Source organism: Nicotiana tabacum, chromosome 23 (genome assembly GCF_000715075.1).
Source record: "Nicotiana tabacum cultivar K326 chromosome 23, ASM71507v2, whole genome shotgun sequence".
NCBI classification, from domain to species: Eukaryota; Viridiplantae; Streptophyta; class Magnoliopsida; order Solanales; family Solanaceae; genus Nicotiana; species Nicotiana tabacum.
This window is the reverse complement of record NC_134102.1, coordinates 131188245-131260333: the sequence shown is the minus strand read 5'-3', so window position 1 is coordinate 131260333 and position 72089 is coordinate 131188245. Positions and strand designations below refer to the sequence as shown.

The 72089-nt window shown below is 39.1% G+C and overlaps 4 protein-coding genes and 1 long non-coding RNA gene across 10 annotated transcripts; 3 read left to right on the top strand and 2 right to left on the bottom strand.

Annotated features, from left to right (window-relative positions):
- The first annotated feature begins 38204 nt into the window (after window positions 1-38204).
- On the top strand, window positions 38205-45883 carry LOC107824698 (uncharacterized). 6 transcript variants are annotated; one of them, XM_075246698.1, is made up of 7 exons: window positions 38205-39152; window positions 39253-40087; window positions 43791-43955; window positions 44867-44989; window positions 45172-45225; window positions 45355-45463; window positions 45559-45883. In XM_075246698.1, the coding sequence occupies exons 3-6, from the start codon at window positions 43794-43796 to the stop codon at window positions 45439-45441; spliced, it is 426 nt and encodes a 141-aa protein (XP_075102799.1). In that variant the 5' UTR covers window positions 38205-39152; window positions 39253-40087; window positions 43791-43793; the 3' UTR covers window positions 45442-45463; window positions 45559-45883. The 6 variants fall into 6 exon arrangements, 4 of the variants coding, with proteins under 4 accessions (XP_075102799.1, XP_075102801.1, XP_075102798.1 ...); XM_075246700.1 differs by having other exon boundaries at window positions 38206-39152; window positions 44867-44983; window positions 45553-45883; XM_075246697.1 differs by having other exon boundaries at window positions 38206-39152; window positions 45553-45883.
- Window positions 45884-47017: 1134 nt separating this feature from the next.
- Window positions 47018-48584, top strand: LOC107824691 (uncharacterized). Its single transcript, XM_016651491.2, has 3 exons — window positions 47018-47285; window positions 47721-47888; window positions 48074-48584. The coding sequence occupies exons 1-3, from the start codon at window positions 47124-47126 to the stop codon at window positions 48146-48148; spliced, it is 405 nt and encodes a 134-aa protein (XP_016506977.2). The 5' UTR covers window positions 47018-47123; the 3' UTR covers window positions 48149-48584.
- Window positions 48585-51098: 2514 nt separating this feature from the next.
- On the top strand, window positions 51099-52997 carry LOC142177386 (protein neprosin-like). Its single transcript, XM_075245868.1, has 4 exons — window positions 51099-51173; window positions 52172-52225; window positions 52346-52486; window positions 52602-52997. Exons 1-4 carry the CDS (start codon window positions 51099-51101, stop codon window positions 52995-52997), a joined length of 666 nt encoding a protein of 221 aa, XP_075101969.1.
- Window positions 52998-53262: 265 nt separating this feature from the next.
- Window positions 53263-58815, bottom strand: LOC142177630 (uncharacterized). The gene is made up of 2 exons (XR_012706192.1): window positions 57971-58815; window positions 53263-53622 (listed from the first exon to the last, which is right to left on the bottom strand). It is a non-coding gene; the product is annotated as an uncharacterized LOC142177630 (long non-coding RNA).
- Window positions 58816-63023: 4208 nt separating this feature from the next.
- LOC107769761 (uncharacterized) lies at window positions 63024-63503 on the bottom strand. The gene is made up of 2 exons (XM_016589005.2): window positions 63251-63503; window positions 63024-63163 (listed from the first exon to the last, which is right to left on the bottom strand). Exons 1-2 carry the CDS (start codon window positions 63501-63503, stop codon window positions 63024-63026), a joined length of 393 nt encoding a protein of 130 aa, XP_016444491.2.
- Between the last annotated feature and the right edge of the window lie 8586 nt (window positions 63504-72089).

The window sequence follows — 72089 nt, the reverse complement described above, 5'->3', positions numbered from 1 at the left end:
CTTGAAACACTTCTATTATTGGATGATGACTTTGAACTTCATTAGATAAGTTCTCCAAATGCATTGGAAAACATGTTTAGCTTGCTTCCATATCTTGTGCCTCAATTAGACGGCCAATCACGACCCAAAATCCACTATAGGTCGTGATGGCGCCTAACTTCACCGTCAGGCAAGCCAATGATAATTTGCTAATTTAATTACTCATTTCTATTACTTTTGAAATTATAGTTTTCATTAATTAAATACTATGAAATAGAATTTACAGGGTGACACAATGATAATTACGTGAACCATCATACTAACATCCAATAGTGTCACAACTCAATTTCACCTGTAGGTCGTGATGGCGCCCAACACTACAGTTAGGCAAGCCAACTAATAAATTAAGTATACATTGATAAAATTTAAAACCAAGTAAATATAAACCCAAACTCTACCAATGTGTGTGTGCCAAGACCTGGTGTCACAAGTGCATGAACATCTAGTGAATATACAAAACTCCAAATACTGTCTGAAATGAAATAGACAGAATGTAAATATAAGAAGAGACACTAGTAGCTGCAGAACGGCTCAGAAAGGCAGCTCACCACTATGCCTCGGGGTGACGTGGGTATGTGATGATAGGTCCTCAACTAGTACCTGTCTCAGATCCTACACAAAAAGTGCAGCAAGTGTAGTATGAGTACTAAACAACGTGTACCCAGTAAGTATCAAGCCTAATCTCGAAGTGGTAGAGATGAGATGGCCGACTTTGACACTCACTATGGGTCAATAATAATAACTGAAATAAAATAAGGATATCTAAATCAGCATGATTTACAGAATTTACAATAATTTATTTAATCAGCGGAAATAATCAAATTCCTTCAAGTGTAACAATTCTCAATATATTAATTAAATTCCTTCAATTTAAATAGTTTCCAATTTATCAATTAAATCTCATTTACAGGGGTAACAATTAATTCCTTAATAAGCAAGAATAATAATTCATTAAATTTCAAAGATTTTTTAATTTATTAATTAGCTTCACAAGCTTAAATAAATTATTAAAGTATCGTGTAATTATTATTATTAAGCACGATTTCTGCCGAAGACATACAGCCTGATCCAGAGTGTCGTGTACACTGTCGAGGGACGTGCGACGCGATCCATAGATGCATCTATCCTGCCGAGGCGTTCGGCCCGCTCCACAAGAAAGGAAGACATTTTCTTATGTGCCTCCAGAAGGAGAGTATATTTATTATAAGATAAATTCGGGAGGAGAACAAATTCTTTTAACAATTAATTGATTTAAACAGAAAATCAAGGCTATGAGATTTTCATCCTTTAATATCTTTATCTAACAATTCACAATATATTCATATATATCAATTAATATTAATTAATCAAAGAATACTATTTACACAAGTAATGCATGCTTTGAGTCCTAAACTACCCGGACTTTAGCATTAATATTAGCTGCGCACGGACTCTCGTCACCTCGTGCGTACGTAGCCCCCACAATTAACAATAATTATTTAATTTTAATCACCTATGAGGTAATTTCCCCCTCACAAGATTAGACAAGAGACTTACCTCGTCTTGTTCTAATTTAATCCACTATAAGGCATTTTCCACGATTATCCAACCCTATCCGGCTCGAATCTAGCCAAAATAATTCGATACAATCACTAAAAATTTTAGGAATCAATTCTATAAGAAAATACTACATTTTTAATAAAAATTTAAAATTAATTAAATATTCGTCTGTGGGCCCACGTCTCAGAATCTGGCGAAAATTATGAAATCCGACGACCTATTCAATTATGAGTCCAACCATATGAGTTTCACTCAAATCTGACTCCGAATCGATACCGAAATCTCGAAATTTCATTTCTATGAGATTTCTAAAATTTCCCAAATTTCAATCTCAAAACACTAATTAAATGATGAGAACAATGATATATTTATGTTTACAGACCAAGTCCAAGTTAGAATCACTTACCCCAATGTCTTTTCCTTGAAAATCTATCAAAAATCGCCTCTGCTCAAGCTCCAATTTGTTAAAAATGGCGAATGGGACGAATGCCCTCTGTTTTTATAACTTACAGCTCTGTCCAGTTCGATCAAGGAGCTCGATCAGGGGAGCTCGATCTCAGGGAGCTCGATCTTGGGAGCTCGATCTCAGGGAGCTCGATCATGGGAGCTCGATCTTGGGAGCTCGATTTTTGGGTTCGATCTGGGGCTCGATATCTGGGTTCGATCTGGGGCTCGGTATTTGGGTTCGATCTGGGCTCGATCACAGCCCAGAATATTCAGCAGAAGGGAAAATTGCAGCAGCTTTTTAAGTCCAACTTTTGATCCGTTAACCATCCGAAACTCACCCGAGGCCCTCGGGACCTCAACCAAATATACCAACAAGTCCTAAAACATCATACGAACTTAGTCGAACCTCTAAATCACATCAAACAACGCTAAAACCATGAATCATACCCCAATTCAAGCTTAATGAAACTAAGAGTTTTCAACTTCTACATTCGATGTCGGAACCTATCAAATCAACTCCGATTGACCTCAAATTGTACACACAAGTCATAACTGACATAACAAAGCTATGAAAATTTTTGGAACTGGATTCCGACTCCGGTATCAAAAAGTTAACTCATCGGCCAAACTTCCAAATTTAAATTCTTGTTTTTAGCCATTTCAAGCCTAATTTAACTACGGACTTCCAAATAAGGTTTCGAACACGCTCCTAAGTCCAAAATCACCATACGGAGCTGTTGGAATCATAAAAATTCTATTCCGGGGTCGTTTTCTCAAAATGTTGACCGAAGTCAAACTTAGCACTTTAAGGCCAACTTAAGGAACCAAGTGTTCCGGTTTCACCCCAAACACTTCCAAATCCCGAACCAACCATCCCCGCAAGTCATAAATCATTACAAGCACATACGGGAAGTTTTATTTTAGGGAACGGGGTTCTAAAAGTTAAAATGACCGGTTGGGTCATTACAAGTAGGAACCCCCAAAATCCGATGTCACAAGTACATGAGCATCAACTAGGAAATATGATAAAATACAACCTCTGTCTGGAATACAAATTAGACAGGAGAATGTAAATAACTTTGATGGAGACTCTGTATGTTGCGGATTCGTAACATGGAATGCAGCTCACCGTGAGTCCCCGCAATAGTCGCGCCTCTGCGCCAAAAAGACCACTAGACATATATGTACATGCACAAAATATACAACAAGTGTAGCATGAGTACGTAAATCAACGCGTACCCAGTAAGTATCAAGTCTAACCTCGAAGAAGTAGTGACGAGAGGTCGACATCGACACTTACTAAAGGTCCAATAAAGTAATATAATAAAAGCATTAGTAGATATGAAGTGCACAACAATAGTGGGGTAAATCTGCAAGGTTTATAATTTTCCCATTATTTCTTTTAAAGCTTAAATTTCTCGATCTTGTATTCTACATTAATATCTCAGAAAAATGTCAAGTGTCAAAACCAAATAATTAAGAAATACCATAAAATGTCGGGCTTCAGTGGAAGGTTTATCTTGTGAATACTCGAACTACTAGCGGTAACACACGATTTTGCCGAGGTCGTTCGGCCCGATCCGAAATAGCGTGTACACTGCCGAGGGACGTGCGGCACGATCCATAGATACATCTATATTGCTGAGGCGTTCGGCCCGCTCCACAAGAAAGGAGGACATTTTATGAACCTCTGGAATGTGAAGCTATCACAAGGCTAACACATAAGGATGTACAATTTCTATTAACGGTCGAGCAATTTGCACAAAAATTCAAGTATGTGAAATTTCGGTCTTTTACTATTTCCTCTAACAATTTCCAATATGATTCAAGTACTTTAATTAATAAAGGATGCAAACATTACAAGTAATTCATGATTCGGGTCCTAAACTACCCGGACATAGCATAATTAGTAGCTACGCACGGACTCTCGTCACCTCCTACATACGTAGCCCCACAATTAGCAGGAAATATTAATCTAAATTACCTATGGGGTAAATTCCCTCTTACAAGGTTAGACAAGAGACTTACCTTGCTCTGAAGTTCCATAGCCGGCTCCAACGTCACTCTAGTACCTCAAACCGATGCTTGTCGACCGAAAGCTATGCAAACAATGTGCAAATAAATCAATATGTGTTTTAATACCCATAACTAATCAATTTAAACAATTTCCAATTTCGCTCGAAAAGTTAGCAGTGGGGCCTACGTATCGGAACCCGATAAACCTCACAAAATACGACAACCCATCCAATTACGAGTTCAAACATACTAATTTCACTCAAATCCGACTCCGAATCGGAATTCACAACTAGAAAATTCGTTTTATGAAATTATAGAAATTTCCTTCGATTCCTCTTAAAGATTCGATAATCATACACCAAAAATGAAGATTAATTCATGAAATATAATTACAAGGGAGTCAAGAACACTTACCCTAACTTGTGTGGTGAAATTCCTCTAAAACATTGCCTAATCCGAGCTCTCAAAGTCCCAAAATTGAAAATGGGATAAAACCCTCGAAATCCCTCTTTTCTGCCCAGCGATGTCGCGTCTGCGAGGGAGCAACCGCATCTGCGGTCCCGCACCTACGGAAAAAGCCTCGCAGATGCGGACTTCCCTTAAATCCAAAACTTCGCTTCTGTGAGCGATGGGCCGCACCTGCACGCTCGCTCCTGCAGATAAATTTCCGCTTCTGCGATCCTCAAGTCCTTAGGCCTTCCGCTTCTGCGGTCTAACCTCGCACCTGCGCTCACATGCCAAGCTTCTCCAAATCGCTCATGCGCTCTACCGCTCACATGTACGAGTCCGCACCTGCGGCCAACCCCACCGCAGGTGCGATGACACCAGAAGCTTGAAAACTTCAGCAATTCACACAAGTCCAATTTCGATCCGTTAAGCATTCGAAACTCACCTGAGGCCCCCGGGACCCCAACCAAACATACCAACAAGTCCTAAAACATCATACGGACTTAGTCGAGATTTTAAATCATATCAAACAACGCTAAAAGCACGAATCACCCTCCAATTCAAATTTAATGAACTTTGAAACTTCAAACTTCTACAATCGATGCCGAAACCTATCAAATCACGTCCGGTTGACCTCAAATTTTGCACACAAGTCATAATTGACATTGCAGACCTACTCCAACTTCCGGAATTGGAATCCGACCCCGATATCAAAAAGTCCACTCCCGGTCAAACTTCTCAAAAATCATCCAAATTTTCAACTTTCGCCAATTGACGCTGTAATGACCTACGGACCTCCAAATCAACGTCCGGACACACACCTAAGACCAAAATCACCATACAGAATTATTCCAGGCTCGGAATCCCAAACGGGCATCGATAACATCAAAATCTACTTCAACCCAACTTAGGAAATTATTAAACCTTCAAAATGCCAACCTTTCTTAATAAGCGCCGAAATACCCCCGGACTACCCGACACTCGATTCGAACATACGCCCAAGTCCTAAATCATCATACGAACCTATTGAAACCTTCAAATCCTGATTCTGAGGTCATTTATAAAAATTCCAAACCTTAGTAAAATTTTCAACTTAAAGTTTCCGAATTTAGAATCTTTCTTTCCAAATCAACTCCGAATTTTCCGAAATTAGATTCCGACCACACACACAAGTCATAATACCTGGAGTGAATCTACTCAAGGCCTCAAACCACCGAACTACGCGCTAGAGCTCAAGAACGACCGGTCAGGTCGTTACATTCTCTCCCACTTAAACATACGTTCGTCCCCGAACGTGCTAAGAACTGCTCTAGAGTTGTCCAAACTTATTGTTTAACACCTCGTGCACCTGCCCATACTACCACAATCTAGTTGCACACATTAGCTCGAGCCAGACTGAAAATCCTCCATATAACCTTAGCTAACTAGCTTTAGAACCAAATTCCAACTTTTGAATTTCTTTACAAGACCGGATTCTAACGTACGAACATAGTGCAAATCCCCACATGCTGAATCCACACCTAATCATGCACCCAGGCTGACATCACAAAATGCACCGCATAACTCGTTTGCCCAAGGCAACCTCTTCCAAGCACAACAGCTGAAACTTCACTAACCCGGCGCCCGAAGCATAACTCATAACACCTATAAGCCCGGTTCCAATCCTCTAATGCTGCCACGACGGACGGGATGTGTAGAAACTCATAACCACGTGCCGAATCAACAAATCCTGGAGTCTCTCCTCCTAATAGGAACCAGTACTTTATTCTAAACTGAATCACGATATTTGATCGCACTGATCCCAGGTCCAATAACCTCATCTCACCCAGTACAAGCTGCTCAGGCAATAAGCCATCTCAACCACTGACCAAAATCTTATATGACGCCATCAATGTGCTGACAAGCCACAACTCGAATATGATATATAAGGAAAAACGAACTCTAGAAAATAACTACACAACCCACGTAGCCAATACAACAACCGAAAAGATGTTATGAACCTGTCTTAGAAAATGAGAAACAAAATGCACAAGAGTAGATATAGGGAACCATACTCAACATCTTGCTGTTGCGGCGTGCAACCTAATCTACACATAATACCGTTGCGGCGTGCAACCCGATCCAAACAACATACCCGTGGCGGCGTGCCACCGATCCTCACATAACAATTAAGAAGAAAACACACACATCAAGTCGTAACGCTTATATTTACGAAATACCTGAATATCAACCACAAGCACGCCTAGTGCATAATACAAATCCTGGGAAGGTGAATAGTGCCACACACTATGAAACTCAAGCACAACTAAGGTGCAATAAATGACTTGCATCTCGAAAGTTATCCTGCTCATATAACACCACAAGCTACACGGGACCTCAACACATGTGCGAATAATCAAGCCATCTCATAACCTACGTGGCACAATATAGGCTACACGGAATAGCTAACGATGGAAATAACAGCCAATACCCGGTGACTCCTTCATAAGCAATGTTATGACGAATGAACATGTCCGACCTTACGTAGAGCACACATTCACAATAAACCCACCAACGGACCTCAAACCGATTCTGATCCTACCATACTGGGCTAACAACCTTTCAAGGATCCACAATGGCCCTATTCATGATACACACGAGCAGTCGTCCCAATCCGGAACAAACTCCCACATTAACAATAGTACCCAAAAATCACCATACTTGGTTTTAATCTTTAGCAATCAAGTGACTAACATATCACACTTATACAGATTTCCATGTGGGGTACGCTCCCACAACCTTCCGCTCAGGTAACAAAGTCTATACATCCATACCACCAATCATTAAAATTTCGTAAAATAAATTAAGAATCCGCAATTCAATACAAGGCCTCTTACATAGTACGCTGTCCTCAGGTGGCACTAAAGAAAATGCCAGCTTACTCTGAATACCTGCTCATCCGAGCTCGTGATATTCTAATCAACACTGAACCACAACCTTGACCTTCAACTTCCAGTTCCCATGCCGCTCACTGCACCTATCATGCTGCTATACGAGATTACCAGAACTCATCATAACCACTTGAACTACTAGTGGAATAAGTCACTCAATTGGCTAGAAACCATTCACTTAGCTCATTTTCAAAGAACCAATGCAAACGCAACTAAATTCCCAGACCGCGGAGATATACCAACCTCAAATCGCGATCTAAACTGCCATGACTTTTTTCGGAATCCGTTTACACAAAAAGACTGTTTGAATTAAATATCTCCCGAATCAATAAAGTTATGGTGGCTATCAAGCCTACGAGTACAACTGCAAACCATATGTATAACTTCATGCTGAAGGAACTGATCACTACCACAATCATGTTGCTTCAACCATTACTAACTGACCCAACTTCTTCAAATTAACTCTTGACTTGGCTTAGAAATACTAGCAGCTCCATTCAAACATAACGAACTAAATTCACACTCTTACCAAGTGACCCGCATCACGAGACCACATCATCTCAATACCCATAACTCATCTCATACCTTCCTCATGCACACAATGGCATTTTCAACTAGTATACCTATTCCGCAAGACCTCCCGCAAATTCGAAGCTATTTCTTTCTTTCCTCCAATACCGCATTGCATACCCGATGATAACATAAAATACTCTAAGTCTCGTTCACAATCCCTTGCAAAACTCGATCTTTAACCCCACAACGGACCCGAAATCCTTATGTACTGGACTTAAATTCTTGAACTCACTGGACCATTGTTAAGAGTCACCTACTCTGACCCGGTCTCGAATATAACCAAACTTCATTGCTATGCCAGCACATAAATACCCTCTTAAAGAAGAAACCAGCTGAATTCTTTTCCTTGTACATTACACCCACAAGAAGCATAAACTCTGAGACTTCCCAAAACCTGCACCCGAATCAATAAGACGAAGTTTGGCACACATTCATCAAGTTCCGTGCTCGAATTACTCCTGATGTTTTCTTTTCTTGGTCATAAATAGTTCACCAATGCACCGATAGCCAGAACCCACACAAACAGACAACCACGCGATCAAATCGTAGACGGTGGGGCTCCCCCACTTAGCTTTAAGCTACCATCACATAATGTAGAGCCTGCAATGATTCCTCCTTCTCAATTACCGTGATCTCGCACCGTTAACCCGCCAAATTTCTTGAAGTGTTTTGTTAAATCTCTTCATGAGCTAACTGAATCATCAACCACGATCTCATATCCGACCTCTTTCCACGACGTTGTATAAGTCTGTTCCTTCCTTATTAACATCAACTGAGAGTTCAACAATATCATCCAAACTCAAGTCATATCGCATCTGAAATGATAGTCAAATCTTTACACCCCTCTTCATTTCAAGCAACTCCTTTCGACCATATTAAATCTTTCTTTGTACAGTAACCATCATTCCCAATAAGATTCATAGACCAAATCACCTTCCATCGCAATTTCCAAACTGTTCAACACTTTCTCAAGGTACGTGGCTATCCTACCATAGAATCCATATGCTACTCTACCTCTACCTCTTCAGTCAAACCATCTCCTTTAAGCAACTTCCCGACTTTCGCTTCTCATACTTGACCTGCTAGTAAATTAACCACCGCAAGATACCTCCCATATATCCTTCCTCATTCTTCATTACCCAGTGTTGTATCAAATAAAAATCCATCTTTGTAAACCTGAGCTAATGAATTGCTACCAGCTTTAAGCCTCTTGGAAAATCATCTTCCTCGAGCTGTCACATTAGAAATACCAATTCGACCCTAAACCACCGCGCATCGCAGCTTAGGCACCATTTCACAGCACGCCACCCCGAAGGTAAAAATCAAAAAGACCCTAGCACCGGCAAATCGAAAATGCATTCAAATAAGGACGACGATGCTGCATCACAATAAAAATTCCACCACGCTCGAAAATACCAAGTTTTGTTACTCCATCAGCCCAAACCTGAACATTAATAGTCCGACTGCTTTTCCTTTACTGGAATTAAATACTGAACCTTAAAATCATGCACTGAGATATCCTCCTTTCGAGTCATTCACTAGCTTAACACGTAGAAAGGCACCCCTTTTTACACCAACACCGTGCATAGCCTCAAAACCGTAGGAATTACCGATACTGAGCTAAAATGACAGAACCTTCTTTCGCAAGAAGACGATAATAACTTGTTTGAATGCGCAGGGAGAAACATCCCGCTCCACGTTTGTAGTACCACTGAAACTCCTCGATGCCCAATTGAAACGAGTGCTCAACATCGTATAAGAATGAGTAGGAAGGAAATAAAGGCACAAGCCTTAATTGAATCAAACCGCACGATAAAGGAATCAAGAAGGGAAATGCTCCTAACAGCCCTGTAGCCTACAGACGTCTCTGTACCGATTCGAAAGACTCTAATATACTTTCTCAAGACTCGTGAGACCTAAGTGAACCTAGTGCTCTGATACCATGTTGTCACGACACAAATCCACTATAGGTCGTGATGGTGCCTAACGTTGCCGTCAGGCAAGCCAATGATAATTTGCTAATTTAGTTACTCATTTCTATTACTTTTGAAATCATAATTTCCTTTAATTAAATAGTATGAAATAGAATTTACAGGGTGACACAATGATAATTACGTGAACTACCATACTAACATCCAGTAGGAACCCCCAAAATCCGATGTCACAAGTACATGAGCATCAACTAGGAAATATGATAAAATACAACCTCTGTCCGGAATACAAATTAGATAGGAGAATGTAAATAACTTTGACGGAGACTCTGTATGTTGCGGATTCGTAACATGGAATGCAGCTCACTGTGAGTCCCCGCAATAGTCACGCCTCTGCGCCAAAAAGACCACTAGACATATATGTACATGCACAAAATGTACAACAAGTGTAGCATGAGTACGTAAATCAACGCGTACCCAGTAAGTATCAAGTCTAACCTCGAAGAAGTAGTAACGAGAGGTCGACATCGACATTTACTAAAGGTCCAATAAAGAAATATAATAAAAGCGTTAGTAGATATGAAGTGCACAACAATAGTGGGGTAAATCTGCAAGGTTTATAATCTTCCCATTATTTCTTTTAAAGCTTAAATTTCTCGATCTTGTATTCTACATTAATTATCTCCGAAAAATGTCAAGTGTCAAAACCAAATAATTAAGAAATACCATAAAATGTCGGGCTTCATCGGAAGGTTTATCTTGTGAATATTCGAACTACTAGCGGTAACACACGATTCTGCCGAGGTCGTTCGGCCCGATCCAAAATAGCGTGTACACTGCCGAGGGACGTGTGGCACGATCCATAGATGCATCTATACTGTCGAGGCATTCGGCCCGCTCCACAAGAAAGGAGGACATTTTATGAACCTCCGGAATGAGAAGCTATCACAAGGCTAACACATAAGGATGTACAATTTCTATTAACAGTCGAGTAATTTGCACAAAAATTCAAGTATGTGAAATTTTGGTCTTTTACTATTTCCTCTAACAATTTCCAATATGATTCAAGCATAATTAGTAGCTACGCATGGACTCTCGTCACCTCGTGCGTACGTAACTCCCACAATTAGCAACAAATATTAATTTAAATCACATATGGGGTAAATTCTCTCTTACAAGGTTAGACAAGAGACTTACCTCGCTCAGAAGTTTCATAGTCGGCTCCACCACCACTCTTGCACCTCAAACCGATGCTTGTCAACCCAAAGCTATGCAAACAATGTGAAAATAAATCAATATGTGTTTTAATACCCATAACTAATCAATTTAAACAATTTCCAATTCCGCTCGAAAAGTTGGCAGTGGGGCTCATGTCTCGGAACCCGATGAAATTCACAAGATCCGACAACCCATCCAATACTAATTTTACTCAAATCCGACTTTGAATCGGAATTCAAAACTCGAAAATTTGTTTTGTGAAATTATAGAAATTTCCTTTGATTCCTCTTGAAGATTAAATAATCATACACCAAAAATGAAGATTAATTCATGAAATATAGTTACAAGGGATTCAAGAACACTTACCCCAAGTTGTGTGGTGAAATTCCTCTCAAAAGTTGCCCAATCCGAGCTCTCAAAGTCCCAAAATTGAAAATAGGATAAAACCCACGAAATCCCTCTTTTTTGCCCAGCGATATCGCTTCTGCGAGAGAGAAACCGCATCTGCGGTCCCACACCTGTGGAAAAATCCTCATAGGTGCGGCCTTCGCTTTAGTTCAAAACTTCGCTTCTGCGAGCGATAGACCGCACCTGCCTGCTTGTAATGACCCAGTCGGTCGTTTTGAGTGTATTATCCTCGATATCCTATTTACTGCTTTTCTTGTATCCTTTTCTGCTTATGTGCCTTGCTGGGAGGTTTTGTTGTGGTTTCGGAGTGATTTGGACACTTAATCCCTAAAATGGAAGCTTAAGTCTTAGGATTTTGACCGTCATCGGAACTATGTGATGACGACTCCGGAATGGAGTTTTGTCGGTTCCTTTAGCTCCATTGGGTGATTTTGGACTTAGGAGCATGTCCGGAATGTGAATTGGAGGTATGTAGCTGATTTAGGCTTGAAATGGCGAAAGTCAAATTTTTGGGAAGTTTGACTGGAAGTAGACTTTTTTATATAGGGGTCGGATTCTAATTCCGGAAGTTGGAGTAGGTCTGTAATGTCAATAATGACTTGTGTAAAAAATTTTAGGTCAATCGAACGTGGTTTGATAGGTTTCGGCGTCGGTTGTAGAAGTTTGAAGTTTCCAAGTTCATTAAGTTTGAATTGGAGGGAGATTCGTATTTTTAGCATTGTTTGATGTGATTTGAAGGCCCGACTAAGTTCGTATGGTGTTTTAGGACTTGTAGGTATGTTTGGTTGAGGTCCCGAGGGCCTCGGGTTGATTTCGAGCGGTTAACAGATCATTTTGGACTTGTGAAAGATTGTAAATTTTTCTGGTTTTCGAGTTTCTGGTTTCCTTCTTCGTATTCGGGAGGGGAGATCCGCGTTCGTAAAGAGGAACTGGAGGTAGGTGGTATTTGTGCTTCGCGTTCGCGATGGACGTCCCGCGTTCGCGATGCTCTGAGGTAATTGGTCTACGCGTTCGCGATGTAGTCTCGCATTCGTGTTGAGTCTCCTGGCCATTTTGCCTACGCATTTGCGATGCTGGTTCCGCGTTCGCATAGGGTCGAGCTGAGTAACCTTTGCATTCGCGAGTAGACCATCGCGTTCGCAATGAAGGATTTTGGACTGAAGAAATTTTGTGCTTCGCGAACGTAAGGGTGTGGCCGCGTTCGCGAAGAAGGGATGCCTCGGCAGTATTAAAGTTTCTAAAAACGAGGGTTGGCCATTTTTATCAAAACGTGAGATAGAGAGCTCAGATTTGGACGAGATTTTGAGGGATTTACAGAGACATCGATTGGGTAATGATTCTTCACTAGTTTTTGGTTATATCCCACTAATCTATCATTAATTCCATCCTTTAATTTCTGATTTGGGTTGAAATATTTGGGAAAAATGGGAGAAGTTCTTCAACTAAGTTTTTGAGTTTTGATTCGGATTTTGATGTAGGATTTAGATAATTTTGGTACGAGTGAACTCGTGAGTGAATGAGTGTTCATATTTTGTGACTTTTACCCGATTCCGAGATGTGGGTCCGGGTCGACTTTTTAAGATGATTTTCGATTTTTTTGTTAAAGTCTTGATTTCATTAATTAGATTAGTCTATTATAGTTGTATTTATGGTATGTAATTGTTTTTGGCTAGATTTGGGCCATTTGGAGTCGGATAATCGAGGAAAGGGCATTCTTACTGATTGATTGTGCTTGGTTCGAGGTAAGTGGCTTGCCTAACCTTGTGTGGGGGAAATACCCTTAGGATTAGTACTATTGTGATACTTTTGTGATATGTGAGCGCCGTGTACGCGAGGTGACGAGTGCATACATGGGCTAATTGTTGTAAAAACCGGTTTTTACTAAGTAATAGCATGTTACACTTTAATTTAGTTATACTAGCATATGTAGTTATCTTGTTTTGCCTAGTTCGCATGTCTACGTGTCTTAAATACTTATCTGAATTCTGTGTAGCATGTCTAGTTGAATTCTTGCCTTACTTGAGTTGTATCCACCTTAGCTGTAGAATTCTTGTTGTTAATTGTTTTTCTCCACTGATTTGAGCTGTGTGTTTACTTTTGGGCCTATGAGGCGGTACCTCGGGAGATCCCCCTGCATATTTACTTTTGGGACTACGAGGCGGTACCTCGGGAGATCCCCCTGCACATTTACTTTTGAGACTACGAGGTGGTACCTCAGGAGATCTCCTCGCATATTTAATTTGGGGACTACGAGACGGTATCTCGGGAGATCCTTTGTTGAGTATTTACTTTTGGGACTACGAGACAGTATCTCGGGAGCGCCCTTGTAGTTATCTCATTATGCTGTGTTGTTATTGCTCTATGGATTCTTTCTATTAAATTCTCCATTTTACTTTATTTTATTATATCGTCTATCTTATTATTATATCCTATTAGGGCACGGACCTGACCTTGTCACTACTCTACCGAGGTTAGGCTTGGCACTTACTGAGTACCGTGGTGGTGTACTCAGGCTACTCTTCTACACATGTTTTGTGTGCAGATCCAGGTGCTTCTTATCAACCCCGTTATTAGTTGAGAGTGTTTGTTGCTGTACGGAGACTTCAAGTTACATTTGCCGCGTACGTAGTCCTCGGAGTCCCCATCTATTCTCTCCTATGTCATTTACCTTTCATATTTCTTTTATTAGACTCTGGTGTATAGAGATTCTAGTTTCCTTCTGTAGCTTGTGACTTGTGATGTTTCGAATTTTGGGAATACTATGTATCACTAGAGTGTTGGTTTTTGTACATGCCGAGCGGCATTGTTACCAGTTATTTAGTTATCTATTGCAGTTAATTGTTAAGTTTTACTTTCATTTTTGTTATTTACTCATTTTGTTAGGCTTACCTAGTCGTAGAGACTAGGTGCCGTCACGATGTCTTACGGAGGGAAAATTGGGTCGTGACAAGTTGGTATCAGAGCTCTAGGTTCATAGGTGTCGTGAGTTATAAGCAAGTTTAATAGAGTCTCACGGATCGGTACAAAGACGTCTGTACTTATCTTCGGGAGGCTATGGAACTGTTAGGAAAATTTTCACTTCTTTGATTCCTTATTGTGCGCATTTGTTGACTTCGAAACTCAAAATGCTTGTCTTTCTATCCTCTCACAGATGGTGAGGACACCCACAACTAGATCCGATGATCAGATATCCACGCCCCATGTTAGAGCCGTAAGTGGCCGGGGCTGGGGCAGAGGCCGAGCCAGAGGCTGAGGAAGACCACGTGGTACAGCCATAGCACCTGCACGAGCTGCTGCAGCAGAGCCACCAGTAGCTCCGGTTGGGGAGCAGGCACCTGAGATGCCTGTTACTACCCCTGCACTTCAGGAGACTCTTGCCAAGTTTCTGAGCATGTTTGGCACTCTAGCTCAGGCAGGGATGATTCTACTTGCTCCTGCCACATCTCAGGCCGGGGGAGGATCACAGACTCCCGCTGCCCTTACCCTAGAGCCACGGGCCCAAGTTCATCATACCCTAGAGGTTATACCAGTGCAGCCAGTTGTCTTAGTTTGGCCCGAGGTTAGGGTAGTAGTTTTTGAGGCGAAGAAACTCAGACTTGAGAGGTACAAGAAGTACCTCCCTCCTACCTTCAGTGGATTGGCGTCAGAGGATGCCCAGGGTTTTCTGGAGGATTGTCACTGTATTCTTCGTACTATGGGCGTAACGGAGTCGAGTGGTGTTTCTTTTACTACATTCCAGCTTAGAGGAGCAGCCTATCAGTGGTGGCGTGCTTATGCGTTGGGTAGTCTGGCTGAGGTAGCTTCACTTACATGGACTCAGTTCTCGGACATGTTCTTGAGGGAGTATGTTCCCCAGAGTATCAGAGACGCATGGCGCACAGAGTTTGAGCAGTTGTGCTAGGGTGCTATGACTATGTCAGAGTATGCAGTTCACTTCAGTGATTTGGCCCGACATGCACCAGCCTTGGTTGCCACAGTTCGAGAGAGGGTTCGTCGGTTTATTGAGGGACTCCACCCCAGTATTAGGCTTAGCATGGCCCGGGTGTTAGAGATGGATATTTCTTACCAGCAGGTTGTGAGTATTGCTAGGAGATTGGAGGGTACGCTTGCTCGAGAGAGAGGGGAGAGAGAGGCCAAAAGGTCTCGAAAGTTTGGCACTTATAGTGGTACTCGTGCCCCAGCTGCAGTTCCCCATGGTAGGGGTTATGGGAGTCACCCCATTCATTCAACTCTTCCAATCGCCAGTGGTATTCGGGCCCCTTCTAAGCCCCAGGAGCCTTATTATGCACCGTTAGTATCTAGTGTGCCTCCTGCACGGGGTGCTTTTAGCGGTCAGTCTAGCAGACCTGGCCCGATCCAGTCACATTAGTCACGCCCTCCGAAAGCTTGTTTTGAGTATGGAGACACTTGCTATATGGTGAGGGATTTCCCTAGAATTAGGAGGGGTGCACCTCCACAGACTTCTCAGCTACCGCGTGCTCCATCGGGTCCTCGGGCTATGATTACAGCACCAGCTACCGCCCCACCTTCTCAGCCAGCTCAAGGTGGAGGTCGGGAAGGTCGAGGTTGCCCTAGAAGGAGAGGCCAGGCCAGAAATTATGCTCTTCCTGCTCGTGCAGAGGCAGTTGCTTCCAACTCTATCATTACAGGTATTGTTCCGATCTGTCATAGAGATGCGTCAGTCTTATTTGATCCAGGATCTACTTATTCCTATGTGTCCTCTTATTTTGCCCTATATTTAGGCGTATCTCATAATTATTTGAGTTCTCCTATTTATGTGTCTACACCTGTGAGAGATTCTATTATTGTTGGTCGTGTGTATTGGTCGTGTTTTGTGGTTCTTAGTAGTTTTGAGACTGTAACGACCCAACCTGTCATTTTGAGCATTTGCACTTCACTCGGTAATTTACGGGCGTGAGTAGTTCTGTATGATGTATTTTTATTTGTGTGAATCATCGGTTTTGGTTTTCAGGTTATTCAGTACTGATTTGGAAGAATGATTCTCAACTGGGGAGCTTTACATTTGAAAGAGTTGACCAAGTTTGACTTTTTAGCATTTGACCTCGGATTGAAATTTTAATGGTTCTGTTAGCTCCGTTGGGTGATTTTGGACTTAGGAGTGCATCCGGATTGTGATTTGGAGGTCCGTGGTTGAATTTGGCTCGAAATGGCGAAAGTTGAAATTTTGGAAAAGTTTTACCGGGAGTGGACTTTTTGATATCGGGATCGGATTCCGATTATGAAAGTTGGAGCAGGTCCGTAATGTCGAATGTGATTTGTGTGCAAAATTTGAGGTCAATCGGACGTGATTTGAAAGGTTTTGGCATCGATTATGGAAGTTTGAAGTTTTAAAGTTCATTGATTTCGAGTTGAGGTGTGATTCGTCGTTTTGATATTGTTATGTGTGATTTGAGGCCTTGAGTAGGTCCGTGTTATGTTATTAGACTTGTTGATATATTCAGACGGGGTCCCGAGTGGCTCGGATGAGTTTCGGACGAGGTTCGGATCACTTTCATTGCATAGTGCATTGCTGAAGGCTGCTGGTTCTGGTGTGATCGCACTTGCGGCTGGTTTTGCACATGTGCGATGGTCGCAGAAGCGACAAAGGAGTCGCGGGAGCGAAGGTGTTGCTAGGAGCAGGAGTCTGCATAAGCGGAGGATTTATTCGCATCTGCGAAGGCGCAGATGCAGTGCGAGAGGCGCAGGAGCAAACTTAAGCGCAGGAGCACAAATTGGACTTGCACCTGCGTGTGTGCAGCAGCGAAGTTTTTACCGCAGGTGCGAAGGCAGACCTCCAGTTCTTCTCCACAAAAGCGTGTTTTGGTCGCAAATGCGACGCCGCAGAAGCGGCTAATGTGCTGCAAGTGCGAAAGTGTTGTGCAGAATAATAAATACAAAGGTTCGCGATTTTGGCTTCATTTTAACACTTCCAAGCTCGGATTGAGGCGATTCTTGAAGAAATTTTTATCTTGTGGACTGGGGTAAGTGTTCTTTACTCGGTTTTGGTTATATTTCCTTAATCTATCTTCGTTTTTGGTAATTGGATTTGGAATTTTAAAGAGGAAATTGGGGGTTTTGGCCTAAAGTTTCATAATGTGAATATTTGAGTTTTGAACATCGAATTGGAGTCGGATTTGAGTGAAAATAGTATGGTTGGACTCATAATTGAATGGGTTGTTGGATTTTGTAAAATTTGTCGGGTTCCAAGGTACAAGCTCGGGTTGGGCTTTTGGCCGATTTTGGGCTTTTGATTCAAGATTTGATCTTTTTTCGATCGGGATTGGTTCTTTTAGCATTGTTTGATGTACTTGAGTTGTTTTTGGTTAGTTTCGGGCCGTTCGGAGGTCGGAACGCACGAGATGGCATCTTTGGAGCATCGTTTGGCTTGCTCGGCATTGGTATTGGCTTGATCGAGGTAAGTAACTCTTCTAATCTTGGAGTTAAGCATATGAACCCTGAATATACATGTTATGTGTTTGACTTTGAGGTGATGCACATGCTAGGTGACGGGTGTGTGGGCATGCACCGTGTGAACTGTGATTTTCGTTATTTCTGTGGTACTGTGTAGTTACCTGAACTTGTCTGAAATCATGAAATCTCTACGTATTAGAGTTATCGAGTTGTGATTATGTTAGAAACCATGTCTAGGCTGCATGCTTATCCTGTTGGGACCCACTGAGGTCATTTCTATTGGTGAGTAATCTGCTTTCATTGCATTACATACTCAGTCATACACATTCACATGCATATCATATCTTAGTCTCTGTTGTTATTTATTGATGCATCATATCATTGTTTCCCGGCTGGTATCATGACATTGTGAGCTTGAGAGTCCAGAGAGATTGATGACTGAGTGAGGCCGAGAGCCTGATTGTGAGGATGATTATCGGATCAGGCTGCACGCCGCAGCGAGTCAGATTGGCTTTATAGCACGTAAGTTGTCCGTGCAGCACGTGAGTTGTACGTACGATTCTAGATATTGATATTATGGTACGTGAGTTGTCCGTGCGGATTATGGCGCTTGGGCTGTAGGAGCCCCTCCAGAGTCTGCACACCCCCAGTGAGCGCAGGTACCTATTGAGTATGAGTGCCGAGTGTTGAGTGAGTGTGACTGGGATGACGGAGTGAATTGATACTCTGAGAGTATGCATATGATCTTTACCACTGATTTGCATCGCATTTTGCATGCGCACTTGACATACATGCATAGAGATGCATTTTTCCTCATGTTGTATAGTATCATGTTATTTATGACCTCTCATACATTTTGACATATGGGCCTAGAGAGACATCTTACACTTGCTATCTAAAAGAAAAATGAAACATCTTACTTATTGTTGAAAGGATTTTTTCGGAAAAATTACAGTTTTCAAACTTACTCGTATTTGGCTTTCACTAAAAGATTTGGATTTTTACTAAGATACTTGAAAAGAAATGCCTATTTATTTTTGGAACTGTGAACCAACTGAGCATTTTATTTCTGAGATACCTCTTTTGTTACTTGTACTATGCTGTTATGAACTATTGTGGAATATTGGTGTTGGACCCGACCTTTGTGTTAGCTCGTCACTACTTTCAACCTAACGTTAGGTTTGTTACTTATTGAGTACATGGGGTCGGTTGTACTCTTACTACACTTCTGCACCTTGCGTGCAAATACTGACTGCTGATGTTGCTGTGTTCGATAGGAGATGGATTTGAAGATGTACCGGCATCCCTGTTGTAGCTGCCTCTTGTTTATGGTAGCCTTAGATCTATAAAACTCTGTTAATGTCTTTTTCAAACAGATGATGTATTTACTTCATTTCCACTTTGTAAACTCTATTCTTAGAAGCTCATGATTTATACTACCAGTCCTTGGGAAATGTATAAGATTTAGATATTTCTTTACTTAATTGCTTTATTAATTGTTATTGGAATTGGTTAGTGGTTAATTGGCTTACCTAGCGGGCTGGGTTAGGTGCCATCACGACTAGTGGATTTGGGGTTGTGACTGGTGGTATCAGAGCTCTAGGTTCATAAGTTCTACAAATCATGAGTAAGTGTCTAGTAGAGTTTTGCGGATCGACATGATGACATCCATACCTATCTTTGAGAGGCTACAAGACATTTTGGATATACTTCCCATCTTTCTTTCCTTATCGTGCGACATTGATTCATCTTGAAGCGTAACTCTTTGAATTCCTTCCACGCATACGTATGCGCATGTGAGCACTCGGTATCGGCTTTGCATCACCGGCTTGTGATTCTATGAATGAGGTTTGAGATATGTATTCTGTGTTTTGGTGATGGGCCAGTCTGGAGGACTTGAGGCCATGGTTAGACTGCAACTTAAGCTCGATAACTTCAGTTGTAACTTTTACATTTGGATTCATATGTCCGGTAATGTCCTTATGAATGGAATTTGTGGCTTGATGAGTGGTGGAATGGCTTTGTGATGAGTATGATGTGACTGCGTGATGTGTTAAGACGAATTGAATGCGACGAGAAGTATTTCCTTAAAATGTAAAGGAGGGTCCATTGGGTGCTTGATTTTCATTTTGATGTGACGTACAGTCTCTAGTATGAGTGCATTGAAGGATCCTTTCTGTTGCTTAATGCTGGAACAAAATAAGTTCTCATGTCTTAATGTCGAGATCAAACTCATGGAGATTAAGTGATTGCTTAGTAGTTATGGCTGTGAAATGGTATAAAGAGATGTTAGTTTGACGCTAAGTAGGTGGGTTATAACCTGCGAGGTAATCTACGGATGTGTGGATTTTTGCGAATTGAGTTTGGATCGGTTGTAATAGTTGACCTGACTATCACGAGGATGAATGCGAGATTTTCAGATGATTTGAGGTATTATATAGTTTGTGTTATATGAGCTTACGAAGGATTTAGTTGAATTTTAGTGCGGGATTCTAGCAGTAATAGAGTATGTGTATCGTGATGTTATCGAGTGTTTTGTTCTGTGGCTTTGAGCCAAGTGGGGGAGTCTGCTATCGACGAGTTGATTGCACGGTTATATGTTATATTGGTTTCGGTTCGAGGTATACTGGTGAATTAGTTATGACTTGCAGAGGTCGAGATCGAGGATGACTTAGGTAAAGGAAATTCGGGATACAGGTTGTCTTACACTCTATGGGTATATAGGAATCATAAAATAATTGAGTGGTTATTCGTGAAGGGAGTAATGCACATGGAGTAGGAATCTGCTCAGTTGCTTAGAAATGTGTGTTACTCCCTTGGGTGTTGATATGCTAATGGAGCACAAGTCATTCGGTCCGTTTGGTTGGTTTAATTAAGATTTGAGTAGAGTGGATGACTCTCGAGAATAGTTCTGATGGATTCAAGATTTATATGTAGCGATTTGGAACTTTCAAGATTTGTATATGACTAGAAACTGAGAGTTACATTGGATGGTGTCAAGACTTGTGGCATTTTTATACCATTGTGGATTATGCATTTCAGCATCAAGAAGGTGAAGGAAATAATTTTAGGTTCACATAAGGTCTCCTTAGAATGGGTGTTACGGTTGTGGTGCTTTGGGGTGCTTAAGAGAGAAATCAGCGGCTTATGGGCCTTACGAAATTGTGGTTTTATACTAGGGTCTCTTGTGTGGAGAATTTTGGTTAAGGATCGTGGTGTTCCAGCAAGGAGAAGTATCAATCTGAAGGCAGTTTGGAAGGGACTTGGAGAAATAGGACAGTGTGGTAGTAGGTTGGATTAGCATAGTAATAAATACAATCGTTTCTTTGGGTACTTATGACGTGGCTAGTCTTTACAGGTGTTTCGTTGCAATGCTCTTGGTTTTTGGCAACGTGCGTGGCTGGGTTGAGTTAGAGAGATTCGGTTCTGATAGCTTGGTTATGTGCAAATGGGTTCGAAGAGTTCTCAATGGTTTTTACTAAGGTTCGAGGGGTATATTTCCTGCTGGCATGAGGAGCATGTGATGTATAGTGAATTTCTCCTGGATGAAATCAAATAGAAGGTTTCTGACTGATCGGGTATGTATTCTGCTTGGGACTCAGAGTTGATTATGAAATTCTTGTACTCTTCACAGGATGGCATGGTAGATGCGGTGTTGTGTGTGATTGAGATTTGCATGTGCAAGGTCACAGGTCAGTTTGGAAGGGAAAGGCATAGATTCATAGGCAGCATGGACGGTTTCAGATGACTAGGTAACTGATATTACTAATCGGTATGGCTTGATGAGAGTATACATTTCAGAAGGGGCAATGTGTTTTGATTTATAGATACTTCACGGATACTGCGACACTCTCTTGGTTGATCGATTGTTGATATTCAAATTTTGCTAGGTGGCACGAAAGAATTTTAGAAGTATTCCTTGTGGGATGATTGTGTATGAGGGATGTGTTAGACATTCGGGCGGTGGAGATGGAATCAGATATGGTGATTCATGTGTTTTATGGATTTGGAGGCTGGGAGTTCTCAGGAGCAGATTGTTTCATAGTTGTAGACTGTGAGGGTGTGGCTGAAGCTAGCCAGATGATGATAGTATGTGTTATGATTCAGTCATTATGAACTTTCGGAGGGTTATTTATCTACTTGTGGGTGACCAGAGTTGATTTGGGGTCCATTGGTAGTCCCAATTAGGATATGTATTCTACACCGAGCCGGATTAGTTGGTTCCATACTGCTATTGTTGAGGGATGTGCCATTCGGTTGTTGTTGAGCTTATTCGTGTTCTGAAATGATTTGTGAGTTACTCTTCTATGCTACGAGGAGTTGTGATTTGTTGGTTATAAGCACACCTGGTGTGGTTCTATTTGGGCTTTATAGCAAAATTTGAGCGAGATGAGTAATTGGGTATTGCATGGTCGACGGCGTATGGGTTATGTTCTTTTGGGTTTTGTATGGCATTGTGTCATCTGCTTCTCCATGGTTATGGTAATGCACTTTGAGTACTTGATGTCGGATTGCGCATGGTTATTGATTTTGAGCATGGGGCCTGAGGTATTTCATACGGACCAGTGTTTGGATGGGGTCACGCATTGCAGCAGAGTTATGTTGAGATATGATCCCTTGTGTTAGATTCGTGTGTTTTGGTTCTACGGTGTGTGATAGGTTCTTAGCATTGCATTGTGGTGGTACTTGTTGAGCTTGCGGGACAGTTCTCTCGTCTGAGTCATTTTTCCATGATTGAGTATATTTGGAATGTTGCTTATTGGTGCACGTGTTATGATTTTAGATTGTATTGATGTGTCATGTTACTAGAGTGGCTGTGTTAGATGAGATGAGGTCATTGGACCTAGAATGGATACTATCGGAATAGATTACAGCATGGTTGGAAGGATAATATCGAAAGTCAGCTTAGAAATTAGCTATAATTCTTGTCGAATAAGAGGGAGTTTCATGACTGGTTGATCTGATGAATGGTTATGAGTTTCTGCGTGTTCCTTTCATCATCGGTAGTGTATGAAGGTTTCAGAATGGAGTCTTGTTTGATATGAGGTTTATTGGCACATTGGGTTGTTTTGAGCAGCTACTGTGATTAGAAATCATAGCTTCGAGTATCTGTGTTATGTGATATATCATGCGATTGTATCTTGGGTTATGGTTGCGGCTTGGTACAGCTTGTTCAGAATTATACAGGGTGTAGGTTGCGAGATTCAGATATTATATGAAATTCCAGATGTTAGAAGTTAAATTCTAAAGCTTGTGGGCTAGGTTGAATTGAGAAATATCGGTTATGTTGTGTCATCGGACCTGTATGGGATAGGGTGACGTGGTATCACCCCCGGGTATGTACATGGCAAGGTTATACGGTGGCTTGATGGCTTTGAGAACAACTCTGAACACGTTCGAGGACAAAAGTATGTTTAAGTGGGGGAGAATGTAACGACCCAACCGGTCGTTTTGAGCATTTGCACTTCGCTCGGTATTTTACGGGCGTGAGTAGTTCCGTATGATGTATTTTGATTTGTGTGAATCGTCGGTTTTGGTTTTCAGGTTATTCGGTACTGATTTGGAAGAATGATTCTCAACTAGGGAGTTTTAAACTTGAAAGAGTTGAACAAGTTTGAATTTTTAGCATTTGACCTCGGATTGGAATTTTGATGGTTCTGTTAGCTCCGTTGGGTGATTTTGGACTAAGAAACGCGTCCGGATTGTGATTTGGAGGTCTGTGGTTGAATTTGGCTCGAAATGGCGAAAGTTGAAATTTTGAAAAAGTTTGATCGGGAGTGGACTTTTTGATATCGGGGTCAGGTTCCGATTCCGAAAGTTGGAGCAGGTCCGTAATATCGAATGTGATTTATGTGCAAACTTTAAGGTCAATCGGACGTGATTTGATAGGTTTCGGCATCGGTTGTGGCAATTTGAAGTTTCAAAGTTCATTGATTTCGAGTTGAGGTGTAATTCATCGTTTTGATGTTGTTATGTGTTATTTGAGGCCTTGAGTAGGTCCGTGTTATGTTATTGGACTTGTTGATATATTCGGACGGGGTCCCGAGTGGCTCGGATGAGTTTCGGACGAGGCTCGGATCACTTTCGTTGCATAGTGCATTGCTGAATGGTGCTGGTTTTGGTGTGATCGCACCTGCGGCTGATTTTTTGCAGGTGCGATGGTCGCAGAAACGAAAAAGGAGTCGCGGGAGCGAAGGTGTTGCTGGGAGCAGGAGTCCGCAGAAGCGGAGGATTTATTCGCATATTCGAAGGCGCAGATGTGGTGCGAGAGGCGCAAGAGAGAACTTAAGCGCAGGAGCGCAAATTGGACTAGCACATGCGTGTGTGCAGCAGCGGAGTTTTTACCGCATGTGCGAAGGCAGACCTCCATTTCTTCTTCGCAAAAGCGTGTTTTGGTCGCAAATGCGACACCGCAGAAGCGGCTAATGTGCCGCAGGTGCGAAAGTGTTGTGCAGAATGATAAATACAAGGGTTCGCGATTTTGGTTTCATTTTAACACTTCCAAGCTCGGATTGAGGCAATTCTTGAAGCAATTTTCATCTTGTGGACTGGGGTAAGTGTTCTTTACTCGGTTTTGGTTATATTTCCTTAATCTATCTTCGTTTTTGGTAATTGGATTGGGAATTTTAAAGAGGAAATTGGGGGTTTTGGCCTAAAGTTTCATAATGTGAATTTGTGAGTTTTGAACATCGAATTGGAGTCGGATTTGAGTGAAACTAGTATAGTTGGACTCGTAATTGAATGAGTTATTGGATTTTGTAAATTTTGTCGGGTTTCGAGGTGCAAGCCCGGGTTGGGCTTTTGGCCGATTTTGGGCTTTTAATTCAAGATTTGATCTTTTTCTATCGGGATTGGTTGCTTTAACATTGTTTGATGTACTTGAGTTGTTTTTGGTTAGTTTCGGGCTGTTTGATGTACCTCAAAGTCAGAGAGTATGCATATGATCTTTACCACTGATTTGCATCGCATTTTGCATGCGCACTTGACATACATGCATAGAGATGCATTTTTCCTCATGTTGTATAGTATCATGTTATTTATGACCTCTTATACATTTTGACATATGGGCCTAGAGAGACATCTTACACTTGCTATCTGAAAGAAAAATGAAATATCTTACTTATTATTGAAAGGATTTTTTCGGAAAAATTATAGTTTTCAAACTTACTCGTATTTGGCTTTCACTAAAAGATTTGGATTTTTACTAAGATACTTGAAAAGAAATGCCTATTTGTTTTTGGAACTGTGAACCAACTGAGCATTTTACTTCTGAGATACCTCTTTTGTTACTTGTACTATGCTGTTATGAATTATTGTGGAATATTGGTGTTGGACCCGACCTTTGTGTTAGCTCGTCACTACTTTCAACCTAAGGTTAAGTTTGTTACTTCTTGAGTACATGGGGTCGGTTGTACTCATACTACACTTCTACACCTTACGTGCAGATACTGACTGCTGATGTTGCTGTGTTCGATGGGAGATGGATTTGAGGATGTACCTGCATCCCGGTGTTAGCTGCCTCTTGTTCATGGTAGCCTTAGATCTATAAAACTCTCTTAATATCTTTTTCAAACAGATGATGTATTTACTTCATTTTTGCTTTACCAACTTTGTAAATCTTAGAAGCTCATGATTTGTACTACTAGTCCTTGGGGAATGTATAAGATTCAGATATTTCTTTACTTAATCGCTTTATTAATTGTTATTGGAATTGGTTAGTGGTTAATTGGCTTACCTAGCGGGTTGAGTTAGGTGCCATCATGACTAGTGGATTTGGGGTTGTGACAGAGACCATAGCCGATTTATTATTGCTCAGTATGGTAGATTTTGATATTATCTTGGGCATGGACTGGTTGTCGCCCCATTATGCTATTCTTGATTGTCTTGCCAAGACCGTGACACTTGCTATGCTAGGATTACCGTCATTAGAGTGGAGAGGTACCTTAGAGTATACTCCCAGCAGAGTTATTTCATTTCTTAAAGCTCAACGAATGGTTGGGAAGGGGTGTGATGCGTATCTAGCTTATGTGAGAGATATCAGTATTGATACCTCTACATGTTAGGTCAGTCCTAGTAGTGAGGGATTTTCCAGATGTATTTCCAATTGAACTTCCGAGCATGCCGCCCGACAAAGATATTGACTTTGGTATTGATTTATTGCCGGGCACTCAGCCCATCTCTATTCCTCCATATTGTATGGCTCCTCCTGAGTTGAAGGAATTGAAGGAGAAGTTGCAGGAGTTGCTTAATAAGGGCTTCATTCGGCCCAGTGTGTCACCTTGGGGTGCTCCTGTCTTATTTGTGAAGAAGAAGGGTGGTTCTATGAGGATGTTGATTACCGCCAGCTGAACAAAGTCATATTGAAGAACAGGTATCCAATGCCTTACATTGATGACCGATTTGATCAGTTACAGGGTGCCATAGTGTTTTCCAAGATTGACTTACGTTTAGGCTATCATCAGTTGAAGATTCGGGAGCCAGATATCCTGAAGACTGCTTTCAAGACTCGGTATGGTCACTACAAGTTTCTTGTGATGTCATTTGGGCTGACCAATGCCCCAACAACATTTATGCACTAGATGCACAGTGTGTTCCGACCCTATCTTGACTCATTTGTCATTATGTTTATTGATGACATTCTGGTGTACTCTCGGACTCGGGAGGATCATGAGCAGCACCTGAGGACTGCGCTTCAGACCTTGAGAGAAAAGAAGTTATATGCAAAATTTTCAAAGTGTGAGTTTTGGCTAGACTTAGTGGCATTCTTGGGTCATGTAGTATCGAGTGATGGGATCCAGGTGGATCCGAAGAAGGTTGAAGCAGTGCAGAGTTGGCCCAGACCGTCCTCAGCTACAGAGCTTCAAAGTTTTCTTGGTTTGGTGGGGTATTACCGTCGATTTATAGAGGGTTTCTCATCTATTGCAGCACCTATGACCAGGCTGACCCAGATGTGTGCTCCGTTCAGGTGGACAGAGGAGTGTGAGGAGAGCTTTCAGAAGCTCAAGACGGCTTTGAATACATCCCCAATATTGGTATTGCCTACGGGTTCAGGGTCTTATACTGTATATTGTGATGCGTCGCGGATTGGTCTCGATGCGGTGTTGATTCAGGATGGTAGGATGATTGCCTACGCATCCAGACAACTGAAGTTGCATGAAAAGAACTATCCTGTCCACGACCTTGAGTTAGCAGCTATTGTTCATGCCTTGAAGATTTGGCGACACTATTTGTATGGTGTCCCTTGTGAGATCTACATCGATCACCGGAGCTTGCAACATCTGTTCAAACAGAAGGATCTTAACTTACGTCAGCGGAGGAGGTTGGAGCTGCTTAAAGATTATGATTTCACCATTTTGTACCATCCCAGAAAGGCCAATGTGGTAGCCGATGCCTTGAATCACCAGGCGGGGAGTTTGGGGAGCTTAGCATATCTACCATCAGCAGAGAGACCATTGGCGTTGGATGTTCAGGCCTTAGCCAACCAGTTTGTTAGATTGGATATTTCTGAGCCGAGTCGAGTGTTGGCTTGTGTAGTCTCTCGGTCTTCTCTTTATGATCGTATCAGGTTGCGTCTATATGATGACCCCCATCTCCTTGCCCTTAAGGACACGGTTCAACACGGTGATGCAAAGGAGGTTACTATTAGAGATGATGGTGCATTGAGGATGCAAGGCAGGCTATGTGTGCCCAATGTAGATGGGTTGCGTGAGTTGATTCTCCAGGAGGCTCATAGTTCGCGGTACTTCATTCATCTGGGTGCTGCGAAGATGTATCAGGACTTGAGGTAGCATTATTGGTGGAGGAGAATAAAGAAGGACATAGTGAAATATGTAGCTCGGTGTCTGAATTACCAGCATGTAAAGTATGAGCATCAGTGGTCGGGTGGGTTGCTTTAGAAGTTAGAGATTCCTGAGTGGAAATGGGAGCGGATCACTATGGATTTCGTTGTTGGACTCCCACGAACTCAGCAGTGGTTTGATGCAGTTTGGGTGATTGTGGATAGGCTGACCATGTCAGCTCATTTCATTCATGTGATGACTACTTATTCTTCCGAGCAGCTGGCTCGAATTTACATCTGCGAGATCGTCAGGCTTCATGGCGTACCAGTATCTATCATCTCTGACTAGGGTACGTAGTTTACATCACGGTTCTACAACACGAGTTGGGTACTCGAGTGAAGTTGAGCACGACATTTCACCCTCAGACGGACGAGCAGTCCGAACGCACTATTTAGATATTGGAGGATATGCTCCTTGCTTGTGTGATAGATTTTGGAGGTGCTTGGGACCAGTTCTTGCCACTTGCGGAGTTTGCTTACAATAACAGTTATCAGTCAAGCATTCAAATGGCACCGTATGAGGCCTTATATGGGAGGCAGTGCCGGTCTCCAATAGGTTGGTTCGAGCCGGGCGAGGCTAGATTATTGGGTACAGACTTGGTTCAGGATGCTCTAGAGAAGGTTAAGGTGATTCAGGATCGACTTCGCACAACCTAGTCTAGATAAAAGAGTTATGCGGATTGGAGGGTTCGTGATGTGGCATTCATGGTTGGGGAATGAGTCTTGCTCCGGGTTTCGCCCATGAAGGGTATTATGAGGTTCGGGAAGAAGGGCAAGTTGAGCCCTAGGTATATCGGGCCTTTCGAGATTCTTGAGGGGGTTGGAGAGGTGACTTACAAACTTGCGCTACCACCTAGTCTCTCTGCAGTTCATCCAGTATTCCATATTTTCTATGCTCTGGAAGTATCACGCGCGATCCATTCCATGTGTTGGATTTTAGCTCAGTCCAGTTGGACAAGGATTTATCTTATGTTGAGGAGTCGGTGGCTATTTTGGACAGGCAGCTTCGAAAGCTGAGGTCGAAGAACATTTCTTCCGTGAAGGTTCAGTGGAGGGGTCAGCCGATATCCTCATCTTTTCACCACTTCAGGTATGTCTCTATGCTCGTTCGAGGACGAACGATTGTTTTAAGAGTGGGAGGATGTAACGACCCAGCCAATTATTTTGAGTGTATTAGCCCCGATCCCCTATTTACTGCTTTCCCCGTATCTTTTTCTACTTATGTGACTTGACGGGAGGTTTTGTTGTGGTTTTGAAGTGATTTGGGACACTTGGTCCCTAAAATGGAAGCTTAAGTCTTAGGATTTTGACCATAGTTAGAACTGTGTGAAGATGACTCCGAAATGGAGTTTAGTCGATTCCATTAGCTCCGTTGGGTGATTTTGGACTTAGGAGGTCTGTAGCTGAGTTTAGTAGGTCTGTAATGTTAATTATGATTTGTGTGCAAAATTTGAGGTCAATCGGACGTGGTTTGATAGGTTTCGGCGTTGGTTGTAGAAGTTTGAAGTTTCAAAGTTTATTAAGTTTGAATTGGAGGGTGATTCGTGTTTTTAGCATTGTTTGATGTGATTTGAAGGCTCGACTAAGTTTGTATGGTATTTTAGGACTTGCAGGTATGTTTGGTTTAGGTCCCGGGGGCCTCGGGTTGATTTCGCGTGGTTAGCGGATCATTTTGGAATTGTGAAAGATTGCAGATTTTTCTGTTTTTCCAGTTGTTGGTTTCCTTCTTCGAGTTCGCGAGGGGAGATCCGTGTTCGCGAAAAGGAACTAGAGGCAGGTGGGATTTGTGCTTCACATTCGCGATGGAGGTCCCGTGTTCGCGAAGCTCTATGTTAATTGGTTTACACGTTCGCGATGTGGTCTCGCGTTCACGTTGAGAAGTTGGTCGACTAAGTCTCCAAGCCATTTTGCCTACGCGTTCGCGATGCTGGTCCGTTTTTGCGTAGGGTCGAGCTGAGTAACCTTCGTGTTCGCGAGTAGACTATCGAGTTTGCGATGAAAGATTTTGGACTGAAGAAATTATGTGCTTCGCGAACGCGAGGGTGTGGCCTGGGCAGTATTAAAGTTTCCAAAAATGAGGGTTGGCCATTTTTATCAAAACTTGCGATAAAGAGCTCGGATTTGGACGAGATTTTGAGGGATTTTCAGAGATATCGATTGAGTAATGATTCTTCACTTATTTTTGGTTATATCCCACTAATCTATCATTAATTGAATCCTTTAATTTCGGATTTGGGTTCAAACATTTGAGAAAAATGGGAGGAATTCTTCAACTAAGTTTTTGAGTTTTGATTTGGATTTTGATGTCGGATTTAGATAATTTTGGTACGAGTGAACTCGTGAGCGAATGAGTGTTCATATTTTGTGACTTTTACCCGATTCCGAGACGTGGGTCCGGGTCGACGTTTTTGGACGATTTTCAAAATTTTTGTTAAAGTCTTGATTTCATTAATTAGATTAGTCTATTATAGTTATATTTATGGTATGTAATTATTTTTGGCTAGATTTGGACCATTCAGAGTCAGATAATCGAGGAAAGGGAATTCTTACTGATTGATTGAGCTTGGTTCGAGGTAAGTGACTTGCCTAACCTTGTGTGGGGGAAAATCCCCTTAGGATTGGTACTGTTGTGATACTTTTGTGATATGTGAGCGTCGTGTACGCAAGGTGACGAGTGCGTACACAGGCTAATTGTTGTAAAAATCTGGTTTTCACTGAGTAATATACCGTTACACTTTAATTGAGTTATACTAGCATGTGTAGTTATCCTGTTTAGCCTAGTTCGCATGTCTACGTGTCTTAAATGCTTATCTGAATTCTATGTAGCATGTCTAGTTGAATTCCTGCCTTACTTGAGTTGTATCCACCTTAGCTGTAGAATTCTTGTTGTTAATTATTTTTCTCCACTGATTTGAGCTGTGTGTTTACTTTTGGGCCTACGAGGCGGTGCCTTGGGAGATCTCCCTACATATTAACTTTTGGGACTACTAGGCGGTACCTCGGGAGATCCCCCTGTACATTTACTTTTGAGACTATGAGACGATACCTCGGGAGATCTCCTTGCATATTTACTTTTGGGACTACGAGATGGTATCTGGAGATCCCCTGATGAGTATTTACTTTTGGAACTACGAGACGGTATCTCGGGAGCGCCCTTGTTGTTATCTCATTGTGCTGCGTTGTTATTGCGCTGTGGATTCTTTCTGTTAAATTTTCCGTTTTACTTCATTTTATTATATCGTCTGTCTTATTATTATATCCTAGTAGGGCCTGGACCTGACCTCGTCACTACTCTATCGAGGTTAGGCTTGGCACTTACTGGGTATCGTGGTGGTGTACTCATGCTACTCTTCTACACATGTTTTGTGTGCATATCCAGGTGCTTCTTATCAGCCCCGCTATTAGCTGAGAGTGCTTGCTATTGTACGTAGACTTCAAGTTACATCTGCCGCGTCCGCAGACCTCGGAGTCCTCCGCAGACCTCGGAGTCCTCCGCAGACCTCGGAGTCCCCCTCTATTCTCTCCTATGTCATTTACCTTCTGTATTTCTTTTATTAGACTCTGGTGTATAGAGATTCTAATTTCCTTCTGTAGCTTGTGACTTATGATGTGCCGGATTTTGGGAATACTGTGTATTACTAGAGTGTTGGTTTTTGTACATATCGAGCGGTATTATTACCAGTTATTTAGTTATATGTTGCTGTTAGTTATTAAGTTTTGCTTCCTTTTTTGTTATTTTCGCATTTTGTTAGGCTTAACTAGTCGTAGAGACTAGGTGCTGTCACGACGTCTTACGGATGAAAAATTGGGTCGTGACAGTGCCCACTCTTGCGGATAAATTTTTGCTTCTGTGATCCTCAAGTCCCCATGTCTTCTTCTACGGTCCTAACCTCGCACATGCGCTCTCATTACAATCTTCTCCAAACCGCACCTGCGCTCCTCCGCTTGCACGTGCGAGTCCGCACCTGCTGCCAACCCCACCGCAGGTGCGATGACACAAGAAGCTTGAAAACTTCAGCAATTCACACAAGTCTAATTTCGATCCGTTAAGCATCTGAAACTCACCCGAGGCCCTCGAGACCCCAACCAAACATACCAACAAGTCCTAATGTCATACAAACTTAGTCGGGCCTTTAAATCACATCAAACAACGCTAAAAACACGAAGCACCCTCCAATTCAAACTTAATGTACTTTGAAACTTCAAACTTCTACAATCGATGCCGAAACCTATCAAATCACGCCCGATTGACCTCAAATTTTGCACACAAGTCATAATTGACATTATGGACCTACTCTAACTTCTGGAATCAGAATCTGACCCCGATATCAAAAAGTCCACTCCCGGTCAAACTTCTCAAAAATCATCCAAATTTTCAACTTTCGCCAATTGACGCCGAAATGACCTACGGACCTCCAAATCAACATCCGGACACCTACCTAACACCAAAATCACCATACGGAACTATTTCCAGGCTCGGAATCCGAAACGACATCTATAACATCAAAATCTACTTCAACCCAACTTAGGAAATTATTAAACCTTCAAAATGCCAACCTTCCATAATAAGCGCTGAAATACTCCCAGGCTACCCGACACTCGACACGAACATACGACCAAGTCCGAAATCATCATACAAACCTATTGGAATCTTAAAATCCTGATTCCGAGGTCATTTATAAAAATTCCAAATTTTAGTAAATTTTTCAACTTAAAGCTTCCGATTTAGAATATTTCTTTCCAAATCAACTTCGAACTTCCCGAAATTCGATTTCGACCACACACAAAAGTCATAATACCTGGAGTGAACCTACTCAAGGCCTCAAACCGCCGAACGACGTGCTAGAGCTCAAAACGATCGGTCGGATCGTTACACAAGGTGTTATTGGGGTCATCATTGGCCATAGATTTATGGCTCTAGCACCAAGGGAATTAGCTTATGCTTCGGTGAACCCATTATTGTCAACCACATGGTTGTTATTGAGTGTTAGCCCCTCCACATCACTTGGTTATGAAAATATGGTAACAAGGCATGTCAAAGAATCAAAGACACTTCCGGTTACCGCTTTAATCAATCTTGCGGCGAAACAGCTTGCTAATCAAATATCATTTATTGTGCTGACAAAGATTACCGAAATTGTTGCGGCATGTCTTGGATCAGTTGTGCAAAATGCTGCGATGTTTGTTCCTACATATTTCCATGACACACAATGTCAGGCTACTAAGGACACTAATATCAATGTTGGTTTAAATATCACAAGTATTATCACCGAGCCTACAGCTGCTGCAATTGCTTATGGTCTGATCAACATTGTGAGAAATATAGATTTTGATAACAAATTGGCCAATCACTTTCAGTTGGACTTTAAGAGCGAGCAAAGGACTGATTTTATCAGTACACCTATAGTCTTAAGTATAATGCAGACAGCTTGTGAGGGGGCAAGTAGTGTGACGTCACTTGAGAAATGTTTCGAGGGTGCATTGGAGTTGTATAATTTGATGAAACTTATTGGGGCTCAACCAGATACCATACTATTTGTTAGCATGATCATTTCATATTTGGATCTAGCAACAGTTAGATAGGGGTCGCTAATTTATTCTGATGATAAACATACTGGAGCAATATCTGTGGTTGTCGCAAAGGACTTTTTGCTTAAGGAACCATTTGTAGATATGGAGAAAGTCACACACGAACAATTGAAAAATTATCTTTTCCTATCTTGTTGCTTATTTGGACGTACTTTGGCAATGACGTACTACGTCAGCGAGCTACTTTTGCATGCTATGAGGCGCAACGTGTCCATGCTTTTCACAACACTGTTTCTTCACAATTATGTGAAGAATCCATGCTGACAAAGCTCAGAGCCTTTATGAATGAGTGTCAGTACAGTGACATTGTTTTTTATGCATGTTCCACTGAATTAGGAGACAATAAGCAGGTTCAGGAGGTGCTTCCACAATATATTCACAAGGCAGTGTGGTTTGATCCAACAAGCAGTGTAGTTCATCAACAATACCAATCAAGCATCACTGGTGTCAATGAGATTAAGCCCCGCATAGTTTTAAAAGCATTGAATGCAATTGATATCGTGGATTATATGCTGACAAAAGTAGCTAATCTGTTTATGCAACAACTAATCGTGACAGTGATGAGTTTTCAATCGATTTTTATAGTGGAAGGGACTAATGAGGAGTTAGGATATGGTGCCCACGCAGTTCTAAAAATATTTTTACCTCTATCTTCTGGCCCAAATATTGATACTACAGATGGTGGAAGTATGTATTCTGCTCTTACTCACATTTTGGTTGCATCCAATGACGTTATCCAAGAAGTTACAGGTCTGGAGGAGGCAGCCAGAGAATTAACAATTGATGATTTAGAAAAGAACCATTATGTACTTGTACATGGTGGTGGATTTAGAGCCTGGTGTTGGTATAAAACCATTGCTCTGTTAGAAAAGATTGGATTTAAGATGACTGCAGTGGATTTAACTAGTTCAGATATTCATTCTTTTGACACAAATAACATCACCAGCCTATTGCGATATGCACAACCACTCACTGATTTTCTTGAAAAACTTGCTAAGGGAGAGAGTGTTTTTGGTGGGTCTTAATTTTGGTGGTGCCGGTATATCATTTGCAATGGAGTTCTATCCCTCTATTGTTTCTGTCACGACCCAAAATCCAAAAAGGTCGTGATGGCGCCGGACACCGCTGTCAGGCAAGCCAACCATAATCAATTAACTTAATTACTCATTTTAGTGTTTTTGAAATAAAAATTTCTTCAATGAAATAGTAAAGATAAAACTCATAAAGTAAATGATAAATATTTTTAAAAACTAAATTTCTAAACAATTCATAACCATTCCCAAAACCCGGTATCACAAGAGCATGAGCATTTACTAGAAAATTAAAATAAAATACAACATCTGTCCAGAATACAAATTAGACAGGAAAGTATAATAACTCTGACGGAGATTCTGTTAGCTGCGGATCGTAATATAGAATGCAGCTCACCTATGTCCCCACAATTATTAACCACACATCTGCGCCCACAAGGCCTCTATACATATGTGTACCTGCACAATAAAATATGCAGCAAGTACAGTATGAGTACGAAAACAACGTGTACCCAGTAAGTATCAAGCCTAATCTCGAAGAGGTAGAGACGAGATGGCCGACTATGACACTCACTATGGGTCAATAATATTAAATAATCATGAAAATAGAAATATTTTATATCAACGTGATTCACAGAGTTAACAATAATTTTATTGAACCGGCATAAGTAATTAAATTCCTCCATTTCCAATAATTTCTAATCTATTATTTAAATCCTTCAAATTCAATAAGAATTCTAATTTATCAAATAGTTTTACAAGCTGCAATTCAATTCCAATAAATTTCCAATTTATCAAATAACTTTACAAGTTGTAATAAACTGTCCAAGTATCGTGTAATTATTATTATTATTAAGCACGATTTCTGCCGAGGTCGTACGGCCCGATCCAGAGTTTCGTGTACACTGCCGAGGGACGTGCGGCACGATCCATAGATGCATCTATCTTGCCGAGGCGTTCGGCCCGCTCCACAAGAAAGGAGGACATTTTCTTATGTACCTCCGGAAGGAGAGTATATTTATTATAAGATAAATTCGGGAGGAAGAACAATTTCTTTTAACAATTAATTAATTTAAACAGAAAATCAAGCATATGAGGTTTCTATCCTTTAATATCTTTATCTGAAAATTCACAATATATTCATATATATATATATCAATTAATATTAATTAAACAAAAAATATAATTTACACAAGTAATTCATGCTTTGAGTCCTAAACTACCCGGACTTTAGCATTAATAGTAGCTACGCACGGACTCTCGTTACCTCGTGCATACGTAGCCCCCACAATTAGCAACAATTATTACTTTAATTACCTATGGGGTAATTTCCCCCTCACAAGATTAGACAAGAGACTTACCTCGTCTTGCTCCAATTTAATCCACTAGTAGGCCTTTTTCTCGATTATCCAACTTCGATTGGCTCGAATCTAACCAAAAATAATTCGATACAATCACAAAAATTTATAGGAATCAATTCTATAAGAAAATACTACATTTTTAATAAAAATTCCGAAATTAATTAAATATTCATCTGTGGGGGCCCACATCTCGGAATCCGAAAAAAGTTATGAAATCCGATAATCCATTCAATTACGAGTCCAACCATACCAGTTTCACTCAAATCCGACTCCGAATCGATACCGAAATCTCAAAAATTCGTTTCTATGAGATTTCTAAAATTTTCCAAATTTCAATCTCAAAACACTAATTAAATGGTGAAAACAATGATATATTTGTGTATATAGACCAAATCTGAGTTGGAATCACTTACCCCAAATGTCTTTCCTTGAAAATCTACCAAACGTCGCCTCTGCTTAAGCTCAAGTTTGTCAAAAATGGCAAATGGGTCGAATGCCTCTATTTTTTATAACTTACAGATCTGCCCAGTTCGATCTCGGGAGCTCGATCTAGGGATCTCGATCTCGGGAGCTCGATCATGGGAGCTCGATCATGGGAGCTCGATCTTGGGAGAGCTCGATCTTGGGAGTTCGATCATGGGAGCTCGATCATGGGAGCTCGATCTTGGGAGCTCGATTTTGGGCCTCGATCTTGGGCTTGATCACAGCCCAGAATTTCCAGCAGAAGAGAAAAATTGCAGCAGCTGTTTAAGTCCAATTTTTTTGATCCGTTAACCATCTGAAACTCACTCGAGGCCCTCAGGACCTCAACCAAATATACCAACAAGTCCTAAAATATCATACGAACTTAGTCGAACCTCTAAATCACATCAAACAACGCTAAAACCACGAATCATACCCCAATTCAAGCTTAATGAAACTAAGAATTTTCAACTTCTATATTCGATGTCGAAACCTATCAAATCAACTCCGATTGACCTCAAATTTTGCACACAAGTCATAAATGACATAACGGAGCTATGAAAATTTTCGGAACTGTATTCCGACTCCGTTATCAAAAAGTCAACTCCCCGGTCAAACTTCCAAACTTAAATTCTTGTTTTAGCCATTTCAAGCCTAATTTCACTACGGACTTCCAAATAAAATTCTGATCATGCTTCTAAGTCCAAAATTACCATACAGAACTTTTGGAATCATCAAAATTCTATTCCGAGGTCGTTTGCACATGATTCGACATCCGGTCACTATTTGAACTTAAATTTTATTTTTTTAAATCAAAATTCCATATCTCGGGCTAGGGACCTCGGAATTTGATTTCGGGCATATGTCCAAGTCCCAAATCACGACACGGACCTACCGAAACTGTCAAAATACTGATCCGAGTCTGTTTACCCAAAATATTGACCAAAGTCAAACTTGGCCTTTTAAAGCCAACTTAAAAAACTAAGTGTTCCGATTTCAACTCAAACACTTCTAAATCCCGAACCAACCATCCCCACAAGTCATAAATCATTTCGAGCAGGTGACGCTACCCAATGTAAGGAAATGGGCCTGTGACATCTATCCCTCTATTGTTTCAAAAGCAGTATTTGTTGTTCTCGCAAATATACACGGTCACATCTTATTCTTAACCCATAAAGAGCACTGTTGTTTGGAGAAAATTAGTGGGGAGTGTTCTACAACCATTGTCCCTAATTCTTATTGACGATGAGGGTATTGTTATGAATGCGGCCCAAGATAACAAAGGTGGTGAAAGTGGATCCATTAGAAAGAGAAGTAGGCCCAAATATCAGCCAAAGAACCTGTCAAATGACATTTGAGACCCCAGCTAAGATAAGGCTAATATGGATATAAAATGAGGAAGCTACGGAGAAGATCCTGATGAAAATACTGAATCTTTTCTTTGATTTGATTTAGCTCTTGTTGGAGCACTCTCGAACCTCCCTCCATTCTTGTTTTCTTTTTTTAGTTCCTTTTCCTTGTATCCGATATTGTTTGTCGTTGGAATCCATCTCTATCTTCTTCAGTAAATATGGATCCATTACATTCTTCCTCTTCCACTTCTACTCAGACAACCTTGAATCAATCCTCAATTCTTCTCATACACCCGGCCTCAAGTGATAGTAAATGTCCCATCTGTCAATCTAACTTTGAACAAATAGAATATATGCGGATGATTCTATGCAATCACGTGTTTTAGCATAGTTGTATTTATACTTAGATGACTTGTGGGATGATCACAAGCCGACTTGTTTCCAAGATACCGTCATATCGTGGCTCAATAACTTTTTTGTCGCTAATTTTAGTCTTGTTATTGTAGTATTACGGAGTTGAATATTCAAGTATGTACTTGAATTTTGTGTATTATAGAGCCCTAGGGACCTGTTATTAGGAGCCCAAGAACTTCGTTTTATAATTCATACAACCAACACTATTTACGAGACCTAAAAGTGACAAGTGGAATAGTGGTCCCACTTAGTAGAGCCACGTTTCTTCCTCGCGTCTACGATTTTGGGAGAGCTATAAGTACTGCTACCTCCGTTTCAAATTGAATGAGCTATTTTTCTTTTTACTATGTTCCAAAATAAATGACACATTTTTAAATTTAGAAATAATTCAACTTTAAACTCTTCATTTTACTCATTTTACCCTTAATAAGAAGTTTTGATAACCACACAAATGTCATGGCCCCACAAAGATTTTACCCTTTAAGCTTTTAAGACAACAAATTTCAAAAATCTTTTTTTTTCTTAAATTCCGTGTCGAGTCAACCCACCTCATCTAAAATTTGGAGTTGTTGTGGGACCCACTATTCCACTTGTTATTTGACTGCTTTGTGCCTCTCTTCAATTTGTGTTGTGTTTCTGCTGGGGGGACACAAATCTATAGGAATGTGAATCTCTCATTCTACTTTTAGAGAGTACTGATTTTAAAAATTCAGTCTACTTGTTCTCTGTATTTTATGCCTTTTTCTTTTGGCTTCTTCATTTAAGAGTATGATTTTAGATTCTTTGAGCATAGTTAATTTAATCTTGTTGGCTTTCTTCATGTGATCATGTTTCATTGTGGGTCGTGTACATGGATGTAGTTTTTTTTTTTTTCAACCGCTTGCGGGAAAACTCGGCTAAGCACAAAGATGTAGCCAATGTGTTTGACGAAATGCCTAAAACAACTGAGCAATATTTATTTGTTTTCTTAATTTTTCTGTTCCCACATATGCTCTTTCTTCATGTCAATTTCTATGAGAAAGCTTCTTCCATGTCTCGCCTCCAAGCCCTCTTTTTTAAACAACAATGGAGGCTAAAAGCAATATATTTGCCACCTCTAATGTTGTCGACATAAATCGACGGTGGTCGTCCATTGGCTGAAGCTCGGTACTGCCACCTCTGCTCTCTATTGCCTCTCTTTAGATTTTGTGTTGCTATATGTTACTTGCTTGTTTGAGTAACAACAATGTGATTTTCCCAATATTAGGCTAAGCATTGCCAGGAATTTCACAAGAAGACGTCATTCGATTGAGACTCCAGCATTCTTGCCTTCTCTAGTGAGTGACAATTGGGTCTTTATTGCGTTGTGGTGGGCAAGATATGTAACAAGGGAAAAGCAGTTGCAATCCTCTTGCAGTGGCCCATATTGCTCCTATTGCAGCGAAGAAATCAAAGAGGCCAAAAACTTGCTCTCAAATATGATAGACGCAGGACCACCACCTGGCAATGCAGACTTCAATACAATTATCAGTGTACTCTCCAATAGTGGAGAATTGGGAGAAACGAGTAAAATATTGAAGGTAATGGAGGATAGAGGTTTGAAACCTAATGTATACACTTACAGTGCAATTATGAGTGGTTACCGAAGTGGGATCAGATGGAGGAGGCTTGTACGATTTTTGATAAAGCCAAAAAGAAGCTCGAATTAATTGTGGTTATTGCAAGCTCGAACAGATTGATAAGCCTCTGAAACTATTAAGAGAGATGGAACCTAATGCTGATGAATATAACAAACTTATTCAATCTCTATGCGTGAAGGTTTTAAATTGGACAACAGAGAAGCTGCTAGAGGACGCGAATGAGAATGGGTTGCATCTAAATGCAATCACAAATGGTCTTTAATGAGCAGTTATGGAGCTAGAACAAGAAGGAGCAGGAGACACGAACAGACGCGGATTTGGGATTTAAACTCTATGAGTTCAACATTTGTGGTTCTTAGAGCATTGAACACATAATATATTTAAAGTTATGGGCTAAGATGAACCCGGTACAACATAGTTGCATCCAACCCCCAACATGAAGTAATGACAACCGCATAGTAGGTACTGAACTCTGCCTTTAGCTGTTGGGATCTGTATCTTCTGTTTCGTTTCATGTTATAGATAGTTTTTTATTTGGAAAAATTTAACAATTTAATCCAAGAAAATCGTCACCAAACAGAAATAGGACATCTTAAACATTCTGCAAAGGCATTCTGAATAACAACAGATGCCTTTGCGGAGTGTTGAAGATGTTCTATTTCTGTTCGATGATGGATTCCTAGTATATGCTTATTACATCCTGTCAAACTTCTTTCTGTTTATTTGTGTCCTTCAGTAGTGAAAACAAAGTCTTGTTTATAAAGAAAAGGCTAGAAATGCACAGGCAATTATGCTCCTTCAAGTTGGTAGGTGAATTTTATTTTTAGGTGAAATTAGAGGGGGAAAACATTTTTCACCCTATTTCTAATAGCATAAAAATCTTGATTAAAATAAAAGCTCCTTGGCGAACGAAAGTTCTTTTTCATGATTATTTGCTAACACTAAACAAAAACCAACAAAAAGATTAAAGGAGAAGTCAGAGCATGCGACGTGCAAAATTTATGACAAACAAAAATTTCATATTTCCTTGGACATGGAAAGTAATTAATATCATCATAGTAGTAATTAACATAATGTCTCGAACCCACCAGGTCCTCCATAAAATGCCATATGCTGATACTTTCCACCTCTCCAATGTGATACATCCATAACACCATACCGATCAGAATCATCAACACGTACAGTTGTTTTGTCTATATGTATTGTCTCACCTTTATCATTTAAAACATTAAGTCTCCTACAATAAGCATCGTAATTTGGATCTCCAATAGGAAAACAGCTGGAGCCCATTGGAGGTTCAGACACGCCTGGCGGACTATATGCTACTCGTTCAACACTAGTAGCAAAGCTTGCCAAGTTGCTGAAAAGCCTTTGAGGCCAAAAACCAACTTGTTCGTTGCTTTCACCAAACAAAAGCCACCAGTTTCCATTGGCTAGATCCTTTTCAGAAAGAAATGTCTAATATTACTAAATTGTACCTTTCAATTCTGATCAATTCAATTGTAAATAGAAAACCAACTCAAAACTTGAAAATAATTCTGCAAAAGAAGAAAAAACATACTCGTTCGATGAACATTGCGATCTCCAATACTCTTTTATCTCCACGTTGTGTAACTGGATCAAAGACCCCATCAACAGGGTACTTACTACTTACAATGACAAATCCAGGGCATAGCGTGTTGAAGTAATGTGTATTACCAGCCTAGTAAATGTAAAATATGCATGAACGCTTCTCAATCGAGGTATTACATAGCTAGAAATATGTACTACTTTTATGAACACAAAACAAAAATCATTAAAGTACACAAATTACCTGAAAATGTACAAAAAATCTAGTCTTATTGTCCCCGTATAGTATAGTGATCCACCTGAAACATAAAATAGATTTATCATGGTTGAATGGGAGCTCATGTTATAGGTTCTAACTTACATCCTAAAGGTCAATAGTTAATCTCATCTCCTAGAAAATAAAAAGAAAACAAGCTATCACAAATAAACAAAAACAATTAAATTATAAATGAACAAGTTGTTAAACTTACTCTCCACCCAGCTTGTAAACTGTCTAATCCTTTTTGGATTTTCAGTCGACATGCAGTTTGTTGTTGACTTTCAATACGAGGATTCCATAAACTAGCTGACATTCCAGCACCCGCAAACTTATTATTTGGGTCATTTGGAATTTGAACTATTGCGAGCTGAATATAATAAATAAATTTTTTTAATCAACTTACAAAACTGAAAAATGAGAAGATGATAAATGTTCATAGTTATTTACCTTGTATCCCTGTGAGGATATGGAACTTCTCTTTGGCTCGCTATTGTTGTTACTCTGCATTGAACCAACAAAATATATATGATATGCTATGATGAAGGAAGACGTAATTACTCAATGGAGCTTCATATGCGATAGCTTCTAGTGGTGGAATATGTCTTTGTCTAATAAGATCATCTTTGGTAATTCTTTTAATAGGAACAGTTTCGAAAGGACAACCTCTTTCCTTTAACCATATCTCTGATGACTCATTAGCTTCATGAGCTGCTGACATATCTGAATTTTGTAGTGTGCTAGCTAAAGTAGGTTTTATCTGTCAGTGAAAAACTTAAATATGTGTTATCAACAATTCTAAATTATTATTAAATAGTTGAAAGTAAAATGAAAAGAGAAAACATACCTTAGGATGAATATCATGATTCTTTAACAACGGATGATCAAATGCAGGTTGTTTATAGAAATTCATGCAATCATATGTATCCCCATATTTTGTCTGTGACCCAAAACATCATAAAATAAGTAATCTTCAGGTACAAAAATATGGAATTGAGGAATATGTATATTTTTTTTCTACAAAAGTAATGTCGGTACACTAAGAAAATAATCACTCAAAACACTTGAGAATACATTGACTTTCAGCCAACATACATACCTTAATTGTTTTGACTGCTGGCTTGTTCAAAAGTTTAAGTTGCTTTTCCAACTCTGAATCCTCTAGTTTGGATAGTTTTTTTTTCTCCTTGAACTCCATTATAACTCAAAAGAAAATATAACGCCAGCAGAGTTTGTTGAACAATTCTTTGACGAATCAACATAGTCTGAGTCCATTAAAATTATCTCTACAGGCATGAATGCTGAATCTCTATAGATACAAAAAAAACTAATATTTAATGAACAAAATTAATTAATTGAACTTACTTGATTTACTAGATGTACGATAGTTGAAGTTTTTAAGCATCCATCAGTTCCTGCTAAGAGGAAAATGTTCTATATAGGGGTAGAGGAGTTTTAAAATGGGTATAATATGTGATATTAAATCACTAACTTATTAAAGTAGAATTAACCAAATCCAGGGAAGATTTCTGGTCAATGAATGCTGAATGTTCTCTTCTTAATATATAATCCAACGATAATCTGGCCATAGATTACCAGTAAATTTAATTGAATCTACAGACGATTTCTGTTAATTAAGCTCTGTTCAATTCTAAGTGATATTCAAAAAGACACTCTGACCATAGATTATAAAAATTTGGGTAAATTCACTTGTCCGTTTAACTTTGCCTAGTGAGTAGTGAAACTCATTTCCCTCCTAAACTATTTTTTTCATCAATCATCCCTCGAGCTTTGTTCTTTCAAAGAACTTAGATTATGTTAATCTTGCTAGTAATATAGTCAAACTGTCTTTTTTGTTTTTTTCTTAGATGCAAGCTATAAACTTTATTGACATAAATCTTTGTAGATTTTGGTGATCCTCCTCTAATAATTATATTAACTCTAATATCTTGTATAATAGCCATTCAGAACTCCTTTATCTTGATATGTATATAAGATCTTTCTGAAAGAAAAAGTGATAGTTGCCCACAAATTTACTCACTCACAGGCCTAGCAAATCAAGTAGGTGCTCTGTTTAATGCTATTTTCTTGCTTCGTTAATTAATTTATATTAGCTTTCATACAAGATTCCAAGGTTGCCTATTTAACACTTCCTTATTCTTTCTAAATAATCATTTTTTGGGTACTTTCTTATAACTTAAGATTTTGGTCTATTTTATTTACATAACTTGTTGAATTTAATGGGGTTTGCATTGTGCATACTGCAAACATGCAATTACAAAGTGATTATATACATATATTCAGTAGTGGCACCTATAAAAGTTATACTAATGAATTCAGAGTATGTTGATTCATCAAAGAATTGTTCGACAAATATTGCTGGTGGTATATTTTCTTCTGAGTTATCACGGAGTTCAAGGAGAAATAAAGTTTTCCAAACTAGAGGAACGGGTGTTGGAGAAGCAACTTAAACTTTTGAACAAGCCAACTGTGAAAACAATTAAGGTATGTATTTTGGTTTATTTGAATTAAATAAGTTCAAGATTGATTATCGTTTCATACTGTTCTGTGCCATAATGTATCCATACATATAAAATTAACAATCACGTTAAAATTTGGTAAACTGAATTTTCCATATTTTGTTCGTTTTTTATGTTTTAGTTGAATACTATGAAATTTCTGCATTATAGTACTTTTTACATATTCTTTAATTTTTGGTTTCATTTTATCGAGCAAAACTAAGGCATAATAATGCCTTCGACAAAAGCCTATATTGATTTTGAAACTTGAAAGTCAGATATGGTAAATTATGAGACAGAAGAAGCAGTGTTTATCATTTACCAACACCCATTTTTTCCATAACTTTTTTATGTTTTTAAAAGTTGTTTTTGGATTGCACGATACATTGCAATCAAGATTACTTGGTTTATGAAATTTTTTGTTCACAGACTAAAAGTGGAGACACATACTATTGTGTGGATTTCTTCAAACAACATGTATTTGATCATCCATTATTGAAGAATCACACTTTTCATCCTATGGCATGTCTTTGCCTTCTTTTTTTTTGTCCATTCAACTTTATAAGGATGTCGTATAGTTAACAAACAAAATGAATTTTGAATTGATGATGGATGAAACCCATTTTATCAACTACAAAGCAAAATTCAAGTATCTCAATAGTTGATATATCGAGGATATGGTTAAACGATGAAAGTTGTCCTTCTGAAATGAGGATATGGTTAACCAGTGCTCCAAATTAAGGTTGTCTTCTCTTCTATTTGGATTGAATTCACAAAAACAGCAAGCTACCTATTCCTATAGTCTAATAGTATAAGGGACTTTTTAGTTGCTGAATAACAGACTGAGCTCTCTCTACTTTGGATAATCTCTGTAATGATTTCATCTTTTATATTCAGCTTGCAATATTTCGGACTCCAAATGATCCAAATAGCAAGTATGCGGGAGCTGGAATGTCAGCTGGTCTATGGAATCCTCGTGTTGAAAGTCATCAACATAATGCATTACACAAATTGGTTGGAGTATAAGTTTAGCAACTTGTTCATTTATAACTTTACTAGTTTTTTTTACTTCAATAGCTCCAAACTTCTTAAGAGGAGAAATACAGAGAAGGGAATGGGATGAAGATTGAATATTATACCTCTAAGATATTCATCATTGATCTTCCACTCAATAGTTATGAAAGCTCTCTTTCTTATTTTAGGTGGATCCAACATTATATGGAGATACTAAAACTAGACTTTTTACTCATTTCCAAGTAAGTTATCTTTGGCACTTGAATGATTTCCATCTTGTGTTCATGTGACTAGTTTCTTTCGGTCTAGCTATATACCTCAATAGACAATGGTTAATAATTTTTTTTTTGTGTGTGTATAATGTTTTCTAGGCTGGAAGTAAACATTGCTTCAATACACTATGCCCTGGCTTTGTTGCGTCAATACACTATGCCCTGGCTTTGTACAATAAACACTGAGATACCTATGTAGATTGATCGGGTATAATTTATGCTTCTTTTTTGAACTTTTTAATAATTAAGAGTAGAATTTGAAAGGTACAAAAACGCTAATATACATCTTCTTAAAAGTAAAAGGATCTTGCCAATGGAAACTGGTGGCTTTTGCTGGGAGAAAATTATACACAAGTTGGCTTTTGGCCACAGGATTTTCGCTGCATTGGCAAACTTTGCTACCAATGTTGAGTGGGGAGGAGTTGCATATAGTTTGTCAAGTGTACCTGAACCTCCAATGGGCTCGGGCCGTTTTCCTATTATAGACTCTAGTTATGAAGCTTATTGTAGGGGGCCTCATAGTTTTAAATGATAAAGGTGAGACGGCAGATGCAGAGAAAATACATATATTTGTTGATGATCCAAAATTGTACCGAGTAATTGATGAACTATATTGGGGACCTGAAAAGTTCCCGCGTTATGTTTTTTATGTGGGATACAGAGAGGGGAATGAAATAATTACTAGTAGTAGGTAATTAAGACATATCTTTGCCTAGTTCTTTTTATCATGTTCAATTATATTGCAAATGATAAAATCCCAGTCTTCCAACCTCTTAATCAAGTCTATGGAATGCAACACAAAGTAATGGAATATAAAAAGAAGAAATTTGTTTCACGGCAAGCATCAGTTTGATAGATAACAGTAACATGCAAATAATCCATACAAAAAAAGGTCTACCATATTTAAAAAAAGATTTGAAAATAACAAAAAAAAATAAAGATAAGTGTTTTTTTAATCATATATGTGATCCATGTTTTGCTATCACTCATAAAATTGATCTCAAAGTCTTAAGTTAGCTACAAGTAATTTTCCGTTTGGAGTTCTAATTTTCCTTTTTTAGTTTAATTATAAAGGAATCGAATCGATTTTTTCAGTTTGAAATTCAGAACCTTATTTTTTAGAAGGATTTCTGTTAATGGAATGTCTAGTATAATTTCTTCCTTATCTGTTTCTCCCTTAAATGTATTCCACTACCACTATATATCAACATATTATATTTAAAGTTGACATTTAAATGTAGTCATTAATACATAAAAGAGGACATTGACAATAAAAGGAAATAAAGAATCAGCAAAGAAAACAAATTAGGAAATACTAGTATGTACATTAAGAGGAAGATCTGAATATATATAGTCTAAGTAAGAAAATAACGTTTAAAAAAAAAAATCTCCCTTCTTTCCTTCTTCTCTTCTGTCATATCCGTTACTTAATTTTAATTTGACCAAAATCCAATTATTAAATGTTAATGCAAACAGATTCCACAAAACAAGCACCTTTCTTTTTATGGTCCAAACTTAACATTTGGAAATCTCATCATTTCTCTATAAATTCATAGAAGAATTCATCACCAAGCTTCGTGCAAGATTTGAAGGTGACTATCTGACACTTCTTTTTTGTTCTTTTTAAATAACCATTTTTCTGGATATTTTCTTCTAACTTTAGAATTTTAGTAGAGTTCATGTATTTACATTTTACAGTGTAGTGATAGTATATTATCCTAATTTACTAAAAATGAAAAATATTTGCAAGCATGCAATGAAATGTGATTATATCTTTGTTTTAATTTTGGTTACTTAATACTTATTAGTTTGCCGTATATACAGGAATTCAGCAGTCGCCAACAATGTTTTTTTAATGAATTCAGAGTATGTTGATTCATCAAAGAAATGTTCTACAAATTTTGCTGCTACTATATTTTCTTCTGAGTTATGATGGAGTTCAAGGAGAAATGAAGTTGTCCAAACTAGAGGAACTAGCTTTGGAGAAGCAATTTAAACTTTTGAACAAACCAGCGGTCAAAACAATTAAGGTATGTAGTTTAGGATATTCGGATTAATAATTCTTCATTGATCGTTGTGATTTTAAAAAATATCCATGATGATGTTTAACAATAAAGTTAAATTCTGGTAAACTGAATTTGTCATATTTTTTCGTATTTTATGTAGTTGAAAATCGTGATTATTTGCCAACCATTTTATTCTACAACATTTTTATGTATACACAAGTTACATTTCGATAGGGATGATGTTGACTAGTGTAACTAAGATTAAAGCTTATGAAATTTTTGCTTACGGAGTGAATGGGGGGATACATACGATTGTGTGAATTTTTACAAACAACTTGCATTTGATCATCCATCCTTGAAGAATCATAATTTTCATCCCGAGGCATGTATTTACACTTTATTTTTGTGTATTTAACTTTATATGGATGTAATGTTGTTAATAGAGTTTTGAATTGACAGATGAAACCCACTTTATCAACGATAAAGCAAATTCCAAGTGCCCCAACTGTTGATATATCTTCAAGGATATTGTTAGAGAATGGAGGTTGTCCTTCTGGAACCGTTCCTATCAAAAGAGTTACCAAAGATGATCTTATTAGACAAAGACGTATGCCACGGCCAGAAGATGTGAGATAATATATTACACCAATTTACAATTTTCTTGATTACTCATTTCTGGACAAAAGAAACAATTAGGTAGATATAAGATAATGTTACACAAATTTATACACAATATAATAGGTTAACACTTCCTAAATTATAGAAAATATTTCATGTATAAATTTGACACGTTTTTTTACTGTTTTGTGCAGACAAATAACATTCTTGAGACAACAGGAGGATACTTGGTACCTTTGTCTCTTCTTGCAAGAAAAAGTATACAATAATTTCACTTTTGCTATAGTTATCATGGATTCAACCAACTGTACTCACCAAATTTGGTGGTAGACCTAGTGAACAATCGAGGCAACACTAATTTCTTTAAGAAAAAAAGGAGTGTAGAGAATCTTTAGAACTGATCGGTAATATTATTGGCGTATTTAAAAAATGCATGCATTAAGTGAGTGTAGAGAAATATAAAAGTTCTAAATGGACGCACAATAACAAAGGGATCAATTTGTTCAATCTTACTCTAGTAGGCCTTAGAATGAAGTAAACGAACCATAATAGTTAGTTACTTCCCATAATGAAAAGTAAACTAAATTTACAGAAATTTTAAAGCAGAAGAACGGCACTATTTGAGCTTTACCTGCTGTAATGTTGACTGCGGAATAGGTTATGCAGCGTTCTACATACTGTAAAGTAAACGCTGAGATACCTCTTGATTTGGCATTCAACCATTTTGGCATTCAGCCATTTTCCTATTATAGACTCTATTTATAGTTTTAAATGATAAAGGTGAGACGACAGATGCGGAGAAAACACATATATTTGTTGATGATCCAAAATTATACCGGTTAATTGATGAACCATATTGGGGACCTGAAAAGTTTTCCGCATTATGTTTTTATGGGGGAGTTGGTGGTATATTTACATAGTATTATGTACTAGTAGGTAATTAAGACATATCTTTTCCTAGTTCTTTTTATCATTTTCAATTATATTGCAATTGATAAAATCACCTTCTTCCAACCTCTCAATCAAGTCTTTGGAATGCAACACAAAGCAATGGAGTATATAAAGTAGAAAGACAAACAAATGGCAAAAGGGTCCCAGGAGAACTTACCTATGTTTCTTGGCAAGCTTCAGTTTACTGCGGATATTTACCAACCTCAAACACATGGTAAGCATCTTTAATGTTCTTGCTATCCAGTTTATGCTGGTAACTTTATTTGATCAAATACTCAAAGATCGAGGCTGTTGAGCTCAAGAAAATTACTCTTAAAAATGAAGGTTGTCTCCATGTAAACACTGATTCAGTCCCTTCACATTAAAAAACCACTATTGTGAGTCTGTGACCACTTTCCTATTTTCCAACAAGAAATGTGCAAAATAGAGCATATATAATTATGGAGTAGGCCTCCAGATTCGTGGAGGGTGAGGAGGAAGATGGTATATGCGAGTTCAAATGATAGATTTAAGAGAGAAATTGAAGGAATTCAAATTGAACTACAAGCAACTGATTCTAAGTGAAATGAGCCTTGGCCTAGTGAAATCTCAAGCTGTATAAGCACAGCATTTGCATAAAAGGCCATTTTTTAAATCTAGGATATTGTCGAGGAGCTTCACCTATAGAATTTGAAACTTCATGATAATGGCTATTTTTCAATTATTGAACTATGTAAACAGGACTGGCTTCTTTAGGCCATTGTTTTAAATTCTGTCCCACACTACTCCGTACTAATTTTTCTCAAAAAAAAAAAAAAAAGGACTCATCCAATTACTTTTAAAAAGAAAAATTCAACCCATTCAGCTAACGGAAATTAAAAAATAATAATAAAGTATGGCTTGTCATACAGAGCAAATAATTCATATAAACAAGGACATGCTATCTCCAAGATTATTATTCTCTATTGGGAGCCCATCTGCAATTTGTTCTGATTTTGATTCACAAACAAAGTGGACGCTATATGCCAAGTCCCCTAGATCTTGTTATTATCACAGGCGAATCCAGGATTTAAACTCTATTGATTCAACCTTTAAGATTTCTAATATCAAACCCATCATATTTTTAAAGCTATGGGTTTACATATATTATTTATTGCAATTTTAGTAAATTTTTACACATAACTTTATGCTCCGCATCAAAAGTTATGGGTTCAGTTGAACGCCTTACTTGTTAGGGTCTCTACAACTCAAAAAAGATTTGAAAAGTAACAAAAGAAATAAATCTTTAATTTTCTTAATTATATGTGTATCGATCTTTGCTGTTACTCATAACGTTCATCTCAAATCTTAAGCTAGCTACAAGTGATTTTCCATTTGGAGTTTTCTCTTTTCTTTTTAGTTTGATTATTGTGGAATCAAGTCGATTCTTTTAGCTTGAAATTCAGAAACGTACTTTTAAGGATTCTTGGCAATGAATTGTCTTGCATAATTTCTTCCTTACCAGTTTCTCCCTTAAATTTATTCTACTCACTATATATCAACAGTTTAAAACTAAAGTTGTCATTTAATTGTAGTCAAATACATAAATGAGGACATTAAGATAAAAGGAAATAAAGAATAGAAAACTAATAAGGAAATACTAGTATGTCATTAAGAGGAAGATATGAATATATTTAAACTAAGTAAGAAAATAGCGCGTTAAAAGAAGAAGTCTCCCTTCTTTCCTTCTCCTCTCCCTTCATATCCGTTACTTAATTTTAATTTGATCAAAATCCAATTAAGAAATGTTAATGTAAACAGATTCCACAAAATAAGCTCCTTTCCTTTTTAGGATTCACACTTACCATTTGGAAATCTCATTATTTCTCTATAAATTCATAGAAGAGTTCATCGCCAATACACAAAAACACATATATAAATTCATAGCTTCATGCAAGATTTGAAGGTGACTATTTGACGCTTCTTTTTTTTTGTTCTTTATAAATAACCATTTTTCTGGGTATTTTCTTCTAACTTTAGAATATCAGTAGAGTCCATTTACTTACAGTGTAGTGATAGTATATTATCCTCATATACTAAAAATGATAATATTTGCAAGCATGCAGTGAAACATGATTATATCTTTGTTTTAATTTTGGTTCCTTAATATTAGTTTGTCATATATACATGTATTCAGCAGTTGCCAATAATTCTTTTTAGAATTTAGAATATGTTGATTCATCAAAGAAATGCACTACAAACTTCGCTGGTACTCTATTTTCTTCTGAGTTTTGACGGAGTTAAGGAGAAATGTCCAAACTAGAGGAACTAGCGTTAGAGAAGCAACTTAAACTTTTGAACAAACCAGCTGTCAAAACAATTAATGTATGCATTTTTGGGATATTTCTTTAATAAGTTCTTTAATGATTCTTGTTTTATGCTAATACGACTTTGTATAAAAAATACAATACACTTCTATCTCATAATATCCATGATGAATTTTAACATTCAAGTTAAATGTTGGTAAACTGAATATTTACAACTTAATATTTACCATACTTTTTTCGTATTTTACGTTGTAGTTGAAAATCGTGAAATTTCTAAATTACAATTTTTGACTTGTTCACAAATTTGTTATTAGAAAAGTAAGGCACAATAACTCCTTTGACAAAAGCCTATATATATTCATTTTGAAAGTCAGATATGGTAAAGTACTAGACAGATGAAACATTTTTTATTATTTAGCAACCATTTTATTCTACAAAATTTTTATGTATTCATAAGTTATTTAATTTCGATAGCATGATGTTGAATAGTACAACCAATATTAAAGTTTACGGAATTTTTGCTCACAGACGGGATGGGGGATTACATAAAATTGAATTGGATGTCTTTTTTTTTTCATTTTTTGTGTTATGGATTTATCATTTGACCACTTCCTATCAGCTCCACTTAAGATTTCAAGTGAATAAACATAAAGTTAACTTTGATAATCAATGTAATAAGTGAAGGAAAAGTTTTATCTTTTACATTCAGCGTGCAATAGTTCATACTCCAAAGGATCCAAACAACAAATTTGCGGGAGCTGGAATGGTAGCTAGTATATGTAATCCTTATGTTGAAGGTCAACAAAATAGTGCGTGCCGATTGAAGATACAAAAAGGACCGGATAGTATGCAAGTTGGTTGGAGAGTACGTTTAACCCCTTATTTATTAATAATTTAATTATTTTCTTACTTGCAATAATTTTAAAATTTTAGAGGACAGATACAGAAAACGGAAATGGAACGGGAGGATGGGATGGGGATTGAATTTTATGCCTCTGGGATTTCCGTCATTGAACTTTCACTCAATAGTTATAACAGCTCTATTTCTTGTTTTAGGTGGATCCAGCATTATATGGGAATAATCATACTATGTTTTTTATACATTTCCAAGTAAGTTTTCTTGGGTACTTTATTAAATGATTTCTATCTTTGTGTTGATGAAAATAGTATTTTCAATTTAGCTGTTTACCTCAATAGATAATGGTTCATGAATTTTTAAATGTTTTCTAGGCTGGAAATGTGCATTGCTTCAACACACTATGTCCTGGTTTTGTAATAGTAAACAGTGACATATATCTTGATTCTGAATTCGAACATATTACTCACCGAGGGGACGAGCAACAGTGGGAGTTTGTTATGTACATTGATCGTGTAAGATTTATGTATCTTTTTGTCTACTTTATTAAGTTTTTTTCAGTAATTTTTTAGATTAGATTTTTGAAGTGTTTTAAAAATGCTAACATACATCTCCTTCTGAAAACTAAAGGATCTAGCAAATGGAAATTGGTGGCTTTTGATTGGAGCTAATCAGACAGCAGTTGGGTTTTGGCCTCCAGGAATTTTCACTGCATTAGCAAACGACTTTGCTACGAATATTGAGTGGGGAGGAGTGACATATACTCCACCAGGTGCACCTTATCCTGCAATGGGCTCTAGCTTTTTTCCTGATCAATATAATCCAGATCCTTCTCTTGATGCTTATTGTAGGGGACTTATAGTTTTAGATGATAAAGGCGTGACGATAAATGCAAATAACACACCCATATTTATTGATAGTCACTATTTGTACCGGGTTATTGATGAACCAAATTGGGGACCTGGACAGTTTCCGCATTATATGTTTTACGGTGGACCTGAAACAAAGTATGTGCCCCCTTTGTAGAATAGTTATGTAGTGTAAGCTTTGGGCTGAATGTAATAATTAGATATCTAGTAATTTTGGTTTAGTCTTTGTCGTACGCATGCAATAGAATACATTGTGAGGTGCCACACTGGTGAAGTAATATAAAATGTTACTGCTCTGGAGAAAATTATACACAAGTCATGTCACGACCCAATTTCTCCCTCCGTGAACCGTCATGACGGCACCTAATCTCTACGACTAGGTAAGCCTAACACTTTGCGAAAATGAAATAAAAACACGAACATTAACTACTAACAGTAACTATATCTAATAAGCAACTGAATGCCACTCAGCATATACAATTATCACCTCTGGAAAGTACGGAAAAAAAAAACATATTTCCCAAAACCCGAAAACTCGCAAGTCACAAGCTACTAAGAAGTCTTAACTATTTTATACATCATTTCTACAGAAAGAGGGAAAAAAATGAACATAGGGAGATAGAGGGGGACTCCGAGGATCTGCGGGCGCGAGCAGATGTACCTTGAAATCTCCAATAAGAAGCAGCGGCTGCAACTAGTGATGAGGCTGGTAAGATGAACCTCGATCTGCACACAAAAAATATGTGCAGGAAAGGGCGTGAGTACACCAGATGAACCTGGATCTGCATACGAGTATTGACGAGATCAGGTCAGGGCCCTACTGTTATAAATATAATGAAATAAGACAGAATGAAATATCGCAGTAAAATAAATGCAGAAATCTAACAGGAATAGAATCAATGAAAGACAACAGCTCAGAACACAGTGATAACTACAGGGGATCTCCCGAGATACCGTCTCGTATTCCCAAACGTAAATGTGCAGGGGGATCTCCCGGAATACCGTTCCGTAGTCCCAAAATAAATATGCAAAACAGGGGAATCTCCCGAAATACCGTTTCGTAGTTCCAAAGTAAATATGCAGTACATGGGGATCTCCCGCAATACCGTTCTGTAGTCCCAAAATAAATATGCAGCGTAACCAACCGAAATAATAATTACAGCAAGAAATCCTATAGTTTAGACTAAGTTCAAGTCAAGGAAAGCAGGAAATTTCATTAAACATGCTGCACAGAGTTCAAATAGGCAGTTAAACAAGTAGGCGTGCTATTCTAGTCTAAACAGGATAGTTACATATGCTGGTGTGTTTCAAGTAAGGAGAAAACAAGTTATGACTTAGTAAAAAAAATGGAGTTTTACAACAAATAGCCTGTGTACATACTTGTCACCTCATGTACACGACGCTCACATATCAAACAGTACCAAATCCTAAGGGAAATTTCCCCGCACAAGGTTAGGCAAGCCATCTACCTCGAACCAAGCTCAAATCAATCTGTCACAATGCTCTTTCCACGAATATCCGACTCCAAATGGCTCAAATCTAGCCAAAACTAATTACATAACATAAAAATAGCTACAAGAAACTAGTCTAGTTAACGAAATCAAAGCTAAGGCAAGAAATTAGAAAAACGCCCAAAAAAATATCCCCGGACCCACGTCTCGGAATCGGGTAAAAGTTATCAAATATGAACACTCATTCACTCACGAGATCACTCGTACCAAAATTATCCAAATCCGATGTCTAAATCCCACTCAAAACTCAGAAATTCGGTTGGGGAACTTTTCCCCCATTCTCCTAACTTTCTCACTCAAATTCCTTAATTAAATGAAGAAAACAAAAATAGATTAATGAAATATGATCAAAATCAAGTTAGGAATCGTTACCCCAAAGCTTTCTCTGAAAATCCCTCAAGAAATCGCCTTCTCCCGAGCTCAAAAATCAAATTTGTGAATATGAACCTCAACCCTCGATTCTGCCCCTTTTCTGCCCAGCGATCTTCGCACCTGCGGGCCATAGGTCGCACCTGCGACGCCGCATCTGCAGAAAATTCCTCGCAGGTGCGGAAATCACTTAAGAGGGTTGGGTCCGCATCTGTGAAAGTGGGGGCCGCACCTGTGCGTGCACGCCTGCGGAATACTGTCTGCTTATGCGGTCTTCCTCCGCGCCTGCAAATCATTTGGGTGCATCTGCGGGCATCGCAGATGCGAAAATTCCTCGCCCCTGTGACCCCTGGTCAAGCCTCCAAATTCCGCATCTGCGCCTGTTCCTCCACACGTGCGAGCCCGCACCTGCGGTCTCCTCTCTGCAGGTGCGGAACACCAGAACCAGCAAAAACTCAGCAATTTTCCTAAGTCCAAAATTCATCCGTTAAGCACCCGAAACACACCCGAAGCCCCCGGGACCTCAACCAAACATACCAACCAATCCTAAAACACCATATGAACTTAGTCGAGCCCTCAAATCACATCAAACAACGCTAAAATTACAAATCACCCCCCAATTGAAACTTAAAGAAGCTTGAAACTTTCAAATTCGACAACCGATGTCGAAACCAACCAAACCACGTCCGATTGACCTCAAATTTTTCACACAAGTCATATTCAATACTACGGACCTATTCCAACTTCCAGAATCAGAATCCGACCCCGATATCAACAAATTCCACTTCCAGTCCAAAACTCCAAAAATTTGACTTTTGCTATTTCAAGCCTAAATGAGCTACGGACTTCCAAAACACAATCCGGACACGCCCCTAAGCCCAAAATCACACAACGAAATTAACGAAATCGACGGAATTCCATTCCAGCGTCGTCTTCACACAGTTCCGACTACGGTGCCAATCCTAAGGCTTAAACCTCTATTTAGGGACTAAGTGTCCCAAAACACTCCAAAAACTAAAACCAAAACCTCCCGGTAAGTCACAATAGCAGAAATAGATATGAGAGAAACAGTTAATAGGGGATCGGGACTATAACTCTCAAGACGACCGGCCGGATCGTCACAAGTCAATTTTTGGCCTCAGGTTTTCACCACATTGGGAAACTTTACTAATAATGTTGAGTGGGGGAGTAGTGGCATACAGTCCTCGAGGTGTACCTGAACCTCCAATGGGCTCCCTAGATTTTCCTTGTATACACTCTACCTATGATGCTTATTGCAGGGGACTTCTAACTTTAAATGATAAACCAGAGACAATTATGTAGAGAAAACACTTGTATTTGTCGATGATCCAAAGGTTCCCGCATTATGTTTTATACGGGGGAGCTGGTGGTATACAGTCAAACCTCTATATAACAGTATTCCTATATAACAATCATTCCTATAAAAGCCAAGTTTTTTCTCGGAACCGATTTTTATGTTATGTTATAATATATGTCCTCTATAACAACACTTCACTATAGCAGTCAAAAAGTATCGGAACAAACGAGGCTGTTATAAAGAGATTTGACTGGATATACATAGTATTATGTAGTAATTAAGATATATCTTTGCAAAGTTCTTTTTATCATGTTCAATTATTTTGCTATATAAATTCTCAACTTGGACTTAGCTGGAGCAAAGGTGATTTATCTTGATAAGATTAGGGGTCAATCTTTGTGAAGATGATTCTATCAGCTATTCTCTTTCCTTTGCAAATATGGAAGTTTGTATATATCTATTTCTTAAGCCTTAATCCACTTGACCAGATGATTAAACTAATCAAGTCTTTGGAATGCAACACAAAGTAATGGAGTATAAAAAGAAGAAATTGACAAACAAATGACAAAATGGTCCCAGGAGTACTAACCTATGTTTCTTGGCAAGCATCATAACTAGAGTCTGTAGCTATCCAGTTTATGCGTAGCTTTTGGATTTTCACAGTGAACGTTCCTCAAACACATGGTAAGCGTGTATAATGTTCTTGCTATCCAGTATAATTTTAACTTCTTTTGATCAAATAACGAAAGATCAGGCTAGTGATGGTAAAATGGTTAAAAGAAAATAGTTAATCACCCATATTATTCATTAAAAAATGGGTTGAATAATGAACTTTTCAAAAACGGGTCAAATATGGATAAGAACCATATTATCCATTTAGAAAATGGATAATCAATGAGTAACTAATGAGTTTAACTTTTACATTTGTATAGCCTCAAATTTGGGGTTCCTCAACTTTGGGAGACTAGGAATTCTCCCCAAAATGATCATATTCAAGAAGTCACGGATAAAATGGTTACCCATATTATCCGCCGGTTAACTCTTTTTTATCCGTATTAAATATGGATCGGGTCGGATAAATTATCCGTTTTTTCATTACCCGTTTTCGACCCGAATCATATCCGACCCGACCCGCCAGTTTGCCACTCCTAATCGAGGCCGTTGAGCTCAAAATTTGCTCTTTGAGAAACCAAAAATGAAGGTTGTCTCCATGTAAGGTATAAGGCAGTCCACCATTAACCACCGTGTAAAAGCAGTTTCAGTCCCTGTCACATCTCCTTTTTTCGAGGGATAGAGAACCGTATCCATAATCACGATGATTTATTTATTAATCGTGCCTAAAGCAACTAGCGCATTTGAATTATTTTCCTAAAGTAATTTGAGATTATTGTGAGGCCAAAGGTTATGGAAATCACTTTGTGGATGAAGTATACTAATTGATCACTATAAATTATTATCGAGATGAACTACTAAAGTATTTATGGTTTCGAAGCTACGAGGCATTTATCTATTATGGTAAAATGGGCCAGCTTTTATGGAAATAGTAGAATTATTGGGCCGGCAAACTAAACTCATTGGGCCAAAATCTCATCTCCACTTCAGGATTACGCCACAACCCAACAAACAAAATCAAAGCAATTCTAACACCCTACGGCCCAACCTTGTTTGTGTGACATTTAAAACCACATGGCCCAACAATTTAATGAGTTAACTTTAACCCACAACCAATTGCTAGAAAACCAAGCTATGACAGATTATGATTATAACTCTAGAGTACTTAATCAAACTGAAACATGATTCTAAAATTCATGTAATTAATTCAATCCATGCCTCAAAGTACCAAGTCAACGAAGCAAATAACTGGGTCTTAAAAATATTCATATATCAACATAATCTAAGCACTAAATAGCAAAGGGAGGATGAGTAATGGACCTTTAAGTAGAAATTTTTCTTCCGAACTTTTATTAAAAGGGAAAAGCCTTTGAATACAACACCAAAGAGCAAAAGTGGACAGCAACTCGAACCAAATTGACTACGCACCTTCGACCGGAACTTCGACAGGAAACCTTAGACCCCCGTTTTGTTACTAATAGCCGTTTTGGAAGGATTTTCATGGTGTTTCGCGGCAGATTTTTGGATTAGTTTGAAGCTGACTTTGGCCGTATCTTTTGGGCTGAGATTTTGGATTGTTTGGGGGCTGTTTAAGGGTGGTTCATGGCTGGACTATACTGCTGGTTTTGGATGTATTTTCAGGCATTTTTGGATGGTTTTGAGCTGGGATTCACGGCTGTTTCGGGGCATTTTTGCTGCTGCGTTTTGGCTAAAATTATGGAGGAAATAACAGCTGATTTTTGGAGCTTGTGAGGTATTTTAATGGAGTTTTCAAGTGGATTTATATAGCTGGATCTTAAGTGATGTTCATGGTTGTGTAGAAGAATGATGAAGAAGAACAATAACAATAAAAATGAAAGAAGAAAACCCCCAAACCCAAAGCTGTGCTTCTCTCCTTTCTCTAGAGTTTTTTTTTCCTTTTGCCATTCTATGTTTTTCTCTCGTTTTCTTTTGTGTTATTTTTGTTCTTCAGATGCCCCTTCCCTCTCTCGTCACTCCTTTTTTTTTGTGTGTTTTTAATTGTGTGAGTGAGTGGAAGATATATACGTGTAGATATATACATGTAGATATACGGATTAATTGGTGGCCAAGAAAATAAGAGTGTGTATGTGCATGTGAGTTTTTGAGTGACAGCATGTGGGTTTGTTACAAAAGATATGAAAAAATCTTAATAGGTGTCATTTTTGCATTGGTTCTTTTTTTTTCCCCCTTTTTTTTTTTTATATTTATTAAAGATAATCAAAATTAAAGATACTACACTAAAACTAAAAACTAGAAAAATATAAGAAACTATTAAGAAAAAAGTTATAAAATTGCTAGTCTTACCAAAATTAGAAGAAAAACATATTTTTGTAAATTTCTTTTCTTTTGCAAATTAAAACAAAGCTAGTAATTAAAAAATGTGAATCTTTTGCGAGTTTTAATTTTCTAAGAAAAATCTATAAAAGGTAAAACAAATAGCTAAAATATGTAAATTAAACTCAACAAATATTTACATACTAAAAAGTGGTGAAAAATCCGATTATGATAAAAAATTAGGTGCTTACTGTTCCTTCGCATATAAAAACCCCCAATGTGAATACCTTTCCATTTTCGAACAAGCAAGTAAAGTGCAAAATATAGGAGCAAGTAAAGTGCAAAATATAGGTAGCCAGATTCGTCAATGGTGAGGAGGAAGATGGTATATGCAACTTCAAATGATAGATTCAAGTGAAATAAGCCTTGACCTTGTGAAATCTCGAGCTCTATAAACAGAGCATTTGCATAATAGGCCATTGTTTAAATTGGATAAAATTCGCAAATAACCACTTTTTAGCCCCTGTAGTTGACAAATAGTCACTATCATGAAATTTTAAATTATATAGTGGAGTTTCACCTATAGTATATGACACTTTATTTTAGCAAAGCCACTAGGCGAGGTGCCTAGGGTTAGTTTTTATATATATAATAAATCAAGAAAATAAAGTAATAAATCAAAAAAATAAAATAAAATAAAGCCACTAGGCGAGGTGCCTATGTAAGATATGTCTAGTACATGAATTCTATTATCATATTTGGGCTTGTGAGGCCCAAAACTGATAGTACACTGTGATCTAATATGAATATGAAAATCAAAGTCTAATACATGTATAAAAACTAGCCTATTACATGCGTAGCCATTTTCTGCATTTGCGCACATTCATTTGTCATAGTGGCACATCAAGATGTAATTCTCATCCTTTGCATGTTTCAAGTCCATTGCCTGTGAATGCCTCATGTGAATGTAGCAGCTGCTCTCCTTTGGAGTTGCCAAAAGTGTCCAAATGTGGCTATTTCCTGTGTCCAACACTGCACAAAACTCATTGTTCATGATGAAGGTCCATTTTGGCGTCCATAATTCTGTCATAATCCTTGCATGAAAGTATGAAATTCCTCCCAGGTTGTCTTCCTTGTATAGCATACTTGGAGAACATGCTGAGCTGCTCCATTTGGTACAATGTATTTCTTCCATAGAGCCATTTGAAAACCACTGCCACGTCCAACTGGGCAGCTTTTGCATCCTGAGGTTGTGGCTATCCTTTAAAACTTGTATCTTACAGATGATTGCTAGGTCGATTACGTTCCTTACTATAATGGTACCTTGAGCATGAAGAGCCAAGGTGGCTTCCAGATTTCTTGGATAGCATTTTTGAGCAGCATCGAACCTGTTTCTACCAAGACTTGAGCCATATCATGTTGCAAACAGTATCTCAATGCTTCATGTATTGCAATTGCTTCTGCCTTAGTATTTGTAGTCTCATCTATATCTTTCCCCACCGCATATATAATGTCACCAAGTTCATTCCTCAAACAAAAACCAATTGAACTCCTGTCAGGATTACCCCTTGAAGCCCCATCCGTATTGCTCTTAGTTCATCCATCCATAGGGAGTTCCCAGGTCACCTTACTGATCTTCAACTTAGGCATGTACCTCTCCATCATATGAAGTATATCTGGCCACCTATGTGGAACATTGATCAAACCTGCTTTCCTTACCTTGATTAGGGACTGAATTGTAGTGTTAATTTGATACACCACTCTATTAATCGACACAGCATCACCATGCTTGTTTCTATTTCTCCTTTTCCACAATTCCCAAACAATAATGCAAGGCAATGCTAGGAAAATAGGTTTGAGCCTTGGAATGACCTCCGCTGTCCAACATTTTACAATCGCTTGATGCAAGCTTAATCCCTCCAAAGATAAACCTGCATGAGAAAGGAAGTAACCCCACACCTTTTTGGCTGCATATGATCTGAAAAATACATGAGCTACTGATTCTTCGTCCGGATTCACACAACACCAACACCTTGAAGGCATAAAATACCCCATCATCCGTATTGCATCATCTAAAGGTAGCCTTCCTTTCCATAGCTTCCACATAAAGAAGGAAATTTTGAAAGGCAATCCCTTCACCCACATATCACTACTAGAAATCCGGTAAAAACCGACCAATGTTGGTCGGTAATGGCCAAAAACCGACCAAAATGCGACCATTTACGTGTGGACGGTATTTTTGTGGTCGGAAAGGCATATCGACCAAAGTTGGTCGAAAATTACCGACCAACTTTGGTCGGTCAATTAAATTCAAAAAAAAATTATTGCAAAAAAAACCGACCAAAGTTGGTCGGTTTTTTCCGACCAACGTTTGTCGGTAGTTTAATTATATAATAAAAAGATTCACCATTTGGGAATCGAATCGGGGTCTGTACTGTGGCAGGATACTATTCTACCACTAGACCATTGGTACATTTTGTTTTAAGACTGTCTTTTATTTGATTTATACTATTTAATTGTATTTTCGCCCGAAAATAACCGACCAAAGTTGGTCGGTTTTATTAAAAAGTAAAATTACCGACCAAAGTTGGTCGGTTTTTTTAAATGACCGACCGAATTAACCGATCAATTTTGGTCGGTTTTTTTAATATTAATTTTTATTTATTTTAATTGAAAAATCAATCAAAGTTAGTCGGTTTTTTGAAAAATAAATTTTGCGGGACTCAAAAATAGTTTCCCGTATTTTTGCGCCAAGAAAACCGACCAAAGTTGGTCGGTTTCGTAAAAAAAATTAAAAAATAAAATATTTTGAAAAATCGACTAACTTTGGTCGGTTTTTTGACCGACCAAAGTTGGTCGGTCGACCTTGGTCGGTTTTTGCCGAATTTCTAGTAGTGATATTCTTATAGGTTATGGCAACATCTTTCCTTCTTCTAAGATAATCCCAAGTTGTTTTGACTGAAAAGTTCCTCTTAGTTTTTAAATTTCAAATAGGCTTATCCAGCACATTATCTTCCATTAGAGGAGCAACATTCTCCAAAATGTGTGTGGCTAACTCTTCAGGCAGTATGTCATATAGCTTCTCCACATCCCAAGATCCTTCATTCACAACATCATAGACATTGTGAATTGTTTCATCACAAAAGAAGTCAGGTGGTGTAATAAAGTATAGGGATCCCAAGCCAGTCCAATTATCAAACTAAAAGAGAGATGGTCTCATTTTTGGCTTCCATACAATCTCATGCTCCACAAGATCCCTACACTCCAGAATTTTTCTCCACACATGTGATCTATCTCTCCAAGGAACCACCAATGCATTTAATTTCTTGCAGTATTTCTGGCTCATGAATGAACTCCATAATGATGGCTTAGTTCTGAAATTCCATCATAGCTTACAAAACAAGGCTTTAGACATATCATGCAAGGATCTAAACCTTACTCCTCCTTCTTCACAAGGCAAGCATGGGGTATCCCAAAAAGCCCAATGTCTAGCTCTCCTATCCACTGAATTGCTCCAGAACAACCTTGCAAATAAACCTTGGTAATAATCCATCCTCCTTCTAGTGTAGAATATAGGGTATCCAAGATATATGAAAAGAAAATCTTGCCTTCCAATCCCTGTGATCCTTTCCACTTTCCTGACCACCTCCTTATTAGTAGAGTGATGCAAATAAACTATAGATTTAGCCTTGTTAATCTTCTGTCCAGAGGCTACTTCATATGCATACAAAACCTCCATGATCAAATGTAATGAAGTAGCATCTGAGGATGAAAATATAATCGTATAATCTGCATAGGCTAAGTGATTTATCTTGGGACTCCACTTAGGTAATTCAAAGCCACAAAAGTATAAATTCAAATGAAGTGCATTCAAACATCTTAAGAGTGTTTCATCTACTAATATGAATAAAGTAGGTGATAATGTATCACCTTGCTTCACTCCCCTCGTAGATTTGAAGAATCCATGAGGCTGCCCATTTATAAGAACTGAATACCAATTGTTGGAGATGATCCCAAACACCAAACCAATAAATCTTTCATCAAATCCCATCTTCCTTAACACCTTGGTCAAGAACAACTAAGATAGTCTATCATATGCCTTCATCATGTCTAGCTTGATCACAGCATTAGGTCCTGCCTTAGTTCTCAACCTCATGTCAGTAATAATTTCCTGCGTTAGCAACATATTTTCAATAATATTTCTTCCTTTCACAAAGCCTGCTTATTCATCAGAGATAAGGTTAGGAAGATAGCCAACTAGCCTCTCATGAATGACCCTAGAAAACACCTTATTGATGAAATTACTAAGGCTAATTGGCCTCATATCAGAAAAGGTCACCACTTTCTTCTTTTTTGGTAGTAATACCAAGTTTGTATGAGTCACAAACTTAGGAAGATCCTGCATATTGAAGAATTCCTTAACCATATCCATCACATCTTCACCTATGATATCCCAGCAAGCATGAAAGAAACTGCAATTAAATTCATCTGGACCCCCAGCACTCTCACCATTCAAACCATATTCTGCCTTCTTCATTTCTTCTCTTGTTGGTTGCATTCTTGATTCTGCTCCCTATTTAACATGTGAGGAATGTGATCTATGATGCCAAAAGCATTAGGGAGAGTATCTTCATGAAATTGAGCTGTGAAAAACCTCACTGTCTCATCAGCAATCTCTTCATTCTCCTAGAGTCACTGACCATTACTGGATTGAATTCTCTTCAGTTGCAATTGCTTTCTTCTTCCTCTAACTTGTGCATGAAAAAACTTCGTATTCCTATCCTCATCTTGAAACCATGTCATACCTGATTTCTGCTTCCAGGACTCCTCCTCCAATGCCATATATTTATACAAATTTGTATGTACTAATTGAAGCCTTTCTCTATTCTCCAGGGTAGGCCTCAATGTAAACTGAGCTTCATAAACTTTCACCACTTCCTCAAGACAGGTTATTTTATGAAATGTGTCCCCATAAGTAGCCTTACTCCATATAGATAGAGCCTTCTTCAATTTCTTCAACTTGTAATTAAATAAGATGAAGAGATTTGCATGGAAATCAGCTTGCCAATTTTCTTGAACTACTACCTTAAATGTGTCATGTTTGATCCAGAAATTTAAGAATCTAAATTACTTTTTAATTGGAGCCACTTCTGGATTCAAAGTGATTAACAAAGGGCTATGATCAGACCCTATTTTTGGCAAGTGCTCGACCTCTAGCCCAAGCCACAAATTCTAAAATTCAACATTAGCCAAGCACATATCCAACCTCTTAAAAATGCAATCTTCCTCTGCTCTTCTATTCCACCATGTATAAATACTCCCCTTGAAGCCAAGATCAAACAAATTGCAAGTGTTGACACAGTGTCTAAAGTCATCAGCTTTATTAATGTGCACTGGTAACCCTCCAAATCTTTCTTCCTCATCCCAAATGACATTAAAGTCACCACCAACAAGCCATAGAAGAGTCATGTCACTGGCCAATACATATAGTGAATCCCACAGCTCTATTCTTTCAATCGCATCACATTTTGCATACACTAGAGTTAGGATGAATTCTTGTTGATCTTCAGTAACAAAAATCTTTAGAGTTAATTGCTGCACCATGTCCATCATCATTGTAATTTCAAATCTCTTTTCAAAAAATGCCCAAATTTTATTAGACACATTTTTGATGGCCAAATGAAAATCAATTCTCCTACGATATTTATCCAGCTTCCTTCCTTGTTGTATTAGTTCCATCAAGCCTATGAACTAGAACTTATGTCTTCTATGCATTGATATGAGCCTTTCAAAAGTTCTTTTCGTATTAACTGAATGAAAATTTCAAATCATAGCATTCATATCTAATTGATTGATTTGGAAATTGTCCTTCTCGTTTGAACACTAGGTGCTTGCATACTAGAGCCTCCTTAGACTGCTTTCTTCTTCCTCGACCTGCTGATCTTCCCTTCTCCATTTGTCTAGGAGATATATCACCTTGCCTAGCAACATGCATGAAATTATGGGTAGTTGATTCTGCATCTAAGTCTTTCCCTTTGTCCAGCTGAGTATCTTCATCTTCTGCCTGCACATCTTTGGTTGTCAACTGGTTCTTAAAAGATTTTGGGATTTAGTTCTTGCTCACATTCTCCGTCACTACATGTCCAGTTATATCAACTGGATTAGTTGCGCGTACAATGATTTCTTCTCCTTTATCTTGATTAGGTGACCTTGGATCACCTCCCTTATTACCCTCAAGCTGCATGACCTTCTTGGGATCAATATGAGGCTGGTTATCTTTAATTTTATCTCCTGGATCAATAGGATCACCACTGATAGGCTTTGCTGCTACCGTATCATTAGGGTTAGGGTTAGGTTTGGAAATAGTGTTAGGGTTAGGGTTCTTTTTAGGGCTTGAAACTTGAACCTCTTGTGAATGAGGTTCATTCCTGGGCAACTCCTCCATCGACTTTGAATTGTTATCTTCCTGTTGTATTATCAACTGACCATTGTTTCCATTCACACTTTGCTCTTCTTCTCCTTGATCATTTTTCTCAATTTGATCATTTTGTTCATTATCATTAACCAATTCCTCATCTTCCTCATCTGAATGTTCCTCCACTTGGTCACTCCATAACCTTCCTCCAGTGAATTTAACTTGATCTTGATAGTTCTCCTACTCCTCAATAGCTGCTGTATCAAGTGATTACGATGGAATTTTCTGGCATGATTGATTAGTAGTAACATTGTTTATTCCAAAAGCTCGAGTAACCCATTGTGTTGTGGATTCTGTCACCTTATCCTTCTGAACATTGGCTTCTAAATCAACAACCTTCTTAGCTCCAATCCCAGTTGAAGTGGGATTATAAGCTGGAGCAGCTGCATTCAAGATCTTCCTAGGTGAAATAGGTTTGGTAGCTGACCTAGCAGTCCCTTTCCCAGTGGCATTAGGATTAGGACTTCGAGGGACAGTACTTTGAGCCACCAAAGCTAATTCATTATTATTCTCCTGTTCATCATCTTCAACCTCTAAAACTGCAAATTTGTTGGTTATTTGAACCTGCTGAGACACCACATTCTCCACTGAAAGCTGCTGCACTACACCTTGATCAACTGGGACAATCTCTTTTCCAGTAGCTCCTTGAGTCTCACCTTGCCTTGCACCATTCTTCACCCTATTATCCCTTACTTCTTTCCATTGTTCCCCCACATTACCAACCACTTTTCCACTAGATAGAATCATGATTGGTTGATTAGCATTGTTTTTATTTTTTTGCCCATTTGAAATAGCAATTTCTCCACCTTGAACATCCTGTACACCTTGCTTGTTACTCTATTTGTTTTCTATTAATTCTGGGTGAATACGCCAACACTCAAACTTATCATGCCCTTGTAATTTACAAGTCTTACAATATTTAGGAAGATAATCATAGTTAATCTTCACCCATTATGTGCGAACCTCCCCAGTGGCTTCATTCTCGATATCCATACGTACTTTCTTTGGTAAGTCCGCTAGAAGGCCGACTAGAACTTTAAACCTTGCACAACTTGGTCGAGTCTTATTTATAGTAGCCATATCCAAGTGTAAAGGCTTCCCCACAGCTGAAGCTAATGAAAACAAATATCTTTAACGAAGAAAGTAGGCAGTAGGTTAGGAAAGGAAATCCATGCCATAACCTTAGGTGTTTCTTCCCCGGCTTTAAATTTAGCATCATAGATCAATGTTCTTAGTTGATATTCATAACCATCTTTACCCTTCACATAATAGGCACTTTTTGACGTAAAAATCTTGCCATAATGTCAACCTTATCAAAACGTGTCTATCTCTAAAATACCCAATGTAACACTCACCCTTAATTCCACATTGTGCAGGCATAATTCTACGAAACTCTAGGAGCTCAGGCCAGCCATAAGAGAACTTACATACGATATCATACTGAAGACATTCGATCACATTCATACGATCAACCTCAACTTCAGTAAACCTCACCATTGGTTGCCCATTCACAAAAGTAGCACGTCGAAGAGGAACTGGATCAACTTCCACGTTAGAACTAGGGTTCGCCATAGCTGGAGCATTAAGCATGACTGGTTTTAATATTTGGGAGAAATCTAGTGGTGTTTTTGATTGTGTAGTGGGGTTAGGGATATTGGGAGGAGGTTGGGGAGACAGCCCAGTCATTGGGGGAGGCTGGCCACCTGCCGGAGTGGCCATGGCAGAGTTCGCGAGAGCTGCTCGATGAAGTCTTCTCCTTTTCGCCCTTCGCTAGAGCTCTCAAGCTCTCAAGCGTGTTTCTAGGTTTGTGGTTTTTGGTTTTTAGGTTTTCAATTTTTAGCAAATATACTACTGGGTTATTCACCTAGTAGCTGGTATATTTAATAAATTCCAAATTGGGTCAAAGTTACACACTGTCCAATGGCTATTGCATATTGATATATAAAAAGTACAAATCTAATAATTTGAAATATCCATTTATTGCCGACGACAATGAATTCACACACCAATTGCAAACAATTTGTTGTAGTACCTACAAAGCTCTCACCAGGTACCATTTATTGCAATCCAAAGAAGATCCCTCTGTCCATCGAAGAGCATCTAACCAATGAGCTTCCTTGGCATATGATAGACAAAGACAGCTAGGTACAAATTATTCTCCAAATGCCAGTGTAAATATAGCAGATCAAACAATATAGCAGTTGCTGAAGCCATGTAGAGCAATGGACTGATATCTTCCAATTTTGTTCACCTGTTGTATACTGAAAGCTGCCTTGTTTAAATATTGTTGTTGTAATTTCTCTAACCAAACCCATAATGAACATGGTCTAATACCACTGGTGATTGATTCGAAAAAATACATACAGTCAATACCTTCGAAATAACAGTGGCAGCTGATAGTTGTTATGCAGCAACAGTAATTATTCCTGCGAAGTGTTGCTCTGTTGAAGTAGTCGTAGAAGCATACTTGCAGTTGTGGCCTCAATGAATACTTATCTTTTTGTTCTGATGACACCCTATAATGTATCATGTTATGTAGAGCAAAGTGATGATATCTTTCAATTTGTTGCATCTGTTGGCAAGTGAGATCTGCACTGTTGAAGTATTGATATTGTAATTTGTTGAGGTTTTTAGATTTTTCTTTTTTGCCAATCCACTAGGCGAGGTGCCTAGGGCTAGTTTTTATATAAATTATAAAGTAATAAAACAAAGTATCATGTTGTCTTACGATGAGTAAGACTATTTGTGGTACCCAAAACTGATATTACAAAATGATGTACTAAGAATATAAAATATAACGTCTAAAACTTAGTATAAAAACTAACCTATTACAGACATAGCCACTTTCTGCATTTGCGCACATTTGATTGCCAAATTGGCTCGTCAAAGTGTACTGCTCAATATGTGTGTATTCCAAATTCATTGCATGTGATAGCCTCCTGTGCATATACAGTTTGCATTCCATTGATGTTTCAAATCGAAGTGTAAAACAGTGGTTATTTGCTGCCTCCAGCACTGTCCAGCACCAGTTGCTCATAATGAAAGTGCATTTTGGCTTCCATATTTCGGGCACGATCCTTGTCTGAACGTAAGAATTCTCTCCCAGCAAGTCTTCTTACTTGATGAGGGTGAGGTGCTGCTCCATTTGCTGCTATGCAATTCTTCCATAACACCATTTGAAAAGCACTGACTCGACCAAATTCCCTGTAGATATTTCTGGGCATTCCCCTGTTACAGATCCATTTTTGTGTGCCTCTTTGATATAAAAGTCTACTGGTCTTCACACCAAGTCTTAAGACACTATAATAGCTAATCCATAGTTCCCTCAAATTATGCCTTGGTTCCATGCTTGTGCCTATCCTCGATTCCCTTCCAGTGGAATGAGTACTTTGTACTGTTACGCGGCGCCTTCCTGAAGTTCCTTGGAAGGGCGACGTAAGGCTAAGCAACCGATGTCAGTACGGTTGTTGTCCGCCAACTGAGGTCCCCTCCGGGAACTCGCACGTGCGGTTCTTAGGGGGGGAGAGCTAGTAGGAGCCATCCCATCCCAATAGCGTATATTTGGAGCTCAATATGAAATCCTATTTTCTTGCAAGACTAGATTGTCAGTGCCGTACGCTAGACTAGATTGTCAGTGCCGTACGGAAAAACCAATATCATGAGCAATTGAAAGAGAGCAGAAAAGAGAATTGAGAATGAAAGAAAGCTTGATTGCATTGAATGAAAGCTATTACAGAAAACAAGACGGTGTCGGGAGGGAGAGACACCAGTATAGAGAATTGTTTGCTTGCTTGAAAGTTTTGATTGCTTGGTCCCCCTTAATAATGCTTAAAAAAATAAACCAAAGTTACATGACTAGACCTATGAAAGCTGGAAAATCACACTTAAAGAAAATACAGCAAAACTACTCTATATTTACAATGAAAAGGACTTAGTCTTATACAAAGCAGCAGCAAGTCCGTTGGCAGCAACTTTGTCTTTAGCATCTGGGTCTGCGCGCGCGGCACTGTTGGCTTTTGCCTGTGGCTGGGTGCTGGCGATGGCTATCAGTGGGGCGACAGAGGCACATGCGCGCTTGTCACTTGGAGCTGCCAAGATCACGGGGCCGACCGTGGCGACGGGCATTGGGAGGCTGGCCAGGACGCCACGGGGCACGTCCAAGGGATCATGGGGCATGGCTGGAAAGCCGCCCATGACATTCTCCCCCACCTGAGTTGGCGACGTCCTCGGCGCCTTCCTTGCAAGGTAATCATCAATCAGGCTCTTGTAGGCTTTGAGGTTTGTTCCCTCTCCCAAGTATTCTCCTCTGCATCACATCCCTGCCATTTCACCAAGAACTCCTGGTGATCTTTTCTTGAGGCGTGAATCACTCGATCATCAAGAATAGCTTCAGCACGCCTTTTCCCGGTTGAATTGGGGCCTCGAATACTTGGTATTGTGAGTTGGCTTCGTGAAGGATCCTCCATATCTTCCCGAAAAGGTTTCATGAGACTGATATGGAAAACAGGATGGATTTTCCACCAAGCTGGGGTATCCACCCGGTATGCAACTTTCCCAATGCGCCTTTCAATGGACAAGGGTCCAATATATTTTTGCAATAGGCGAGGGTCATGGACCCCTGCAAACAAGTACCGCTTTGGGATTTTGACCATCACTTTGTCTCCCACCTGGTATTCCACAAAGCGGCGATTCTAATCAGCATGCCTCTTCATCCGCTTTTGGGCTTTGACAAGATAGCTCCGCACTATCTCCAAATTTTGCTTCCATTCTTTTGAGAAGCTAGCAGCCCGAGGGGATTTTGACATGTTTGGTGCGTTCACTGTGTGTGGGAGTAGCGGTTGCTGTCCGGTAACAATTTCAAAAGCGCTTTTGTTGGTACTTGAGCTCTTTTGTGAATTGAAACATAGTTGAGCAGCATCCAGAAGCTTCACCCAATTCTTTTGCGATCCGGTCACAAAGTGCCGGAGGTATTCCTCTAGCATGCCATTGAATCGCTCCGTCTGGCCATCAGATTGTGGATGAAAACTTGAGCTATGACTCAATTTTGACCCGAGGCACTTAAAGAGTTGGGTCCCAAAATTGCTAGTGAAGCGTGAGTCGCGATCACTAACAATGTCTTTAAGTAAGCCCCAATACTTGACGACATGAGAGAAGAATAGTCGAGCTGTATCTTCTGCTGATATATATTGTGGGGCTGCTATAAAGGTAGCATACTTGGAAAACCGATCCACCACAACCAAGATAGTTGTGAGATCTCCGACCTTGGGTAATCCGATGATGAAGTCCAGGGAAACGCTTTCCCAAGGTCTTTTTGGTACAGCTAGTGGTTCCAAGAGCCCTGCCTGCGTCAAGCGGTCTGACTTATCTTTCTGGCATACTAGACAAGTCTTCACATACTGAGCGACGTCATCGACCATTTGAGGCCAATAATATGCACGATGAAGTAATGCCATGGTGCGTTCCTCGCCGGGATGACCGGCCCACAAAGTATCGTGGCATTCTGCAAGAAGAGTCCGTCACAGATCTCCTCCTTTAGGAACATAAAGTCGGTTCCCTTTCACCTTCAGGAACCCATCTTCGGTGTAGAACTGGCGAGTCTTGCCCTGTCCTACCAAATCAACCAAATACTGTGCAGCAGGATCCTTGATGAGTAGATCCTGTATCTGGTCTTTTATGGTGGTGGTTACTTCGCTTCCCTTTAGGGCGGCGAGTACACACATCGATGCTAGATCAGCTCTCCGACTGAGTGCATCAGCAACATGATTGGTCTTTCCACTTCAGTACTCCAGGTTGAAGTGAAATTCCGCTAGGAGTTCCTGCCACCTAGCCTGTCGTCCATTCAGCTTTGGCTGGGTCATGAAATGGCTAACGGCTGTGTTGTCTGTCTTGACCACGAATGGGGCTCCTAGTAGATAATGCCTCCAAAGGCGTAAGCAATGAACGACAACCAATAATTCTTTCTCATGGGCGGCATAGCGCCGCTCTGCATCCTTCAGTTTCCGGCTCTCGTACGCTACGGGATGCCCTTCTTGTAGCAATACTCCACCAAGTGCATAGTCGGAGGCATCCATTTGCACTTCGAATGGCTTGGCCAAGTCAGGGAGGGCCAAGATTGGGCTACTAGACATAGCCATCTTCAATGCGTCGAAGGCCTCTGCCCGCTTGGGGCCCCAATCCCACGGGGTGGCCTTCTTGAGAAGTTCTGTCAGCGGCACTGCAATGAGGGAGTAACTTTTCACAAACCGCCGATAGAAGTTGCATAGGCCAAGGAACGACCTCAAGGCATGTATATCCTTAGGAGGCGGCCATTCTGTAATGGCCTGAATCTTCTGCTGGTCCATCTTGATCCTCCCTTCCTCGATGACATGTCCAAGGAAGTCAATTTGTTTCTGAGCAAAGGAGCACTTGGATAGCTTCGCATATAATTCGTGCTCCCGCAATCGGGCTAGGACCTTCCGCAAATGCTCCAGGTGTTCTTCTAGTGTCTGGCTATATACCACAATGTCATCCAAATAAACCACGACGAATTCATCAATGTATTCTTGGAAGACTTGGTTCATCAAGGTGCAAAATGTGGCTGGCGCGTTAGTCAAGCCAAAGGGCATAACCAGGAAGTCGTACGACCCATATCTTGTCACACAGGTCGTCTTGTGCTCATCACCATCGGCA

What these genes read in the sequence shown, in the direction of transcription:
- LOC107824698 (XM_075246698.1), top strand. Translation starts at nt 43,794, where the DNA reads ATGTTGATTCATCAAAGAATTGTTCGACAAATATTGCTGGTGGTATAT. An exon ending in CATTACACAAATTGGTTGGA is followed by an intron (nt 44,990 to 45,171) that starts GTATAAGTTTAG and finishes TTCTTATTTTAG; the next exon opens with GTGGATCCAACATTATATGG. An exon ending in GACTTTTTACTCATTTCCAA is followed by an intron (nt 45,226 to 45,354) that starts GTAAGTTATCTT and finishes AATGTTTTCTAG; the next exon opens with GCTGGAAGTAAACATTGCTT.
- LOC107824691 (XM_016651491.2), top strand. Translation starts at nt 47,124, where the DNA reads ATGTTGATTCATCAAAGAAATGTTCTACAAATTTTGCTGCTACTATAT. An exon ending in CAGCGGTCAAAACAATTAAG is followed by an intron (nt 47,286 to 47,720) that starts GTATGTAGTTTA and finishes TTGAATTGACAG; the next exon opens with ATGAAACCCACTTTATCAAC. An exon ending in GTATGCCACGGCCAGAAGAT is followed by an intron (nt 47,889 to 48,073) that starts GTGAGATAATAT and finishes TGTTTTGTGCAG; the next exon opens with ACAAATAACATTCTTGAGAC.
- LOC142177386 (XM_075245868.1), top strand. Translation starts at nt 51,099, where the DNA reads ATGTCCAAACTAGAGGAACTAGCGTTAGAGAAGCAACTTAAACTTTTG. An exon ending in TGTTTTTTATACATTTCCAA is followed by an intron (nt 52,226 to 52,345) that starts GTAAGTTTTCTT and finishes AATGTTTTCTAG; the next exon opens with GCTGGAAATGTGCATTGCTT. An exon ending in TTGTTATGTACATTGATCGT is followed by an intron (nt 52,487 to 52,601) that starts GTAAGATTTATG and finishes TGAAAACTAAAG; the next exon opens with GATCTAGCAAATGGAAATTG.
- LOC107769761 (XM_016589005.2), bottom strand. Translation starts at nt 63,503, where the DNA reads ATGCAACCAACAAGAGAAGAAATGAAGAAGGCAGAATATGGTTTGAAT. An exon ending in TATGAGGCCAATTAGCCTTA is followed by an intron (nt 63,164 to 63,250) that starts GTAATTTCATCA and finishes ATGAATAAGCAG; the next exon opens with GCTTTGTGAAAGGAAGAAAT.